Source organism: Triticum aestivum, chromosome 3A (assembly GCF_018294505.1).
Source record: "Triticum aestivum cultivar Chinese Spring chromosome 3A, IWGSC CS RefSeq v2.1, whole genome shotgun sequence".
Lineage (NCBI taxonomy): Eukaryota > Viridiplantae > Streptophyta > Magnoliopsida > Poales > Poaceae > Triticum > Triticum aestivum.
Window position 1 is genome coordinate 688,693,386 of NC_057800.1, and position 71,260 is coordinate 688,764,645.

Below are 71,260 nucleotides of genomic sequence, written 5' to 3' on the forward strand. Positions count from 1 at the left end.
AAATCATGAGCACATGGAACTTTTTTCCAGCGGTCAGCAACATATCCTAATCCATGTGCTCATACGCTCACCCGCGCCTGCTCACCTGCTCGGCCGCTCAGTGTGAGAGCCGCATTGCTGGGCTGGCCAAAAAATCCTATCGCGTGAGCGCTGAATGGCTTACCTGGCGCAACAAGCGCTCATTAGGAGCTCCCTACATTCGGAGGGTAGCATCAAATAGACTGCGCCACGCACAGGAGGCTGCCCGACTGGGCCCGCCTATGAAGCTGGAAGGATGACTACCATGGGCATGCCCACCTGCTCGAAAAGGTTGTGACCATGTTAAGATGTTCAAAACTAAACCATGTTAAATGTAGAGTGTTCAGGTTGTCCAGAAGGCTCCGTCTGAGAGCATGTTGTTTTCCAACTTCCTTCAAATGGCCCCATATTTTCCACCAGCTTATATGACCAATTCAAGGCACCATGCCGAAGTTGTTTGTGTTTTGGGAGATTCTTGCATTTTGGAGTTTTCTAGGTGAAAATGGTCGATAAATGGCCAGACATGACGCAACTTGTATACGGTGTCAGAATTCATTAAAATCTGGCATGGATGCCTACTATAGGCATGCGCATCTACTGAAAAACGTTGGGGATCATTTGACACATGTCCTAAAAAATAAAGTTGAATGGAGTGTGTTCGCTTTGGTGAGAAGGCTCCGTCCAAGAGCACGTTGTCTCTTGACATCCTTTAAATGAGCCAATTTTTTCCATGAGTTTATATGGCCAATTAAAGGCACCATGCCATGTTTTCTTAGTTTTAGACAATTTTTGTGTTTTCTGGAGTCTTCTCGATCAAAAAAGGCCGATAAATGGCCGGACATGTCGCACTTGCATATGATGTCGAAAATCGTTCAAACCTGGCATGCATGCCTATCATGGGCATTCCCACCTACTTGCAAAATTTTGGGTCATTTTAAGAATGTCTGAAAGTAGATCATGTTCAACGGTGGGTGTTTGGCTAGGCGAGAAGGGTCCGTTTGAAAGCATGTTCTTTTGACATCCGTTAAATGGCCCCAATTTTTTTTCCACCATCATCTATGACCAATACAAGGCACCATGCCAAGTTCTTCGAGTTTTTGACAATTCTTGCACTTTTTTTCGAGTTTTCTTGGTGAAAATTCGCCAATAAATGGCCAAACGTGACACAACTTGCATACGATGTCAGAATTAGTTCAAACCTAGCATGGATGCCTCATATGTCCGTGCCAGGTTGCTGCAGGAAGTTGAGATCATTTACCAATTGTCCAAAAAACCACCAGTTTAGAGGAGTGTGCTAGACTAGGCCGGATAGGTGCATCTATGAGTATGTTCTTTTTCCAAATTGGATTGCATTTGTTATTTGCAATTTCCTTCATTATCAATCAACATAAACATTCTTTTATATCCTAACTATTTCTTTAAATTTCTTAACAGTTTTGTAATTTCAAATTGTGTATGAAAATTTTACAAACTTGAACACTTTTTCCAAAAAAATTACCAAGTTCCCAACAATTGATATTAAACACAAATTGCAAATAACATACTTTTTCTTAAAATTTATCAACTTTTTTAAAATGCAAACATTTCTTCAATTTGGGAACAAACAATTAAAAATAGGCACATTTTTTGAAATTCAAGAACATTTATTTAAAATGTAACAGTATATGAAAACAAGAAAAAAGTTTGGTATTCCAAATAATATTTCAAATATTTTAAGGTTTCAAAAACAATAATAAATTTCAAAAATGATAAAAATGAATTAACAAGAAAAGAAAGAAACATGAAAAATAGAAATTAAACGCTTAGGCCTTGGCCCAACTAGGCGACCGCATTGCTCCCCGTTGGGTGCCTATTGGGCCAGCCCAAGCGTTAGCAGATTTGAATAAAGTTCATCAATTTTAAAAAAAATGCTCACGAATTTAAAAGAATTGCAGGTTTTAAAAAAAGTTCGTCAAAGTTAAAAGGAGTTTGTGGATTTGAGAAAAAGTTCACGGATTTGAAAACAAAGTTCATGAATTTAAGATAACGTTCACAAATTTAAGAAGTTGACAATTTTAAGAACTAATCCATGATTTAAAATAGTTCATGAATTTAAAAAAATAATGAAAGAGAAAAATAAAATAACAAAAGAAATAGCGGACAAACAAAAACCAAAAAAAAAAGAAACAAGCTCGCATTGGTTAGTGTTATATTTGAAAAGGAAAAAAAGGTAACTAGACACAATAAGAAAGTAGTCCAGTTGATTATTGCGGTAGGTGTTGGGTTCGAATCCTATCAGACACACATTTATTGAAGGTTTTAAATAAGTGGGAAAAAGGTAGCAAATGGGCCAGCCCAAGTGGCACGGCACACAAGCCGTGTATAGCGCGGTGCGGGCGACGTATTTTAAGAAGAGACCATCCTACCACTTATTTTGAAGGGGTGTGGAGAGATCTCAGCGCTCAATGTATTTAGGGGTGGGATGTACCGAAGCAGAAGTGACAAAATAAACATGAATGATGCACCAATATGTCGATGCCTATATAAAGTTTGCTTACTTCTCTTGTAGACTGACATGTCTCACTACTACAGGATGCTGTGAACATGACAATATAATCAGAGACCTTCGACGAAATTATATGTGATGCATTAATGCAAACGGTGTTTTTGTAGTTCTTCAGTATATGTACTTGTGCATCGAATTATGCATTCATTCTTGAACCTATATTTATAATAAACATGGTTTGATATGAAAAAAGTGATTGTCTACTTTCAAATTCAAAATCTATGAATTTTAAATGCAGGAAATAAATTAGGGATAAATTATATTTTGTAGGCCAGTACACTGCACACGGTTTGCGAAAGCAAAACGTATGTGATAAACATCAAGACTAGACACGTTTCTCAAATCTACTACGTGTGCGATGAATCTCCACTGCACACACGATTAGCCAAGAAAAATGTGTGAGATTGACAACATCAATGCACACAGCTCCTTATTAAATGTTTGCGAAAGTTACCTTATCACACACGCTTGGCAATTATTGACTGTTTATGATGTCGTACGCATCGTAAACGTTTGCTCATAGAAGAACACGTGCGATAGGCCTTCATCCGAGGCGGGTACGACGGATGAATCATGTGGGATATATTTAAGATTCACATATATATTTTTATAGGGACAAGTATATGCACTGATACAATGAATCGCATACAGTTGAGGAAAAGTAAATGTGTGTGATTGTCTGTTTATCATACACGTTCTACAATCGTGAACTGTTTGTGATGGGGCGTGCATCGCAAACGTAGCACCACAGAATACCTACTGCGATGATAATGCGAGCACAAACGAGTAGGAAGGATGGAGCGTTTGGGATATTCTACATATCAGAAATAGTTGTCTAAAGACTCGCATTCGGGATAGATGCCGGCATCGCATACGCTTAATTATGCAAAACGTATGCATTGCCACTTCTTATCCCCGACGGTTTCTGGGTCATATGGAAAGGACCCCCTATCACACACACTGGCAAGACGACGGTTTAAAATGCCGTCGCAAAAAGGGTTTAAAAACCGTTTGTATAGCAGCTCATTGTACTAGTGTTTGATACACAGTTGTGAACACATTTCTTTTTTTTTCTTTGTCTTTCTTTGCGAGAAAACTTTCGATCTATTCATCTTCAATCATATCAATACAATAAACATCAAAAATAATAAAAATTACATCCAAATTCGTAGACCACCTAGCGACGACTACAAACACTCCTCCACAAAATACATGTTGGAGGCATGTCCTCCGGGGGGTACTACATCACATATATGTATTGATCATAATTCTAATGTATTTCTTCCAAAAGAAACAAAAAAGGAAGAGAAGATGATGCCGAGGAAGAAAAGAAGAAAATGCAAGAAAGATGTCTCAATAAGGAGCTGTTGAAGTGTATATGTGGATTGGCTAGCCCTTTCTATCAATTCGGACTTTTGGTTATGTTGGCTAGTGTTGGAAATATGCTCTAGAGGCAATAATATTTATATTATTATATTTTCTTATTCATAATTCAAGAGTTTATATTCTATGTTATAATTGCTATGATCCTGGAATACATGATTAAGTGGAAAACTCATATGCACGTGTGGAATGAGAAACGATTAAATAAAAGATTCCTAGTCTTGCCTACAGGACTAGCTCAAGCGTTGTTGGCGATCATATTTTTCGAATTTTAAGATATTGTTAAGTATCAAACAATAGCCCTAAAAAAACATTGAGATTATGACATTGAAAGAATGATCATATTGAATCGACCCAAATTTGTCTGCTATGAATTGAGTAATATTGTCTATAATCAATTGTGATAACACGAAGTGTTAACATGTGATTTTGCTCCTTAGACCATGAGAGTATTGTAGTCACTTCTTACCGTAAAGTGAGCTTTGGGGTTGCTCAAATGTCACCTGTAACACGGTGATCATAACGACAACTTACAGGTTCATCCGAAAGTTTGACAAGGGACTAGATAGCTCAAGAGTGAGGTTTGCTCCTCCGGCAATGGAGAGATATTCTTAGGGCCCTCTCGGTGTGATGGTGTCCATAATCATCTAGCCAAACACAAGTGACTATGTCACGGGGATACATGCTTATAATAAGAACTTGCAGGACATCTTTTGTCCTACCCTCCCGTGACAGCGGGGTCCATAAGAAAATCTAAGGGATATTAAGGCCTCCTTTTAATAGACAACCGAAACAAAGCATTAGCATATGAGGAATACATTAACTCCTCAGACTACGGTAATCACCAGAAAGAATCCCAATTAATGTCACGATGGTGTATGAGGATCATAACACGTAATAGGTGAATACAACTTGCAAGATAGGATCAATAACTCAAATATATTCATGAAAACATAGACGGTTCTGATCTGAAATCATGACACTCGGGCCCTAGTGACAAGCATTAAGCATAGCAAGGTCATAGCAACATCAATCTCAGAACATAGTGGATACTAGGGATCAAGCCCTAACAAATTGACTCGATTACATGACAAATCTCACCCAACCCCATCACCGTCCAGCAAGCGTACGAAGGAATTACTCACTCCCGATGGTGAGCATCATGAAATTGGTGATAGAGAAGGGTTGATGGTAATGATGGCGATGAACCCCCCTCTCCGGAGCCCCGAACGGACTCCAGATCAGCCCTCCTGATGAAGAATAGGAGATGGTAGTGACTCCGTATCGTAAAACGCAATGAAACTTCTTCTCTTATTTTTTTTACTCGGGAAGACGGTATTTATAGACTTAAGATTAGGGTCAGCGGAGCCACGTGGGCCCCATGAGGTAACATGGGCGCGCCTAGGGGGTGGTCGCGCCCTGTTGCCTTATGGGAAACTGGTGGCCCCCTCATGTGGATATTCACTCCATTATTTTATATATGTTCCATATAAAATCTCCAAAAAGTTTCGTCCAATTCTGAGAACTTTTATTTCTGCACAAAAATAACACAATGATAGTTCTGCTGAAAACAGCGTCAGTTCGGGTTAGTTTCATTTAAATCGTGCAAATTACAGTCCAAAACAAGAGCAAAAGTGTTTGAAAAAATAGATACGACGGAGTTGTATCAATGAGCTAAGACATTGGGCGGCGGAGGAGGATTCGGCGGTTGCGGGGGCGGCGTTCACACCCTATAAAATAGATCGAGGAAGTAGCTCGATCGAGAGAGGAGTCGTGCAGTGTGTTTTTTTCCCGTCGGTGTTTGAGAGGACTTCGTTTGGCCAATTTTTCTCTATTACGTGCGAGGAGGCATCATTCCCTGGTTTTTGCTACGTGGGAGGGGAGCGTTTTGGCGGGAGGAAAGACAAAAAAACCAGACAAATGTGGGAGGAGAAACGAATAAAAGCCAAACGAAGATGAGAGGAGAGATGAAAATAAACCGTGGAGCGAAGACTACCGAGTCCCCCTTTAGGAATACATATATATGTCAGTAGGAACATTTCCTACTGTCTTGAATGCTAAGAAAACCAAGAACACTATGAAGATGGCGGTAACGATCAAACTCACCGACGAGCAGAGTAGCGAAAGCAGTGACGAGTCGTGCAGCGCGACGATTGCCACCGATTCCCATAGCTAGGTTTTAGCTCCTAGTCGCGAGAATGTTCCCCAAGACAAGAGTCGAATTGAGGTATCTACGCGTTTCGAAGTCCGGCAGAATTTAGACGTCCAGGAAGAACTCTGAGAAAACTAGAGAGAGAAAGCCTAGCAACACTTTTCGTCTAATTAAGAGTCTAATTCTATTAGACCAATTAGACCAAAATTAGAGCACATCTAATTAGAATCTTAAACACTTAGGCCAATCAGACCGAGAGAGCGTGGAGCTATGCGGGAGAGATCCCCTTTGGATTGGTGTGTTGCAATAGGGAGCCTTCCACACATATATAAAGGTGGAGAGGGAAGGGGGCCCAACAGGAGCAATCCTTCTGCTCTTCCATTTCGTGAAAGCAGGGAAGGACTCCCTCCTTAATAGGATTCGGTATAGGCCTTCCTTAGGGAGGTGGCACCCTATGTGGGCCCCACTAGGACAACTACGGGTGGTCATCTCATGACAGTTATTCACAACTTTCTTACACAAATAAAATCTCATATTTTCCAGATGTCCTCGGAACCCATTACGAGACCCCCTCCCAACTTTTAGTATACAAATCCAGACTTTGCAAAATCATGTTAAACTTTTTGACAATTGAGCAAATTTTCTATAAATTCAAATCAATCTTTAGACTGTTGGTTCTTAATTGGGTTCCAATCTTCATCCCGCTTCCCTTGTTAGATATCTAAAGCCACTAGCCATCCACACATTTCTCAAATGTGCTGCCAGGTGTAGCTATCCACCTATTTCTCAAACGCACTGCCAAGCGGCGCTAGCCCTCTATCCTTATTTCCCACATTTCTCGACCCTCCATCATAGTCACAGATGTCATTTCCTTGTCTGCACGTGTCTAATTATGCTATCTCCACCATCTCCCACCGCCAACTGCCCACCGCTCACCTAAGTCGTCGCAAATCCCCTTGGATGCAACACATATATGCTATTCAAATTCTATTAAATGCAGTTAATTTCAAATTGCTGGTGATAGCCTATAGCTTTAGCCTGAATTTGGTTCTTACCTCCCTTTCGGTAGACCTCCAGACCTTAAACCTAGCCAGTCTATTGCCAGATGCGTCGCTAGGAAATGGTCACCTTCTTCACCCCCTCATGAATGCAATTAAATGCCTTCCATAGTCTTGTGTGTGGATTTGGGTAACCAACTTTTTCCAGCCAAGTAAATTTTCTACAAATTCAAATGTTTGGATCTAAATCGTGTTCATATCTTCACCCCGCTTCCCTTTTTAGATCTCTAAACCCTAAACTAGTCATCTACCTATTTCTCAAACACGTCGCTAAGTAGCACTCGCCATCTATCCTTCTTGCCCTAATTTTTCGCACCACCACCATAGTTGTCGATGTCATTTCCTTGTCTATCATGCCTCTAAGTGTCTGATTAAGCTTCTCCACCATATCCCACCTCTCACCTAAGTCACTGCAAACCCCCTTGGACGCACATATATGTTATTCGGATTCTAATCTCTGTAGTTAGTTTCAATTTATTGGGGACAACTTAGCTTAAACCTAAATCTGGTTCATATCTCCCTTTTGCTAGACCTCTAAACCTTAAACCTAGCCAGCCTATCGCCACACGCGCCGCTAGGAAATGGACACCTTCTTTCTCCCCTCGCGAATGCAATTCAATGGCCTTCCGTATAGTCGTTTGTGTGAATTTAGGCAACAAATCTTTTGCCAGCCGAGGAAATTTTCTGTAAATTCAAATCAACCTTTGGACCGTTGGCTTGGATCTGAATGAGGCTTTATCTTCCCCTCGCTTCCCAGTTGCCGAGATCTCTAAACCCTAACACTAGCCAATCCACCCATTTCTCAAACGTGCCGCCGAGCGGCGCTCGCTCTCTTTACTTTTTGCCCTTGTTTCTCGCCCCCTCCACCATAGTCTTAGTCTCGTAGATGTCATCTTTTTTTTTTCTTTTTGCGGGTGCGTAGATGTCATCTTCTTGTCTTTAATGTCTCCACATGTCCGATTACACCATCTCCGCCATCTCCCACCGCCCACCTAAGTCGCCGCAACCCCCCTTGGTCGCAGTCCATATATCTTGTTCAAATTCTAATTTATGTATTTAATTTCAAGCATTGATATGCACTACTACGGACTGTTTCTTCTTGTTGTTGAACAACTGATCCAACAGTTTTTGATCAAAAGGCTAAACTGAACAAAAGAAGGGGAGCAAAAGAAAAAAAAGATGAAGAAAATAAAGCTAGGAAAAGCCAAGTCTACTCTAAAACTATTCCTCCCGCATCACGAAAAGTTGACGCAGACGCTGCCGTTCTTGGCGCATCCGCACGCCGGGCACGCCTGCGCTGCGGCCGCGCACGGCGCGCACACGCAGAGGTGCCGGCACGGCAGCAGCAGCACCACGGCCGCGCCGTCGCCGCACCCCTTGCACCCTCCGACTCCTGTCGGAGCCGGCGTGCCCACCTCCTCCTCCGCGCAGATGGGCACCTGGTTCTCCCCCCAGCAGCACGACTCGGCGTCGTCCTGACCGTCGCCGCCGCCGCCGCCACGGGCCGCCTGCGCGTTGAGCACCCGCTGCAGGTCGGCCCGGAGCACGTTGGCCGCGGCCTCGTGGGACTGCGCGGCGTCGCGCCACGTCTGAGCCTCCATATAGAGGTTCCTGATGCGCTCCTCCAGCGCCCAGTTCATGCCCCTGACCCGCTCGATCTCGTCGTCCTTGGCCTTGAGCCGCTTCGCCGCCCTGGCCTCCACGGCCGACACGATGAGCCTCATGTGGCTCCGCCTCTGCTCCGCCAGAGCAGCCCACATCTTTCTCGCCTGCGCCGTCGACCACCTTTAATAACAAACAAAAGCTATAGAGGAAAAAAAGCCGGAAACGAGGCGATTAATTTGATCAGGGGACTCACATGTCTGTGCAGGATGTGGTCGACGGCGACGGTCTGCTGTTGCGCGTGGGCCGCAAGAACGTCGCCGGGCACGGACGACCGCTCGTCGACGCGCCTCCGCTTGTTGCCGGTGGTCATTTCCTGAGCGCCGTCGCCCTTCCTGGCCAGATCAACCGCGGCCAGAGCCAACAGCTCCGAGTGCTGATCCGCGGCCAACGTCGGCGTGAAGAGGGCCGCGGCGCCGTAGCAAGGCCCGCTCGCAGTCGCAGGCATGGCGGCGGCCGAGGCGCCCGGCCGGTTGGCGAGCTGGTGGTGGCCGCCGCCGGTGGCGAGTAACATGTGGCGCAGGCGTTGCAGGTCCACGGCCATGGCGGTCTGCTCCTGGCACTGGGAGGCCGCGCGCGGGGAGGACGCGCCTATATATACACACAGGCAGAGGCAGCCAAGGGAAGGCGATGGCGATGAGTTAGTCAGATGTGGCGATGAGTCATGTCATGGATGGATCGGCGCGAGCGCGGCCGGGGTGGCGAAGAAAGAAACAAGGAGGTCCGTCCTTGGATGACGGTAGGCGGCCGAGTATTTATGGTGCGTGCGTGACCGATCGAGAAGAAAGCAACTGACGATGAGATTGACCCTCCGATTATCCTTCTCGTTTTCAGGAGCGATTTCCTTTTATTTATGCCTTCCGTTTCAATCAAAATCTGCCTTTAATAATTTGATTTAATTTGGAGTAGAAACCAAGAATATATTTGGCCGCATATACACAAGGGTCTGCAACCAACGGATGCATGTATATGAAAATATATATGGGGTCGAGTTCATCGCTTGATTTGCAGAAGAAGACCAAATCATTCAAGTTAGTAGGTTGTGGCGCCAAATCAGCAGGAATCGTTGAGGCTGCTTAGATAGATCTGCACGAATCTTGGGGTCTAAGGAAACCCACAACAAAACAAATTACCACGCGCTCTCTGGACTTGGTAAAGCGCCGTGGTTAGGCTGGTCATAGTGGGGAGTAATTTAAACTAGTGTCATATACATGACACTAGTCTAAGTTACTATTTTTATAATGCAAAATAATACTCCCTCCATTCCAAAATATAGTGCGTCCGCGCTTTTCGAGGTCCAACTTTATCCATAAATTTAATCAACGAGACCAATTGCGGCGGGAGAAAAAAATTATATAATTAAAAACTTCTTTCGAATACGAATTCACTGATATAATTTTTGCTCCCGCCGCAATCGGTCTTGGTAGTTAAATTTACGGTCAAAGTTGAAACACGTGAATAGAGGAAGCACTACATTGTGGAATGGAGGGAGTATAATAGATGGCTTCATTTATTAGCTTGTAGACTCATCTTGTCTTGGGAAGCGCTATATTACAGTAACATATTATGTTACCATTTATCATTAACTACATGCTACGTAAGTAAAATTTTCTTGAAATGTGTTATGTTACTAGCTAAGTTACTCCTACTATGACTAGCCTGACTAGCCTTAGTGGAGGGCAATTCGATCGGAGAAGAAGAAGGGAAACTGCATGCATGCATGCGTTTGGCGCGTTACGTAATTAAGTTCATGCACTGTATCTGCATGCACTAGGCTCACAATTAACCCACGTACTTTAATGTGCTGATCGAGATATACTCCTAGGAGTACTATATGCGTTTTTTTGGCTGGTTATAGCTGTAGACGTACGGTTGAGAAAAAAAGAAGCACATTATAGGTATATAAATAATAAGGGAGTAAGTTAAAGCGTAGAGGTAGAGACGAGGGCTCAAAATTAGCAAGGACATAAATGAGTTCTTGCCTATACTGTGCTCTGGTGCAAATCCCGCCGATTGATCTGTACGTTCAATTTGATTACCAAAATAGATTTCTAATCTAATGCCAAAATTCCAGGGTAGGTATTATCGCCTCCGTCGATCGTACGTCTTCAATTACGGGATATATACACACATGATACTCACGTAACCTCGGCGCCAAAATAGAAGTAACCACACGTACGTGCGTCACCAGCCGTACGTTCAAAACATGACTTGTACAGCTGTACAAACACGATGCAGATCTGCATGCCAACTCATCACACAAGAGTATGTTTGGCATATATATATCTATCTTTTTTTTTTTGCGGCGATACTGTAGTATCTATCTTTGGAGAACAATAAGGAACGAACGGCCAAACAATCAGCGAACCCTGTTGGCATGAGGAGGAAGATATCAATCCGCGAGGAGCCATGCAAAGAATCAAAGAGGAGTTCGCCATGTTTGGATATTCCACAGAAAGACGCCAAGGTTCTTCCTCTGGACACGGATGCCGACCCCTGAGGCTGGGTGTATTACAATTACGTCTGATAGAGCTTTAAACTCTGAGCTTGGTGTAGGGGGCGCTGGTGGTGTGGCGAGATCGGCGACTTCCTTTCTAGGAGCGTGGAGCAAGCTGTACCCCGGCGTGTCGGATCCACTGGTCATGGAAGCGCTAGCACTGCGAGATGCTGTCAAACTTGCTAATATTCGTGGATTCACGCGGGTGCTTATGAAGACCGACTGCCGTTAACTAGTCGAGCTATGGAATACCCGGTTGTCAGCGCGTTCTGTCGTAGCATCGCTTTTAGATGAAATTAGAGAGCTATCTCTGCAGTTTAATTCCTTTGTAATTCAACATATTTGTAGATCGGCCAATGTACCGGCGCACTTGTGTGCTAAGCTAGCTTGCACGCTTAGTGTGTCGAAAAGTTGGATCGACGAGACTCTAAGCTTCCTGGTCGGTACCCTTTTGGCTGACTGCAACAGGAATTCATTAGTTGAATAAAGCTCTAAAGTTTCCCGAAAAAACAATCAGCAAACCGAACCGCTATACATATCCTGAAAACACTGGAATTAATCACAGTTTTGCTAAAGCATATCTAGATGTGCCATAAGTATTGCACATCTAAGTCATATGTCATTGATCTTACATTAAGGCATCTTTTGGTTCATAGGATAGGATTATCATAGGAATAGGAATCTTGTAGGAAATAAGATGACATGTATCTCAAATCCTATGAGTAGGAATAGAAAACAAGATGTCATTTGGTTGACACCAAAGGAATTTTTCCATTGAGTCTAGCCTCTTTTTTATTTTCTTATGAAATATGGAGGATAGGAATCAATCCTATGTAGGAATAGGAATCCGTTCCTATGAACCAAAGGGCTCTAAAGGAAAAAATCCTATAAGAATCCTATCCTCTAGAATTCCTATGAAATTCCTCTAAACCAAAGGAGGCCTAAAATTCGTGTGAATATTTTCTTTCTCTTTTTTCTTTTTCTCTTTATGCTTGATTCACTCACTTAGATGTGCAATAACTAAAGCACATCTAGATGTGCCCTAGACACACCCAATTAATCAATATGATTGCAGTTTTCGCTTTCCATGCATTAATCTCATATTATTCTTGCCATAGACCTTTTTTGAAGAGATATCTTCAATGGACTTTTGTGCGCAAGGAAACAAGACTGCGCATTCAAGTGGGAGTACACGGATAATTTCACGGAGACGCTTTGGCTGCTTCTTCTAGACAAGAAGAACAAGACAGCTGACGCGCACAGGGAGAGGGGGGAAAGAGAAGAAACACAACAACTTTCAAGGAAACGCATGCCGGCGGGAGAGAGATGATCGGACGGACGGACGGGCGGACAGACGTGTCATGCGCCGCGCGAATAGCTCCACGTGCAGCGCGGTGGCACTTGCTCTGGCACTACCGGTCGATCTGAACAAAACGTTTGGCATGTCCCGAGACGTGCCACGCCTGCATGCCGGGCCAGCGGCGTGGCACTTGTCATGTCACACGCGTTTGGGGCTGGTACAGGTATCCTGATTAGCGCATCCCAATGTCGAGCCTTAAAAAATAATAAGGACACAATATTTGTCGACCGTATGGAGCCGGTTATCCAACACTGTCCCAAAACGTCTGCCAATACTAACCTAAAAGATCAGCTAACATATTTCGTATAGTTTACATTGAAGAAAAATAATAACGAAACATGGCCGGGTGGATCAGATCGTGGGAGGAAGAAGGCAGTTGAGAGGTGGAAGACGACGTGTGAGCCGTTGGATGAAGATCCAACGACAGAAAAAAGAAGTGACTGGTGCTTGATATATTTTCAGGTATCTGAGGTTTAGTCGCCCCCCTACAACAAGGTAAATCATCAGCGTTGATCAGTTTAGCTAGGTTTCTGTGACTGGCATGGCCTCTTGGGCTTAACCGATCAGTCTTGTGTGTTCTCGCGGCTCATGCACTTCTTCCAGAGCTCACAGGGGACAGTAGCAAGCTCGGGGCCGGCGATCTGCCGGATCTCTCCATGACCAGGTGCGGTGACCAAGTGCCACTGCAGCTTCGACGCCTAGCTCGACTAAACGCACGAGGTGGACGTGGCTAATTAACCGGAGGTTGACACTGCTAGCTAAGTCGCCGCTGGAATCTCGACGGCGTTGGTCGACGGGATTCGTCTGTGTCTTGTGTCCCTCCCCCACTCGCCCTACCCAAACTCCCAAGCACACAGTCAGTCAACCCCTGCAAAGTCAGTCAACCCCGCTCCTCCTCCTCCTCCTCCTCCTCTTCTGCGACTATGGGTCTGATTGGTTGGATATTAGTATGGCCAAGTCAAAGTGTGGCTAGCCACACAAGTATGGCTGTGAAATTGAACGTCAAACTTTGGCAAAAGTTGACAAAAAAATTATCTCTATGATAAATGAGCCACGTGGGCAATAAAATGTGGCAATCCAAAGTGTGGCAAAAATCAAACACATGCTAATTAAACTGTGGCTGCCAAATTTTGGCTTGGCAAACTGTGGGTGAGAACCAAACAGCCCTTATATAAACGCAACCGCGCCGATGACCAAAACCCAAATACATCAGTCAGTCAATTACTCCATGCAAGCTCGTGGCATGTCGCAGCAACGCCGCCGCAGCGCCGCCGCCGCCGCGCTGCTGGCGCTGGCGGTGCTGCTGGGGACGTCGCCGCCCGACGCAGCGGCTCAACAAGGTCCGGCCTGGCGGCCCCTCGTGGCGCGTGTCAACAAGGACGCCGCCACCTCCCTCTACACCATCGCCATCAAGGACGGAGGAGGGCCGCTCCTCCTCGACCTCGCCGGCCCAATGCTCTGGGTCGCCAACTGCCCCTGCACGCACTGGGCCATCGGGTGCGGCGGCAGCCACTGCGACGGCTTCCGCAATATGTTCACCCCGGATGCCTGTGATAGTGCAGAATGGCCGGCGCAGGGGCAGGACACGTGCATCTGCACCGCCTTGCCGTACAACCCGGTCGACGGGCGCTGCGTCGCCGCCCAAGCCACCACCATCTCGATCGCTGCCAACACCACGGACGGCAAGAACCCGCTCTCCCCGGTGACCTTCCCCGTCGTCGGGTCCTGCGCGCCGGGGGATTTCCTGGCCTCGCTCCCGGAGGGCGTGGCCGGCGTCGCCGGGCTCGCGAGGCTGCGTAACTCTCTGCCGTTGCAGGTCGCGCAGTGGTACAGCCTGAAGCAAGAGTTCGCGTTGTGCCTGCCCAGGGGCGGGGACGGCGTGGCCGTCTTCGGCGGCGGCCCGTTCCAGCTCCTGGCCGCGCCGACCGTGGAGCTCGCCGACAGCCTCCGCAAGAAGCCTCTCCCGTTCCTCTTCAACCCCAAAAACCGCGCCTACTACTTCACCATCACCGGCATCGCCGTGAACCAGCAGCGCGTGCCCACGCCGCCCGGCGCCTTCGACTTGGAAAGGAGAGGCCAAGGCGGCGCCGCCTTCAGCACCGTCACGCCCTACACCGCGCTCCGCTGGGACGTCTACTGGCCGCTCCGCAACGCGTTCGACGCGGCCACCAGCGGCATCGCGCGCGCGGACAAGGTGGCGCCGTTCGACATGTGCTACCAGGCGTCGGAGCTCGCCATGACCAGCGTGGGCTACGCCGTGGCCAGCATCGACCTGATGCTGGACGGAGGCCAGAACTGGACGCTGCCCGGCGCCAGCTCGCTCGTGCAGGTGAACGACCGGACGGTGTGCTTCGCGTTCGTTCAGACGGATTCGTCGGTGCCGGCACATGCTGAGTCGCCGGCGGTGATCCTCGGGGGGCACCAGTTGGAGAATAACCTGCTGATGTTTGATCGGACAAGGACACGTTCGCGTTCAGTGGGCTGCTGCTCGGCATCGGCACTACCTGCAGCAACTTCGACTTCAGCATCGGGAGTTCTTAGAAGCAGTAGTGTCACTGATCTTGCGAGTCGAGCTAGCTAGCGCCGGAGTGCCACCGTCTGTACTCGAGTACGGTTTCGTTTCAATATTACTAGCGTACTAGTGTTGTGTTAGCAACGAGAATAAAGTAATACATCCTCAAGGATTTGAGATTTTTAACACATTGTGCTATCTGATTTTTGATGTCTGATTCTCATGCGCTGCACAAAATGGGTTGACAAATTCATGTGAATATTGCACAAGTTTAAATTGCACACCTTTGTCCAATGAAAAAAATAGCCTCAGGGCGTCAAATCAGCGCAGAAATTCAAACGGCCAACATTCAGACCTAGTCTTGAGATTTCGAGGCCCCGGGACGAAACTAGAACATGGGGCCTAACAAGGGTGGACACGTTCATGGGAGTGGGTGCCTAGGACCCCACCCAAAATATGAAATTCACTCATTCTACATAATTTCTGTGTATCCATGAAAAAAAATATCAAAACTAGATGAATGTTTGCAAAAGGTGCCCCCACTCCTATAGTTTGCATCCACTTAAAATAGTTTCAAGGTCCGCTCCTGAGCCCTAACATTTTTAGATGCAAAGTCACTAATTGTGTATCTTCTGATCATAACTGCGGCACCGCGGCGTGGCTATTTGTCAAGACAGAGATGGTTCTTACCTAGGCTCTTCAGTGCTTGTGATCCAAGGTTTGCTTGATGCAGCCACTCTAGAAGCAATAGCGTGCAGGGAAGTGTTATCACTTGCAGAAGATCTAAACTCGCAACACTTTCATATTGCATCTGACTGCACAGAAGTGGTGAATGGAATACGGGTCAATTTTGGAGGAGTTTTCGGAGGAATCATTAGGGAGATAAAGCAAAGAGCAATGTCTTTTATTTTCATATAATTTCGTGCATGAATTCCGAGCAACAATTCATGAAACTCATATAAGGTAGCTAGGTTTGGTACTACTCTCCCCGAGGGGAGACATATTTGGTAGGGGTCACCTGACGATGCTCTTGTTATACATGTACGATGCTCTTGTTATACATGTAAAATATTGATATGAGTTAATAAAGCCTGGCTGTCTTTCTAAAAAAGAGAGAGAATTGGAGACACACCTTCGCACGATGGCCTATGGTAGCGATGCGGTCTCCTCTCAGCGACTTTAGCCTCTCGAGACAGCCGCAAGGTGCCAGCGATGGGCGTCTCCAGCCAAGGCTAAAATAATTTCTGCATGTAAAAAATACATCATGCTGAACTAAAATAATTTTGTTTCTGTAGTTGGGAAAGCTTATATCTAAAATTTAAAACATAGAATCTTGTGCAAACAGATTGTGATCATGACGAAACAGTAGATGATTTTACTGTTAGCAATTATGTTTTTCTAAAAATTGAAGTAATGTGTTGTCAATTGTTTTTTTGCTTTATTTTAAAAAATATAACTCCAAATATTATAATAAATATATTAAAAGAAATACTTTAGATAAACATCGAGACAAATGTTGAGCAAGCATTTAAAAATGTTCAATTTGTATAGAGAAAATGTTTCTCGTGTAGATGAAAAACATATACAATGTGTGTGAAAAAAAAGTTGATCGTGTATTTGAAAACATATTTAAAAATTATTTGAAAAATGTTAATCAAGCATTTGGAAAATGTGAAACGTGTATAAAAATATGTTCATCGTGTATTAAAAAATGTTAAACTTGTATTTGTAAAATTTTACATGTGTAAACAGAAAATGTTGACCATGTATTCAGAAACATTAAACTTGTATTTAAAAATGTTAAATGTGTATAAAATGTTGACCATGGATTCAAGAAATGTTAAACTTGTATTTAAAAATGTTAATCAAGCATTTGATTTTTTCAATGTGTATAAAAATGTTGACCATGCGTTCAGGAAATGTTAATATGGTATTTGACAAATGTTAATTCAGAATTTGAAAAATATTAAATATGTATTAGATATATACAAAAAAGGTGTATAGAAAACCAGTGGAACTAGAGAGAAAACAAGAAAAAATGATGATAAATGAGAAAGAGACAAACAAAACCAAAGTATTAAAAAGGAAAGAAAAGAAGAAGAAAACAGGAAAAAACAATAAAGAAAACCAAAGAAAAAGAAAGAGCCAGTAACACAGAGAAACAAACAAAGAAAACCCGGTGAAAAGACAAAGAAAAGCTAGAAACAAAAGAATCCGGAAAAAACAATGGAAACCGACTATTTTCTTCTCAAGTAGCTCCCGCCCTAGTATTCACCACGGACCCAACGCGGCTAAATTTCGTGTTTTGACCCTTTTCTGAAACCTATTCGAGATTTGACCTTAGTTTGAAAAAATTTCGAGATCTGACCCTTTTGCTACCGCCAGGGACCATGGCGGTAGGGTATAACAGCCTACCGCCAAGGTCCCTGGCGGTAGGGTTGCATGCTCTACCGCCAAAAACCTCCTAAGTATTGAACACAATGCGTGCTCGTGCCTACCGCCAAGCACCTTGGCGGTAGGGTTGTGCAGTCTATTGTTGGAAATATGCCCTAGAGGCAATAATAAATTGATTATTATTATATTTCCTTGTTCATGATAATCGTTTATTATCCATGCTAGAATTGTATTGATAGGAAACTCAGATACATGTGTGGATACATAGACAACACCATGTCCCTAGTAAGCCTCTAGTTGACTAGCTCGTTGATCAATAGATGGTTACGGTTTCCTGACCATGGACATTGGATGTCATTGATAACGGGATCACATCATTAGGAGAATGATGTGATGGACAAGACCCAATCCTAAGCCTAGCACAAGATCATGTAGTTCGTATGCTAAAGCTTTTCTAATGTCAAGTATCATTTCCTTAGACCATGAGATTGTGCAACTCCCGGATACCGTAGGAGTGCTTTGGGTGTGCCAAACGTCACAACGTAACTGGGTGGCTATAAAGGTACACTACAGGTATCTCCGAAAGTGTCTGTTGGGTTGGCACGAATCGAGACTGGGATTTGTCACTCCGTGTAAACAGAGAGGTATCTCTGGGCCCACTCGGTAGGACATCATCATAATGTGCACAATGTGATCAAGGAGTTGATCACGGGATGATGTATTACGGAACGAGTAAAGAGACTTGCCGGTAACGAGATTGAACAAGGTATCGGGATACCGACGATCGAATCTCGGGCAAGTATCGTACCGATAGACAAAGGGAATTGTATACGGGGTTGATTAAGTCCTTGACATCGTGATTCATCCAATGAGATCATCGTGGAACATGTGGGAGCCAACATGGGTATCCAGATCCCGCTGTTGGTTATTGACCGGAGAACGTCTTGGTCATGTCTGCATGGTTCCCGAACCCGTAGGGTCTACACACTTAAGGTTCGATGACACTAGGGTTATAGGGAATAGTTATACGTGGTTACCGAATGTTGTTCGGAGTCCCGGATGAGATCCCAGACGTCACGAGGAGTTCCGGAATGGTCCGGTGGTAAAGATTTATATATGGGAAGTCCTGTTTTGGTCGCCGGAAAAGTTTCGGGGTTTATCGGTAACGTACCGGGACCACCGGGAGGGTCCCGGGGGTCCACCAAGTGGGGCCACAAGCCCCGGAGGGCTACATGGGCCAAGTGTGGGAGGGGACCAGCCCCAGGTGGGCTGGTGCGCCCCCCCCCCACAAGGGCCCAAGGCACCTCCAAGAGGGGAAGGGGGCAAACCCTAGGGCAGATGGGCCCTAAGGCCCACCCCAGGTGCGCCTCCCCCTCTCCCCCTTGTGGCCGCCACCCAAATGGGATCTGGGGGCTGCCGCCACCCCTAGGGAGGGAACCCTACGTGGGGGTGCAGCCCCTCCCCTTTCCCTATATATACTTGAGGTTTGGGCTGCCCAATACACATGAGTTCCTCTCTTTCTTGGCGCAGCCCTATCCCTCTCTTTCTCCTCATATCTCGCAGTGCTTGGCGAAGCCCTACTGGATCACCATGCTCCTCCACCACCACGCGGTTGTGTTGCTGCTGGATGGAGTCTTCCTCAACCTCTCCCTCTCTCATTGCTGGATCAAGGCATGGAAGACGTCGTCGGGCTGTATGTGTGTTGAACGCGGAGGTGCCATCCGTTTGGCACTAGGATCTTCGGTGATTTGGATCACGACGAGTACGACTCCTTCAACCCCGTTCTCTTGAATGCTTCCACTTAGCGATCTACAAGGGTATGTAGATGCACTCTCCTTCCCTCATTGCTAGTTTCTCCATAGATAGATCTTGGTGACACGTAGGAAAATTTCGAATTTCTGCTATGTTCCAACAGTGGCATCATGAGCTAGGTCTATTGCGTAGATTCTATGCACGAGTAGAACACAAAATAGTTGTGGGCGTTGATTTTGTTCAATATGCTTACCATTACTAGTCCAATCTTGATTCGGCGGCATTGTGGGATGAAGCGGCCCGGACCGACCTTACACGTACTCTTACGTGAGACTGGTTCCACCGACTAACATGCACTAGTTGCATAAGGTGGCTAGCGGGTGTCTGTCTCTCCCACTTTAGTCGGATTGGATTCGATGAAAAGGGTCCTTATGAAGGGTAAATAGCAATTGGCATATCACGTTGTGGTTTTTGCGTAGGTAAGAAACGTTCTTGCTAGAAACCCATAGCAGCCACGTAAAACATGCAAACAACAATTAGAGGACGTCTAACTTATTTTGCAGGGTATGCTATGTGATGTGATATGGCCAAGAAGAATGTGATGAATGATATGTGACGTGTGAGATTGATCACGTTCTTGTAATAGGAATCACGACTTGCATGTCGATGAGTATGACAACCGGCAGGAGCCATAGGAGTTGTCTTTATTTATTGTATGACCTGCGTGTCATTGAACAACGCCATGTAATTACTTTACGTTATTGCTAACCGTTAGCTGTAGTAGTAGAAGTAATAGTTGGCGAGACAACTTCATGAAGACACGATGATGGAGATCAGGATGATGGAGATCATGGTGTCATGCCGGTGACAATGATGATCATGGAGCCCCGAAGATGGAGATCAAAAGGAGCAAAGTGATGATGGCCATATCATGTCACCTTTTGATTGCATGTGATGTTCATCATGTTTTTGCATCTTATTTGCTTAGAACGACGGTAGTAAATAAGATGATCCCTCATTAAAATTTCAAGAAAGTGTTCCCCCTAACTGTGCACCGTTGCGAAAGTTCGTCGTTTCGAAGCACCACGTGATGATCGGGTGTGATAGATTCTTACGTTCACATACAATGGGTGTAAGCTAGATTTACAGACGCGAAACACTTAGGTTGACTTGACGAGCCTAGCATGTACAGACATGGCCTCGGAACACGAGAGACCGAAAGGTCGAGCACGAGTCGTATAGAAGATACGATCAACATGAAGATGTTCACCGATGTTGACTAGTCCGTCTCACGTGATGATCGGACACGGCCTAGTTGACTCGGATCATGTAATCACTTAGATGACTAGAGGGATGTCTATCTGAGTGGGAGTTCATAAGATGAACTTGTTTATCCTGAACATAGTCAAAAGGATTTTGCAAATTATGTCGTAGCTCGCGCTTTAGTTCTACTGTTTAGATATGTTCCTAGAGAAAAATTAGTTGAAAGTTGATAGTAGCAATTATGCAGACAGTAAAAGGCTTATGTCCTTAATGCACCGCTCAGTGTGCTGAACCTCGAACGTCGTCTGTGGATGTTGCGAACATCTGACATACACATTTTGATAACTACGTGATAGTTCAGTTAAACGGTTTAGAGTTGCGGCACCGAAGACGTTTTAAAACGTCGCGAAACATATGAGATGTTTCGAGGGCTGAAATTGGGATTTCAGGCTCGTGCCCACGTCAAGAGGTATAAGACCTCCGACGATTTTCTTAGCCTGCAAACTAAGGGAGAAAAGCTCAATTGTTGAGCTTGTGCTCAGATTGTCTGAGTACAACAATCGCTTGAATCAAGTGGGAGTTGATCTTCCAGATGAAATAGTGATAGTTCTCCAAAGTCATTACCACCAAGCTGCTAGAGCTTCGTGATGAACTATAATATATCAAGGACATATATGATGATCCTTGAGATATTCACGATGTTTGACACCACAAAAGTAGAAATCAAGAAGGAGCATCAATTGTTGATGGTTGGTGAAACCACTAGTTTCAAGAAGGGCAAGGGCAAGAAGGATACTTCATGAAACGGCAAATCAGCTGTTGTTCTAGTGAAGAAACCCAAAGTTGAACCCAAACCCGAGACTAAGTGCTTCTGTAATAAGAGGAACAGCCACTGGAGCAGAATTACCCTAGATACTTGGTAGATGAGAAGGCTGGCAAGGTCGATAGAAGTATATTGGATATACATTGTGTTAATGTGTACTTTACTAGTACTCCTAGTAGCACCATGGTATTAGATACCGGTTCGGTTGCTAAATGTTAGTAAACTCAAAATAAAAGGCTGCGGAGTAAACGAAGACTAGCTAAAGGTGAGCTGGCAATATGTGTTGGAAGTTTTTCCAAGCTTGATGTAATCAAGCATCGCACGCTCCCTCTACCATCGAGATTGGTGTTTGCGTTGAGCATAGACATGATTGGATTATGTCTATCGCAATACGGTTATTCATTTAAGGAGAATAATGGTTACTCTGTTTATTTGAACAATACATTCAATGGTCTTGCACCTAAAATGAATGGTTTATTGAATCTCGATCATAGTGATACACATGTTCATGCCAAAAGATATAAGATAGTAATGATAGTACCACCTACTTGTGGCACTACCACGTAAGTCATATCGGTATAAAACGCATGAAGAAACTCCATGTTGATGGATCTTTGGGCTCACTCATTTTTGAAAAGTTTGAGACATGCGAACCATGTCTATTGGTGTATATGCATGAAGAAACTCCATGCAAATGGACCGTTTGGACTCACTTGGTTTTGAATCACTTGAGACATGCAAATCATACCACATGGGCAAGATGACTGAAAGCCTCGTTTTCAGTAAAATGGAACTAGAAAGCAACTTGTTGGAAGTAATACATTTTGATGTGTGCAGTCCAATGAGTGCTGAGGCGTGTAGTGGATATCGTTATATTCTTACTTCACAGATGATTTGAGTAGATGTTGAGTATATTTACTTGATGAATCACGAGTCTGAATTATTGAAAGGTTCAAGTAATTTCAGGGTGAAGTTGAAAGATCGTCGTGACAAGAGGATAAAATAGCCATGATATGATCATAGAGATGAATATCTGAATTACGAGTTTGGCACAGAATTAATACATTGTGGAAATTGTTTCACAACTAATACATCCTGAAACACCATAGTGTGATGGTGTGTCCGAACATCATAACTGCACCCTATTGGATATGATGCATACCATGATGTCTCTTATCGAATTACCACGATAGTTTATGGGTTAGGCATTAGAGACAACCACATTCACTTTAAAATAGGGCACCACGTAATTCCGATGAGAAGACACCGTATGAACTATGGTTTAGAGAAACCTAAGCTGACATTTCTTAAAAGTTTGGGGCTGCGACGCTTATGTGAAAAAGTTTCAGGCTGATAAGCTCGAACCCAAAGCGGATAAATGCATCTTCATAGGACACCCAAGACAGTTGGGTATACCTCCTGTCTCAGATCCGAAAGCAATAGGGATTGTTTCTGGAATCGGGTCCTTTCTCGAGGAAAGGTTTCTCTCGAAAGAATTGAGTGGGAGGATAGTGGAGACTTGATGAGGTTATTGAACCGTCTCTTCAACCAGTGTGTGGCAGGGCACAGGGATTTGTTCCTGTGGCACCTACACCAATTGAAGTAGAAGCTTATGATAGTGATCATGAAACTTCAGATCAAGTCACTACCAAACCTCATGGGATGACAAGGATGCGTACTACTTCAGAGTGGTACGTAATCCTGTCTTGGAAGTCATGTTGCTAGACAACAATGAACCTACGAGCTATGGAGAAGCGATGGTGGGCCTGGATTCCAAAATGGCTCGAGGCCATATAATCCGAGAGAGGATCCATATATGAAAACAAAGTGTAGACTTTGGAAGAACTACTTGATGGTCGTAAGGCTATTAGGTACATATGGATTTTTAAAAGGAAGATGGACAATGATGGTAAGTATCACCATTAAGAAAGCTCGACTTGTCGTTAAGATGTTTTCCGACAAGTTCAAGGAGTTGACTACAGTGAGACTTTCTCACTCGTAGCGATGCTAAGAGTCTGTTGGAATTATATTAGCAGTCACTGCATTATTTATGAAATCTTGCAGATAGGATGTCAAAAACCATTATTTCCTCACGATTTTTTTGAGGAAAGGTTGTATGTGATACAACCAGAAGGTTTTAACAATACTGAAAGATGCTAACAAGTATGCAAATCTCTAGCAATCCTTCTAAGGGCTAGAGTAAGCATCTCGGAGTTGGAATATACGCTTTCATGATGATCAAAGATTTTGGGTTTATACAAAGTTTATGAGAAACTTGTATTTCCAAAGAAGTGAGTGGGAGCACTATAGAATTTCCGATGAGTATATGTTGTTAACATATTGTTGATCGGAAATGATGTAGAATTTCTGGAAAGCATGCAGAGTTATTTGAAAAGTGTTTTTCAGTGGAAACCTGGATTAGGCTACTTGAGTATTGAGCATTAAGATCTATAAGGATAGATCAAAACGCTTAATAGTACTTTCAAATGAATACATACCGTGACAAGATTTTGAAGGAGTTCAAAATGGATCGGCAAAGAAGGAGTTCTTGGCTGTGTTATAAGGTGTGAACATTGAGTAAGACTCGAAACCTGACCGCGGCAAAATAGAGAGAAAGGACGAAGGTCGTCCCCTATGCTTTTGTCATAGGCTCTCTACAATATGCTATGCTTTGTGCCGCACCTGAAGTGTGCCTTGCCATGAGTCAGTCAAGGGGTACAAGAGTGATCCAAGAATGGATCACAGGACAGCGGTCAAAGTTATCCTTAGTAACTAGTGGACTAAGGAATTTTCTCGATTATGGAGGTGGTAAAAGAGTTCGTCGTAAAGGGTTACGCCGATGCAAACTTTGACACTAATCCAGATTATTCTGAGTAGTAAACTGGATTTGTATAGTAGAACAATTATTTGGAATAGCTCCAAATAGAACGTGGTAGCTGCATCTAGGAGATGACATAGAGATTTGTAAAGCACACACGGATCTGAAAGATTCAGACCCGTTGACTATAACATCTCTCACAAGCATAACATGATCAAACCCAGAACTCATCGAGTGTTAATCACATGGTAATGTGAACTAGATTATTGACTCTAGTAAACTCTTTGGGTGTTAGTCACATGGGGATGTGACCTTGAGTGTTAATCACATATCGATGTGAACTTGATTATTGACTCTAGTGCAAGTGGGAGACTGTTCGAAATATGCCCTAGAGGCAATAATAAATTGATTATTATTATATTTCCTTGTTCATGATAATCGTTTGTTATCCATGCTAGAATTGTATTGATAGGAAACTCAGATACATGTGTGGATACATAGACAACACCATGTCCCTAGTAAGCCTCTAGTTGACTAGCTCGTTGATCAATAGATGGTTACGGTTTCCTGACCATGGACATTGGATGTCATTGATAACAGGATCACATCATTAGGAGAATGATGTGATGGACAAGACCCAATCCTAAGCCTAGCACAAGATCATGTAGTTCGTATGCTAAAGCTTTTCTAATGTCAAGTATCATTTCCTTAGACCATGAGATTGTGCAACTCCCGGATACCGTAGGAGTGCTTTGGGTGTGCCAAACGTCACAACGTAACTGGGTGGCTATAAAGGTACACTACAGGTATCTCCGAAAGTGTCTGTTGGGTTGGCACGAATCGAGACTGGGATTTGTCACTCCGTGTAAACAGAGAGGTATCTCTGGGCCCACTCGGTAGGACATCATCATAATGTGCACAATGTGATCAAGGAGTTGATCACGGGATGATGTATTACGGAACGAGTAAATAGACTTGCCGGTAACGAGATTGAACAAGGTATCGGGATACCGACGATCGAATCTCGGGCAAGTATCGTACCGATAGACAAAGGGAATTGTATACGGGGTTGATTAAGTCCTTGACATCGTGATTCATCCGATGAGATCATCGTGGAGCATGTGGGAGCCAACATGGGTATCCAGATCCCGCTGTTGGTTATTGACCGGAGAACGTCTCGGTCATGTCTGCATGGTTCCCGAACCCGTAGGGTCTACACACTTAAGGTTCGATGACGCTAGGGTTATAGGGAATAGTTATACGTGGTTACCGAATGTTGTTCGGAGTCCTGGATGAGATCCCAGACATCACGAGGAGTTCTGGAATGGTCCGGTGGTAAAGATTTATATATGGGAAGTCCTGTTTTGGTCGCCGGAAAAGTTTCGGGGTTTATCAGTAACGTACCGGGACCACCGGGAGGGTCCCGAGGGTCCACCAAGTGGGGCCACAAGCCCCGGAGGGCTACATGGGCCAAGTGTGGGAGGGGACCAGCCCCGGGTGGGCTGGTGCGCCCCCCCACAATGGCCCAAGGCACCTCCAAGAGGGGAAGGGGGCAAACCCTAGGGCAGATGGGTCCTAAGGCCCACCCCAGGTGCGTCTCCCCCTCTTCCCCTTGTGGCTGCCACCCAAATGGGATCTGGGGGCTGCCGCCACCCCTAGGGAGGGAACCCTAGGTGGGGGCGCAGCCCCTCCCCTTCCCCTATATATACTTGAGGTTTGGGCTACCCAATACACATGAGTTCCTCTCTTTGTTGGCGCAGCCCTATCCCTCTCTTTCTCCTCATATCTCGCAGTGCTTGGCGAAGCCCTGCTGGATCACCACGCTCCTTCACCACCATCACGCCGTTGTGCTGCTGCTGGATGGAGTCTTCCTCAACCTCTCCCTCTCTCCTTGCTGGATCAAGGCATGGGAGACGTCGTCGGGCTGTACGTGTGTTGAACGCGGAGGTGCCGTCCGTTCGGCACTAGGATCTCCGGTGATTTGGATCACGACGAGTACGACTCCTTCAACCCCGTTCTCTTGAACGCTTCCGCTTAGCGATCTACAAGGGTATGTAGATGCACTCTCCTTCCCTTGTTGCTGGTTTCTCCATAGATAGATCTTGATGACACGTAGGAAAATTTCGAATTTCTGCTACGTTTCCCAACATCTATCGCCAGCCCGGTTGGCGGTAGCGATGTTTCCTACCGCCAAAGTCCCTGGCGGTAGGCTATTAGACCTTTCCGCCATGGACTCTGGCGGTAGCAAAAGGGTCAGATCTTTAAAAAAATTCAAACTAAGGTCAAATCTCGAATAGGTTTCAAAAAAGGGTTAAAACACGAAAATTTGCCACCCAACGCTTACTCAATGGCTAGAAGTGCTGCCCATCATCGAGGAGGCCTAGGATCGAATAATGGGATGGCGTGCCAGTCCAAGCCCGTGTTGGGCCGAGCATGTGTGCTCATGGGCCGACCCACGGCCTATTTGGCCAGGTTTGGTTCCTGCTGTTTACTACTCCTTCCGTTTCCAAATACTTCTATAAGTCATTCTAAAGATTCCACTAAGTGACTACATACGAAGCAATATGAGTGAATCTATACTCTAAAATATGATACATACATCCATATGTTGCATTTCATTTGAAATGTTTAAAAGGACTTATATTTAGGAACGGATGGAGTACTACAAAAACTACTCCCACCTTTTCTTTTTATAAAATATTTTCGACAATTGATTTTAGACTGTTTCGAGAATTGTCTAAACTATTTAAAACGTCTTATAAAAATAAACAGAGAAAGGACTAGATCGCCTAAAAAGGTTGTCGTGATTGCGAACTAAATTTATCACCATTGCGCCAATATAAATTGTCATAAAAAAGTTAGATTTGTCATGCCTAAGCACTTCTCATCGCAAAGCAATATGTGATTCGATAGTTAGGAGGATAGTGGTATTCCTAGTCCACCAGGATTCAAGTTCTGGTGCTCGCATTATTTCTAGATTTATTTCAGGACTCCGGCAACGTGCGTTCAGTGGAAGGAGACGTTCCTGTCGATTGAAGACGTCTGTGGCGACTTTGTCAATCTCAAAATGATGTGCCAGCTCGATCTCTCGTAGGTGTTCATAAAGGTAGGAGATGTGTGCATGTGTTTATAGGGATGAGTGTATGTGCGTCAATATGAGCGTTGAGTCAGTATCGTGTTAAAAAAACCTGCCATCAGATTCTTTTTAGGCCTCCTTTGATTTGAAGGAATTTTATAAGAATTTCATAGGATAGGATTTTTACAGGAAAAATTTCAATAGAGCTTTTTGGTTTGTATGAATGAAATCCTATTTTTATGGAGAAAATCTTTCTATCTTTCACATTTCATAGGAAAATGAACATTAGCGACTCAATGAAAAAATTCATATGATATGAAACAAAGGACATCTCCTTTTCTATTCATACTCATAGGATTTGAGATGCATGCCATTTCATTTCCTATGACTTTTCTATTCCTATAATTTTCCCATCCTATGAACCAAAAGAAGCCTTATTTTCCTATGAAATATGGAGGATAGGAACCAATCCTATGTAGGAATAGGAATCCATTCCTATGAACCAAAGGGGTCTAAAGAAAAATATCTTATAAGAATCCTATCCTCTAAAATTCTTATGAAATTCCTCATCCGCTCCGACTCCGCGCATTTGTGGAGCTTAGTTTAGCCCGCTCCGTAAAAATGAGCTAGAGGCTCGTCCGCTCCGGAGCGGAGTGGAGGGAGCGGAGAGGAGCCGAACGCGGTCTAAGACTCAATGAAAAAATTCCTATCCTATGCATCAAATGACATCTCTTTCTCCGTAGGAATTGAGATACATGTCATCTCACTTTTTATGATTTTTCTATTCGTATAACATTTTTATCATGTGTCAGAATCAAAGGAGGCCTTACGCTCTGTTTGGATGTAGACATTCAAGACCTGGATATTGCATTGGCTCCAATGCCTAATATCCCAAGGCATTGGTATTGAGCTGCAATGCCACACTTTGTGTTTGGATGTTCTTGTATTGGGCACTTGGAATTCAAGGGACGAAGGAATGCCAAATCTTGTTTGGATGCGCATGGTGTAGAATTGGGCATTGTGAAATGTATGAACAATATAATAATTTCTTGTACAAGTTTGAAAATTAAATCTGATCATCATGCCATACATTTGAGAGATTATGTATTATAATACAATAAAATTGCATGCAAATAATTTAAAATTGGCACAGACAACATCAATTGTCCAAAATACAAGAAAAATTGGCTGAAAAGTGTACATAGGCAACATGAGCATATTATCATGCACTGGACAAGTTCCAACTCCTCAAAAACATGAAAAACAGGCTGAAAACTGTACATTACAGTAGTATACAGCAACATATTATGATGAACTTGATAACACAATCAACTGTTCAAAAACATGAAAAATTAGGCTGAAAACTATATGTAACAGCCACATATCATGATGAACTTGAGAACATCAATTTGTCCAAAAACTATCATCAACAGCAACATATTATGATAACCTTGCCAACAACATTACATATTATAACATGTCTCACACCATTCAGAACACATAGCAAGTCTTGTGCATAACAATGAAACTTTAGGACAAGTTCGAAGTCTCTCACAAACTAGGAGAAATAAGAGTAGCAACACACATACATATTATCCATCAAGAGCCATTCTACTAATTCAACATCAACAACCATTCCTTCCCGAAGTTCATGGGAAGCTCAAGAAGCGCTTGGTACAAGCGTTCGCTAAGGATCAACTTACCATAAGATCGCAAGATGTCACCACGAGCTAGATCAGGGATCATCTCAAGTGTTGCAAGGATTTCAGCAGGAGGTGTAACTTGGGGCAGAGGTAAAGGCTCGAGTGACTTCAAAGCATCATGAAATGAGCCTTTCATATCCCCAAGAAGGCACAGGATGGCATCACCAGTTCGTTTTTTTTGTGGCACTTCAGGAGAGGCTTCATTGGGTTCCGTAGTTGGTTCTACAACAGTTTCAGCACCAGTGACAGCACCTTCACCATTTGCATGATCTTTTGAGTATATGGTGGTGATAGCATCCCAATTCTTAATGACCCTGTTCTTGTAAAATCCTACTTTCTTGTTAGCCTGCACACACACACACACACACACACACACACACACACACAAAGAGAGAATTGTCAAACAAAGGTAGATCTTACATATGTACAATATAATCAAAATGTGGAAAGGATAAATTTCTTACCGCGACATATTTAAGCCACACATTTTCACTATCAATTGACAGCTTGTTATTGACCCAATCCCACCCAAATCCACTTTGAGATAGCATCTTGCTAATGGCCTCGTAGTGCTTTTCAAAGGTTTTGCACCTTGAACTGATGTTTTCCTTTGTGATGGTCACAGAGCACTTCTCACGCACATTACCTATAACAGCACTGTAGACATGGGACTTCCATCCATTCTGGGCATGATCGCCATTGTTGTGATGCTCAACAAGGACCTCGAGTAGTGCAGTGTCCATTTCATCTGTCCATGTGAGGTAATTTCTACCAAATTTTTTTCCACCTCCTTCAGCCATGGTCCTACAAGAAAATGCATGCACATAATATCCAAACACAAAGACAACATAGGGTGCGTGTAAGTTGAAACACAAAGACAACAAGGTAATGTCACACACACACACACACATATATATATATACATATTAATTTCATAATATGAGGCATGTACAGAATACCCAAAAGGCACGCATTCCACCAAAGTCATATCAAGGTTGATCCACACATCCCACCAAAGTCATATCAACTAGCTAGCACAAAAGAGAACACCATTATCTAGTCGACCCGCACATCCTACTCCAACTCTAGTTCAGCATGTCTCACGAGGTACTCGTCAAACATGTCATTAGCTAGCTGCTCCCTAAAGTTGGTCCATGAAGTGCTGACTTGAACACTCCTAATTAAGTTAGCATCATCTAGAGGATCATCTTCGGAAGAGGCTATTTCATTATCCACTTCCTCGAGCAACAAATCATCCATCATATGCTGCCTATCCCTTGCAAAGTTGTGTAACACACAACAAGCATTAATAATTCGAACCTGCAATAATATTTGTTCATCGTAAGCATTTTCCATTTAGTTTGCATCTTATTCAGCACCATATGGACACATCATACCTGGTCCTTTATGTCAAAGAAAGATTGACAACGTAGGAAAGCCCACTTTTTCTTCCACAACCCAAATGTTCTCTCGACTACATTTCTAGCTCGAGAATGACGCAAGTTATACAGCTCTTTGGGAGTTTGGGGCTGTTGTTGACTTGATACCCACCCTTTTAAGTGATACCGAGTCGATCTGAATGGAGCAAGAAATCCCGGACCGTTGGTGTAACCAGCATCAACTAAATAATATTTCCCTAGTGTGTCAAGCAAGTGAGTTAGCTAACAATTATACAGAGGAGAAATGAATTACCAAGAGGAAGTGTCATACCCTGTGGTACGACAAATGCATCTTGGCGGCTCAACCTCATTGCATCACGCAAGACTCTTGAGTCAGAAGCTGAACCCTCCCAGCCAGGCAAGACATACATAAATTTCATATTCCAATCAACCACACCAAGCATGTTAGTGCTGATAGCTTGCTTCCTGTTCCTATATCTCCCTTGGTCACACACGGGCACACAAACATCAACATGACACCCATCTAGTGCTCCAAGTGCATTGCCAAACCACTTCCATTTGTAATCATCAGGTGGCTGAGTAGAAGGATCAGGAAGCTTAATGAACTCCCCGGTTAGAGATAGAATCGCTGTTAATACATCGTCAAAGTGGGTACTAATAGTCCATAAGGAGCGCTTGTAAGTGCCACGCAGAATCCTCATTTTGATACCATGGCCAACTACCAACAAGAACATTGCCACCTTTTCCTCCACGGAAACATAGACACTGTCATGAAGACCAGCCCTCTCACGCAACATGGTGCATAAGTCATGGAAGTTTCTTTTAGTTAAACGCAACTGATCATAGCATGTTACTTCTGCCCCATCATACATTCCTTTTAGCAAATACTTCCGATGAATGTTCTTTTCCTCATCGTCACTAAAACTCCCTAAATCCCTTGGTGCCCTCCTCGTACTAAGATATGCTATCCCAAGAAGAAACGATTCAAAGTACAGTTTGGTCAAAACTATCCGTCTCCTCTTTCTTCTTTTGTTCTCCTCGTTTATGTAAGCAACCAAGTCCATGTCAGACATGGTGCAGCTACATTACATTTCACAAATTAGACATTCATGCCTCATTCAATCACACAAGTAAATATACAAAGACATGGTACAACAAGCATTTCAAAAATTATGCTACGGCTAGCTATTAAGGACAAGTCATCAATCAGCCATACGACATAAGCAAGCAAGATACCAATCAGGCATATAAGACAAGCTATCAAAAATTGTTGTACTAATTTATGCTACAACAAGATATCAAAATTTAGCAAGCATTCAATCATTTAAGACAGGGCACAACAAGCATTCACTATATAGTCAAATACTGATTCTAGTTCTCTTCACCACATGAATGCATGGCCAAACAAAACTTATTTTTTCCTTACTGATAGCAGAAATTATCTCTGAACATACCTTCAGTTGGTCTACAGGGATGTGCCAATCCAAGACAAATAACCTGCAGCAAAGTTAATTTAAGACAGATTAGTATCTTACTATGCAAACATATTGGGGAGGAGGGACGAACTGTGATGGGGAAGAGGGGGAGCGGCCATCAGATCTGAATGGGAGGGAGGGGAGGACATGGGATTAGGGTTGAGTAGGAGAGGGAGAAGGGCGGATGGGGGGTGGTAGATGGACGGAGCTACCGCTGGTAGGGATGGGAGAGGGACAATCCAAGGGACGGGTCGCCAGCGGCCATCGGACCTGAAAGGGCTGGGGAGATTGGGGAGGGCAGGGGGAGATGAAGCACGAGGAGAAGGCCTACCGGAGCAAGGGGAGAAGGAGGAGGAGGAGCGGGAGATGGAGGAGACCTGCCGGAGATGGGAAAGGAGGAGGACGGCGGCGGGAGATGAGCACCCACCTGCGTCGCCGCTGTTCTCCCGCGCCGCTTCTCCTGTGGCCTGTCTTCTCTGTTTTCGGGACAGGAACGGGGAGGGTTGAAGAGGTAAGCGAGCCAGACCAGGCAATTTCAGCCGAAAACAGACCAGGGAGGCAAGGTATTCGCGCGGGCACTCGCTAGTCTTGGCGCGCTGTGTCCAATATCAGGCTACGATGCCACGACCGAATACCCAGGGCATCCAAACGCTGGCATTCGGGAGTTACAAATGCCAAATCCCAATATTACCTCTCAATCCTTACATCCAAACATAGCGTTAGTGTTTTCGAAGAAAAAAAACTCCTACACGTGCGCGCACGGTGGCGCTGCAAGTCAAAGCGGCCACGTCTCCGCTCCCCGCCGCCGCACATCTCCCCTACCTCCGTCTGCACAGCACAGGAGATCTATCTCTTCATTCACACCTCTTCCCCCGCCGCTCTCCGTTCTACCGACCGGCACCGGAAAAGATAGAGACGCCCCGCGCGCGTCGGCTGGCTCCTGGTTCCGTCCGCCGTCCCCCCACTGCCCGCTTCTCCCGATCCCCTTCCGAGGTAGGTAAGACCTCTGACTAACCTCTTGGTTTGGTTGCTCACCAGTAACTACCACCTCCGGACGGGGTCACCGAGAATCGGTCGACGGAATCGACACAGCCTTTCACTGGTAGTGGTCGGCTCCTGTTTCTTCCGTTGGGTTCGTGACCGTATCGTACGCGAGCATGCTAGCTAGCTTCAGATCTTGTTCACGCCACCAAGCCTCGGGTTCTGTTTTGGTTTGTGCCGATCGAGATGAACAGACCGCTCTACTGTGGCAACACTGCTGCTGGCCCGGGACGTAGAGCTTTCCTGGCTACAGGCTACAGCACTGCTGCCTTGTGAATTTAATCTACCTACCTATTTATATGCATCCTTGTTAACTGGAGTAAGTACTGTACTTATTTAGCATACAAAAGGAATGGATCCTACAAGTTACACAACCTAATAGTAACCCCTTTTGTTTTGGCTGACCATATGTTGTTTCTTGCAGTTTAGTTGGCTGGCTGGCTGGCTGGCATGGCTGCTGAATCCCAGACCGAGACTGGCAACTGCAGTGCCTGGGCGGCAAAAGATCCTTCTGGAATACTCTCCCCACACAGTTTCAACCGTAGGTAATAAATAATAAACCACGCGCTAACACTCCCTCAGCTGTAGCAAACGAGTGATCCTTCTGGAATAAGAGTATGTATGCAGTTGACACAAGCTCCCATAAAAAAAGGCTTTAATAATGCAGTTATTGGTGTTATGTACGTATTATGCAATTCTTTTTTCTCTGTGCTTTGAATAACTTGTCTTTGTTCTCTGAATAAATATAGACTTGTATGTGCATACTAGCCCAGTTATTCATCGCTGTAAATTATGAATAGAGATCTTGCAGGCGCCGAGTGAATAGCTGCTTTGTTAGATCCTCTGCTTTCTTAGCTTGTTAATTTCTTCTTAGAACTACTAAGCAGTTCTTATGCATACTTGCTACCCTGATTGATTACCAGGACTGTACGACATGACGATGTCTCTTTGAGGATCACGCATTGTGGTGTCTGTTACGCCGATGTTATCTGGACAAAAAATAGGCACAATGACTCGGTGTACCCTTTAGTCCCTGGGTAAGCTTTTCAGATCATCGTATTTATTTACTTGAATTGTTTTTGTATCAATCCGTTCATTGACCCCATCTAGTTGCTAGCATTTTGTACCAACAAATAATGGTTTATGTGCTAAGTTGGGTGCCCACGATTCAATATGTTACAGGCATGAAATTGCTGGAGTTGTAACTGAGGTTGGTTCAGATGTCAAGGGCTTCAAACTGGGCGACCATGTGGCTGTCGGGACATATGTCAACTCATGCCGTGACTGTGACAACTGCAATAGCTTCCTCGAGAACCACTGCTCAAAGTTTGTTTTCACTTTCAATGGTGTCGATACGGACGGTGCTGTCACAAAGGGAGGATATTCCACTCACATTGTAGTTCATGAACGGTATGGATGCATTCTCTTCTGGATGTTCTGAATTTGGTGTAGGTTGTCTTTGGACAATCGTCGTGGCAATTCTTTTTTGCCTCCAGTAAAAACCCACGTTTCTCGTATAAGAATATTGCATTTACTGTTAATTCATGTCAGGTACTGCTATAAAATACCTGATGGCTATCCATTGGAAAAGGCAGCACCTTTGGTTTGTGCTGGGATCACTGTGTACACTCCGATGACGCGACATAACATGAACCAGCCGGGGAAGTCACTGGGTGTCATTGGTCTTGGTGGGTTGGGTCACATGGCAGTGAAATTTGGGAAAGCCTTTGGCCTGAAGGTGACTGTTCTTAGTACAAGTGAATCGAAAAGAGATGAAGCAATCAGCGTTCTTGGTGCAGATAATTTTGTGGTGTCGTCAGATAAAAAACAGATGGAGGTACTGAACTCTTTAATCTCTTTTATAAAGCTGAGTGCGAAACAACAAATAACAGACCACAACAAGCACATATCTCCTTACCTTATGTTAGATTCCAGTTGAACTAGCATTAAGCCATTAAATGCACAAAGGAACGGAGCTCGGTAAACCCTACAGTCTAGAACCTAGTAACCTACTTCATATTTCAAAGGAGTACAGTTAAACTGAAACAGGCATGTCCTCAGTTAGTGTGCTTAAATAATTGTTTAAATGCTTCCAGTATCAAACAGTTTCTTATCAACCTACTCCACTATTTCTCCCTGCTGCTGTTCCCAGAAAAAGTGGAATGCTCATTCAGGAGACACTTGCGACATATGAAATGGTCCAACATATTCCGCGACTAGGATTGACGCCACACTTCGCAACACAATTCTGCTCTTCTTTTGTTCGAAGGGTCTCTTGTTTTTTTCGAAGGATCTCATCTTTTCGTGTTTACTGGAGAATATTTTTCACTGACACAAAATACTACTCCCTCCGTTCCAAATTACTCGTCGTAGAAATGGATGTATCTAAAACTAAAATACATCTAGATACATCCATATCTGCGACAAGTAATTCAGAACGGAGGGAGTATTAATTTTGTTTTTTTTATTTATTACATGTACAATGGGTAACTTATAGCATATGCAGAGTGACTAAGTTATTTGTGACGTTGTTCTAACATCATTTGATTGCAGAATGTCTCTTGCACAAGATGAAGTAATATAGCTGAATTCTGCTTGTTATTCTTCTCACACTGCTTATAGTAAGTGAGAATAACGAAATGATTCATTTCTGCAGTCCCTGAAAAATTCTTTGGACTTCATTGTCGATACTGCCTCTGGTGACCACCCATTTGACCCTTATCTCGCACTTCTGAAAGTTGGTGGCGTAATGGCGCTAGTTGGCTTTCCTGGAGAAATCAGAGTGCATCCTGCAACACTTAATCTGGGTAAACACTAGCTGTTGAGTGAAAAGTATATTTTTTTTTACCTTTTATGGTTGTATGAGACTGTATGCCTTAAAACAGGCCACTAGCTGTTGGTTTCATGGCTCAAAACTTGCCGACGGAATGTGGATATATAAGCATTCGAACGTTGTTGCTGGTGTTTTGGTGTGATGAAACTGGGTTTCGGCCTTTTATCGAAAGATAACTAATCAGAACTTACTGCAGGTGCACGGACTTTGTCTGGTAGTGTGACTGGAGGCACGAAGGACACCCAGGAGATGATGAACTTCTGCGCGGCAAACAAAATCTACCCAGAGATTGAGGTTATAAAGATAGACTACGTCAACGAGGCCCTTGAGAGGCTTGTCAACCGGGATGTGAGGTACCGGTTTGTAATCGACATAGAGGGCTCTTTCAAGTAATACGCTCGCGGCTGGCACATTTTGAATCCTTATAAAAGCATGTGGAATAAGTTGAATCTTGTGGGAATGGAGGGCTTTCTTCTGTAATGTTCTGGTATATTTTCCTGTCCATGCAATCTTGTGGTATGTTGGGGACAGCACAGCAGCACAAGTGGAAGGGCAGCTCTTTAGAAGGGAGAGACATAACTTGCCCTTCAAATTTCATCACATCCAAATTACTTTGAAAACCGGAAACCCGTTGGTGCGAAAATATTTTTTGAAATGCCAAAAAAAATTCCATGTGTTCTTCATCACATCCAAATGCTACATACAAGTTTGTAGGCAAAAAGGTTAAACATTTTAGCCATGCAAAAAAAAAAACACACCAAATGTCACCCTAAATGTTTTTTTTCACCGGCGAAACCCCGCTGCTCTGTACAAATTGCAACATTTTGTTTCCATGTAGGTCATGATATTCAATTTCTGTATTTTGTTCCTATCTATCTATTCGGTTTTAATTTCCCTTTATAACAAACACGACGACAACTGGCACCTAAAAGGAGTCCGTGCTAGCAACAGCTACCAGTCTTCAATGCCTCAATGGTGTGGCTGGCCCTGATTCCTGCAGCATATAGTTCCCGATTCCTGCAGCATGGTTATGCCAGGATCCTAACTGAACCTAACACTGTCAAGATGAAATGAACACTTCATCAGATAACAGACGTCCAGGATGAATCATGATGAGTGAAGACAGACGACCCGGATCAATGCAGTGAACTTGGGTTTACGTTTAGTTCAGCTGATGCTGTTTGCAAGAAGAAGAAAATTCGCCTTTACTGTTTATCGTCTACCTCGCTTGTCGGGCATATAAGCCGTGTGTTGCTTCATCACTGAGAAGCAAGAAAAAAGGTATTCCGTCGTGTCTCCAGTGCACTGTAGCTAGGGTTCGTCATTCTTCACCTGTATCCCGGACTGATCCCCAAAACCAGGGATGAAATCCCACAGGAATCGGGCGCAACACCTACGGATCCTCACGAGGTACCCCACAACGAGATATACCCACGTTATGTGTTTATATCATATAACCTAGAGTTGTCTGTTTTTTACTTATTCTGCATGCTTTCCTATTTCAGAGACTTTTGCATCAAAGAAACTATAAATATCTTCAGATCAGCGACACACTTGCCCTTGCATCCTCCAAGCAGTACAGAATGAATAGTTGTGGAATGAGAGACTATATAGCATAATAAAGATTGTAATGTTTATTCCCTCGGAGCGGAGAAAAAAAGAATGTAATGTTTATGCTCTACCAAAAATTTCTTAATCTGAATTCCAACCTTATGAGTATTTTACATGTTGGCAACCTGGTAATTATGTGTTGGATCACTCACCTTACTTAAATGGACACAAGCTCAAAAAGTTTACCACTCACCTATTAAGCATTTGGAACTTGACACATGATTACATACATAAACATAAAGGCAAAATGTGGTACTCTGCTCAAAAAGTAAGATGCCTGCTATACTTCCCATGGATAAGAACGGTTGATCTATGCCAAAACAAATACCACTCCGTAACAAAATGTAAGATGTTTTTACATTTTGGTACACAGTGAGTAATAAAATGTAAGTACCCACTCAGGAAAAAAGTACCAGTTCCACTAACACAATGGCCCCTCGAACAAGGAACATGCTTCAGCCAATTCACGTTACAAGGGTTGTGTTTAAGGTGCGCCACCTTTCCAAAGTTCCACTGGAACCAGAACCATCATAACCTAAAATCGGCTCAAGTTCCGCGGATCAGCTACCCAGGTGCGTACTGTGAATCCAGCGACTACTATTTAGTCCTATTTACAGACCAAAAAAAAGCGTCAAAGGCCTGCGTATTTCAGTCTCATCGCAGCCACTTCATCCTTCATCGCCTGACAGTATTTTTCTGCAGCTTCTACTTCCTTCTCCAGGCTGGCTAGATCGATTCCTTCGCTCGACTCATCACGCACAGATGCACTGCGAGCTTGTTTTTTTCCCTCCAAGTGCCTCTGCATTGTTAGTACATTGTGTTTCAGATTACTCAGATGGCTTGAGAGTGACTCAACATCTTTTGGTTCTTGCTCTTTGGTCCGGGCATCCTCGAGCCTTGCCCTAGAATCTTCAAGCCTTCTAAGTCGGGCCTGTGGCTCCCTCAGACGGGCAATGAGATGCTTCACATTGAACCCATTTCGTTCCAGTTGCCGAGCTTTTCTCATCAAATATGCAAACTCCAAAGCATCTGTATCACAGGATGTCTTGAGCACCTCCCTAGCCAAGCCAACCAACATGAACCACAGTCCACTACAGGCCAGATCTCGTATAGTGTCACTGGTGTTGACCAACCCTCTGTAATGTGGTCTCTGGGGAATGAACTCAAAGAACCGAGGGTACTCCCTCATGGCTGCTTCAGCATAAGGGTCAATATCGCTCTTCTTCGGCGTCTCTTTCTTTCCTTCACCTCCATCATCTTCATCTTCATCTTCATCAGAGCTTTCCTCCCGTTGTGAGAAAAGCCCGCAGCGCACAAACTCTTGTAGCACCAGGACAAGTTGCCTGTCCTCATCTTCCTGATCATCATCGAGGTTTATCACTTCACATGTTGGTTCAAGAACAATGCATTCATCGTCACTCTCAGGCTGTGGCAGCTCATCACATCTATTAATGTAACAATTAGGATCCTTTTGGAGACCATGGTACTTCTGGCCGTCAAATTGCAAGGAATTCTTCTCAGGATAACTGGCAATCGAAGGTCCGTCATCATATTGCTGGAGACCTTCATGGCACTCGCTGGCAAGTACCTTACTTTTCTTGTGCATATCACCATTTTCAGAGAGTTCATCTCGTCTTTTTCTGTTCCCATTCTTTCTTTCCACCGCGGTTGCACTGGAGTCCATATCACATGGACTACTACAGTCTAGGACAATCACCTCTGTTTTGTTCCCCTGAGCTAGCTGCTGCCCTTCTCTGATGCGTTTTCTGTTATCTTGCATTGTACTTTCTCCAGATTTACCAGCTGCTGTATCTGCATCCATTGGAGATGAGCCAGCGCCGTTTTCATCGACTGGCGTAACATACCGGTCAGCTTCCTGGTGCGTCACAAACTCGCCATTCAACCACGCAACATATTCCTTGCTAGCAACGCCGCGTCTGCAGATGCCAGGTATCCACACCTTGATCCCCTTGGAATCAAACCCATGTACAAGAGGAAAAGGCACATCCTGATCATAACCGAGCTGCCTCGCAACAATGTGGGGATTGTACATTGCCGAACTATCCAAATCATCGCCATACGATCCAGTCAACACGGCTTGCCTGATAATCGCAATGTAATCCTCCAACCACTCTGGCTGATCCTTACCTCTGGAGCTCACCAGGAGAGTTTCCTTGCTGAACCACTCAGGTTCAGTCCAGTCGAGCGAATTGCGCAGGTAAGGCCTCCACTCGAAACAATCCTCTTGCTGCAGAACACGCAAAGCCTCCTCTTCTGTGGTCTTCCTCCTCCTCCGGGACCAATAGAGCGCCCGGACATTGGAGAGAGGGAACTCCGGCGCCTTCAGCTCCGGCGGCTGCAGGCGGTCGTAGCGCTCCCACAGCCAGACCTGCAGCAGCCAGAGCGGCGCCCAGACATCGACGCGGCCACTCGCCCCCTCCTCCACCCCGGTGGTGACAATCCTGTCCATCTCGGCGTAGAGATTGGCCACCACCGCCGGCCCGAGCGCGACGCGCTCCCCGAGGCTGATCCGCGCGGCGAGCGCGAAGACGCGCTCCGGCAGCTCGGCGCCCTTGGAGCGCAGGCGCGGGGCGACGAAGAAGGCGAGCCAGTAGGCGATGAAGCCGAGGCGGCGCAGCTCGTCGTCCTCGCCGGGGCGGATCCTGCTCTCGAACCACTCGAGCCAGACCTCGGCGGAGACGCGGCGGGCCTTGCGGGCGCACGGGTGGAGCGCCCGGATCTTCTCCTTCTCGACGACGAGGCGGGCGCGGATGTCCTGCTCGGTCGGGGTGAGGGGCCGGTCGAGCGGGGCGCCGGAGGGGGGCAGGCCGGCGAGGAGCAGCGCGTCCTCGAGGGAGAAGGTGGCGGGGCCGGCGGGGAGGCGGAAGGCGTGGGAGCCCGGGTGCCAGAGCGAGAGCAGCGCGGACAGGGCGTGCCGGTCGGGGACCACGGCGGCGGTGGATGCCGCAACGGCGTCGTGCACGCCCGCGGCGCGGAGGACGGGCGCGAAGCCGGGGTCGGCGAGGGACGACCTGGCCCAGTCGTGCCAGCGCGCGCAGGGCGTGAGGTGGCGGAAGGTGAGCCGCGGGACGGGGCTGGGCGGGGAGGCGGCGCACGGGGGCGGCGGGGGCGGCGCCGGCGCGTGGGGCGGGACGGGGACGGTGAGGAAGGTCGGGCCCTGCTGCTCGCCGTTGCGGAGGTCGTAGCCGTCGGGGGCCGGCATTCTAATCTGTGGCGGGGCGGGGCGGGGCGGCGGCGCCGGCGGCGAGGGTGGGAGGGAGGGAGGGAAAAATTGGGAGCTTTGGGGTTGGGGTTTGGGGGAAACCGTCGGGAATCAGGCGGCTAATTTGATGGCGCTGCTGCTAATCTCTCTGGGGTTGGGCTAACCGCAGGCGAGATTCACGGTGGGAGGTTACTGCTTAAATCGTGTGACACGATCTCAATCCGTTCCGTGGTCGACTCGGTTGCATGCCGTGGGGATGCTAGTCGCCGGGGTTCGTTTTGGGCAACTCCAGGGTGGTACGTTTTCGCCGACAGCGGCAGGTGCTGGACCGCAGGGTGAGCTTAGGCTGACTAGAGGAAAAAGGACATACTATGGTCCAAGCTACGGATGATTGGCATGTGGATTGGTCTTCGGGTTTAGTTCTGGTTTGTGGGAATTCGGTCGTGTGGATTGGTTTGGTGCACGAGGTCGGAAGTGTGGAGCATCCGGATGTTTTGCGTTGGAGTTGCCCTTAAGCCTTGCCAGGCTTTCCTTTTTGATGATTTTGGAAAATGTTGGCTCGGCTTTTGGGATTTCAAACTTTTGGCAGGGACAAGAAAAAGTCAAACTTTTGAGATTTCAACTTCCAAATGATTCAAAATATGTGGATGTCTGAAAATTTTCAAGTTTTGAAAAACTGTTGTTTAAGTGTTTTCTTAACTTTTGGAAAATGCAAAACCAAAAGCTCATGGTTTAATTTTTTAACTTGTGGGCTTTTAACCTTTTCAAAATTTCCAACTTTAATAAATTCATTTCGAATTTGTACATAAGGGAGACAAAGAAAAAAGAATAAGATGGAATCATATTTGGCCTCACATTGTGTGATAAATGTTGGGAGGGAGAGTCACGCGGTGGGCACACCATCGTAACCATAAGGCCAACTCCACCACGCGACCTCAAACGGACGTCCGATTGACCCAGATTTTGTTCCTTTGGATAGGGTGATGGGGTCGTGTCCGGGCATGTCCTGAAATGCGGTGGTCGTGCGCCCAGCGCGCGGCCGCATCCTTTGGACCCATCTTGTCCGCGTTCATATTAAAAAGAGAACAACGTTTCAAATACCAACGGCCCTAGTTCAGGCCAGCGGCCTAGTTCACGCCAGCGGCCCTAGTCACGCCTTGGCGGGGAAAGCCAAGCAACATATGTCAAGCATGAGGAGGGTGTGCGCTTTGTTGACGATGTCCTCCTTCTCGTCGACCGTGGCCTTGCGCCGCGCGGCCTTCATCGCATCGCGCTCGGCGGCGAACTTGGCCGCGGCGGCATTGACCTTGACGACCGCCCTCCGGTTCCTCCTCTTCGCCGATTCCGCGTCCAACTTGGCGATCTCCTCCGGCGTGCACTCTGACCGCGGCGAACTTGGCCGCGGCGGCATTGACCTTGACGACCGCCCTCCGGTTCCTCCTCTTTGCCGATTCCGCGTCCAACTTGGCGATCTCCTCCGGCGTGCACTCTGACCGCGGCGGGAGGGACGTGAGAGGGTTTGGGGGAAATGGCGCCAAATGGGGCGCGGGGCGCGCGGGGGGGGGGGGGGGGTTGCTTTGTGCTATCGACAGGCAGGCCAGGGGAGGACAAGCGCGCTCCCGTCCGCGCGTTGTCCGTTTCACCCCAAAATCAGTGCAAACTTTGGTCGGGGATGGATCGAAAGCGGATAGAAAACGAACAAAAGTCTGTTTGCTCCCGCGCGCTGGGCCGTATGGTTTGTCTCTTTTACCCCAAACGGACGGAGCCGGACATGATATGGTCGCGCGGTGGAGTTGGCCTTAGAGCATCTACTACCACATACTCAAAATTGACCCCTTGTATGTCCGCGAACAAGGCTCAGGTACACCTCATTTCTTCGCCGTTGCAATCATAAATATCAACCTTCTTTTCATACTACACTATGCAACGTAAAATTAAGCTACGTATATTACATAATACATAGATCAAACTACCCTAGTACTACTCATCGTCGGAGATGTTGGAGACTTTCGTACCAGAGGTGTTGGACATACCGACGTCCTAGTCGTTGGCCGTGGCCCGCAACTCCGGCTCCTCGTCGGACTACACGTCCACGAAGAGTTCCTCAAGATCATCCACATTCGCCTCACGGAGGTAGTGGCGGTTTGCATGCTGCTCCGTTGCCTCCTCTGCTTAGGCGACCTCGAACTCGGCCAATGCATCGTTGATGGCGAATCCAGCTGCAGGAGGTGCCGGATCCGCTTGCCTTCTGTTGAGAAGTGCAGCAGAAAACAAAATAGATACGCAAGAGACGTTGTGTCCAGCAACATCAACGCCTCCTGATCGCCAATCAGTCGTAGTAAGGGCACGGGAAGTTGTCTAGCCTGTGGTGGCCAATTTGGATATTGACATGACTTGTTCATCCTTTGAATCCGAGTCTTGAACGTCCTGGCCCTTGTCTTCTGCCTGAAGAAGATGGAGCAATTCTTCGACAACGTGTAATTGGACCAAGTGTACTGATGGCCTTGCCCCCATAGATCTCGGGCTCGGTGATAATTGCATAGCACCACAACGATGTCCTTGTTGCGTCCTGGATCAAGGCGTCGGTCGGCAGTCCGAGACTCCTCCACGCCTCTTTGATCCTCTGCCTCTGCTGGAGGAACGGGCATAAGATTTTGCGGTGGAGGTGCAGCCATGGCCAGCAATGGTCGTGTTGGTGGTTGCACATGCGCTTGCTCCTGGCGCGTGTAATCTCATGGCGGCCAACAACTCTCTTGCAATGTAGCTAGGGAAAACGCAGAGTCCAAGTCCTAAGGACGATGCAATAAAACTCCTGCAACCACGAGGGAATTTATGAGATAATTCTTGGGCAGGAGGTAATAGATGGATTTACAGACAATTGATTGTTTATACTACAACTCTTCATGGGAGGTCAATGGGAATAGATGTTTACACCACAAGAACATGGGTAAAAGCATGAGAGGACGATTCTAGCCGATGATTTGTGACTTGCTTAGCAACAAAAGATGACCCGGCTGGCATTGGATTTGCTTGTATCACTAATCTCTGCCTAACAGTCCTCTGCATTGTGAACATATTACAGTTTCAGAAAATCAAAGATGACTTATTGTGTTTATGTTGAGCCTAAGGGCTATTGCAACCATGATGTATAGAACGGTATTGTAACAGTCCTGATGCTTATTAGTTTATTTATGTTTGGATTGATATATCGTGGCTGCGGGGTGCCTTAAGGGGGCGCGACAGCGTGATACACCACATTGCCACCTTGGACATGATGTCAGCATGCACACATTGCAAAGGCACCAAGGTTTGCACGCAGACCAAACGAAAAGTATTCCATCGCATGATGAGGCGAGATGCCATGTTGTGTGTCCTTTGTCTCTTTTTTTTTCATGCATGCATATAGATAGTACTAAATTAACAATGATAACACTAGCACATTGAAATCTGATTTGGTGAGCTTAAAAGAATGTAGCCTATCCCCCCCCCCCCTTTCTCTCAAGACGACTTGCTTGTAGGTCCTTTCACATGTAATGTACAAGAATGTCATTTCATAACGGAATTTAGATGCAGCATGTCATGAAAAAATGTTGAAAAGAGAATGATATGTTTTTGTTAAACACAAGTTGTAGCATGGCAGGAGGATTGCATTACTTGCGCATATGTGTTAGGTAGTTAGGAAGGAGGTTTATTTTAACTAGAGTCCTTATCTCTACCCCTTTCTTTCTTCTCAAATTTGTAATCTAAACTGTTGTATGCGCTATTGTAACACCCCGGATGTAATTTACCCAATATGTACTCCAACTCTTGCCGTTTCCGGCCTTAAGTTATTTTATTTTCTCGGGTTCGGGTTTTTGTCTCCGTGTGTTGTTGTCGTTGTCATACATCTCATATCATATCATCATGTGCATTACATTTGCATACGTGTTCATTTCATGCATTCGAGCATTTTCCCTGTTGTCCGTTCTGCATTCCGGCGCTTCGTTCTCCTCCGGTGGTCAATTCTACCTTTCTTTCGTGTGTGGGGATTAAACATTTCCAGATTGGGCCGAGACTTGCCAAGCGGCCTTGGTTTACTACCGGTAGACCGCCTGTCAAGTTTCGTACCATTTGGACTTCATTTGATGCTCCAACGGTTAACCGAGGGACCGAAAAGGCCTCGTGTGTGTTGCAGCCCAACACCCCTACAAGTTGCCCAAACCCCACCAAGACCCTCTCCATCATCTAGAGCGTTCGATCACGATCGCGTGGCCAAAAACCGCACCTCATTTGGACTCTCCTAACTCCCTCTATGCCTATATATAGATCCCCACATTTCAAATCCCGGGCGAAACCCTAAAATCCCAGATCCGCCGCCGCCGGACAAAAACTCGCCGGGCCGGACACGTCCGACCCGCGCCTCCACCGCCCCTTGTCGCCTTCCGGTTCGCTGCCGCCTCCACCTACCGCGCCGGCCCGGAGAGCCCGCGGGAGGCCTTCCCGGCCCGGAGCCGTGCCGCCCGCGCCCGCCTCCATCTCCCCGCGCTCCGGCCGCCACCCGCCACCGGCGTCCGCCGCCTCCGCCGCGATCCGCCATTCCGCCGTTGCCCAAGGTCGCCGTCGGCGCCGCCCGACCGACCCGCGCCGCCCACGCGCCCCCGTCGACGCCGGCCGAGGTGGCCGCCCCGCCCGGCCACCGCTTCGGCCGCGGCGCCCCTCGCCGGCCCCTCGCCGTCCGGCCGTTCTCCTCCATCTCCGGCGAAGCTCCGGCCAACCTCGTAACCCGTGCACCCGGATCTGGATCTAGATCCAAATATCTCGGGTTGACTTTTGCCCGAAACCCTAATATTTTAGCTATGTTCATTGCATCGTAACTCCTCATCCGTAGCTTCGTTTTGGGCATATAGCATATCAAAATGTTCGCCTCAGAGAGTACATCATTTCATCTCATTGCATCATTTTCATTTGAGTTTATCTTGATGCCCGAAATGCTGTTAGAAGAGTGCTATTTGAGATAATTGTCAGATCTGCTGCTCCATTTAGATATTTGTCATTTTTGCCATGATTAATGTGTGCATGATGTGCCCTTGAGATCAAGCTGCAGAATGGTTCCAGCAGTACAAGGACTCCAGAGGTGGACGTGCGATTGCCTGGGATGAATTCCGTCAAGATTTCAGAGCTCACCATATCCCTCAGAGCGTGGTTGAAAGCAAGCGTGAGGAATTCCGCAACCTGAAGCAAGGCTCTTTGTCTGTCTATGACTACAACAAGTTGTTTCAGAAGCTCGCCCACTTTGCCAAGCAGGATGTCCCTGATGAGAAGAGCATGATATATAAGTTCAGGGGTGTTCTCAGAGAAGAAATTCAGCTAGCTCTTGTTCTCTTTGAGCCCTTGAGGTACGATGAGTTCTACAACATGGCATTGAAGCAAGAGGCCGCTCAACTGAGGTGTGATGCTTCCAAGAAGTGAGTCAGAGATGCTACTCCTTCTTCCTCTACTCAAGTGGCCAAGCAGCAGAAGTATTGGCTTCCTCCTCCTCCTTTCCGTCAGCCGTATCAGCAGAAGAGCAAAGGTGGCAGTGGATCTTCCCACCCACCCAACCCTGGCTTTCAGAACAAGACTTCGTCTCAAGCTCCAAGATCAAGTGCTCCGTACCACCGTCCGCTTTCAGAGGTCACGTGCAACAAGTGCCAACAGAAGGGTCACTATGCCAACAAATGCTTGAATCAGAGGCATCTCCCTCCTCCTCCTGTGAGATTGGTAAGTACAGCTGTGGTCAAGGATAACCCCAAGCACGCCAAGGTTAACTTGATGAACGCAGCTCAGGCAGATGATTCGTCAGATGTCATCATGGGTAACCTTCCTGTTAACGATATTCCTGCAAAAGTTCTTTTTGACACTAGTGCATCACATTGTTTCATTTCCAAACCTTTTGCATCTAAGTATGAGTGCGATTATCAGTATCTGCAAAGTTCCTTGCAAATTGTGTCACCGGGCAAGCAGATGACAGCTAATACCTGCGTCCCGGATGTTACTATTACGTTGGGCGACTACAAATTTCTAGCTTCTCCTATTGTTCTGGGAAACTCGGATATTTATCTTATTCTCGGAATGGATTGGCTTTCTAAGCACAAGGCGCATCTTGATTGTGCAGCCAGGAAGATTCAATTGACTCATTCGTCTGAGGATGTAATTGTCTTTGCCGCTCGTGATGATACCATCCGTCTATTTTCTCTCAATGAGAAGGGTGAACTGGATGCTATCTCGCAAATTCCAGTCGTTTGCGAATATCAAGACGTCTTTCCAGAAGAGCTTCCAGGAATGCCTCCGCACCGGCCAGTTGAATTCGTCATTGATCTTGAGCCTGGTATGGAACCTGTGTGCAAGCGTCCTTACAAGCTCGGACCTGAAAGAGTTGAAGGAGCTGAAGAAGCAACTCGATATTCAAGAGAGAATGGGTCTCATCCGGCCTAGTTCTTCTCCGTGGGGTTGTGGTGTTCTTTTTGTGAAGAAGAAGGATGGAACAGACCGACTTTGTGTTGATTACCGTCCATTGAACAAGAAGACCATCAAGAACAAATACCCACTTCCCAACATCAATGAGCTGTTCGAACAAGTCAAAGGTGCCCAAGTATTCTCCAAGCTTGATCTCCGTATGGGTTATCATCAGATTCGAATCCGTGAGCAAGATATTCCCAAGACGGCTTTCAGGACAAGCTATGGTTCATATGAATACACTGTCATGTCTTTTGGCCTCGTCAACGCTCCTCCGACTTTCTCTCGCATGATGAACTTCATCTTCAATGCCTACACCAATGACTTCGTTATGGTCTATCTTGACGACATTCTGGTTTTCTCGAAGAACAAGGAAGATCATGCCAAGCACTTGCGTTTGGTGCTTGATAAGCTGAGGGAACACCAGTTCTACGCCAAGTTCTCCAAGTGCGAATTTTGGCTCGATGAGGTTCTTTATCTTGGTCATATCATCTCTTCCAAGGGCATTGCGGTGAATCCTGAGAAGGTGTCTGCAATTGTGAATTGGGAACCTCCTCAGAACGTGAAGCAACTCCGTAGTTTCCTCGGTCTTGCAAGCTATTGTCAAAGATTCATTGAAAACTTTTCTAAGATCGCGAAGCCTCTCTCAAATCTTCTCCAGAAGCACGTCAAGTACGTTTGGTCTCCGGAGTGTGACATTGCTTTCAGCACTTTGAAAGAGAAATTGATCACTGCTCCAGTTCTCACTCCGCCTGATGAATCCAAGCCATACGAAGTCTTTTGTGATGCCTCTCTCCAAGGTCTTGGCGCGATGTTGATACAAGAGAAGAAAGTTGTTGCTTATACCTCTCGCCAGTTTAAGCCCAATGAGAAGAACTACCCCACTCATGATCTCGAGTTGGCGGCAGTTGTGCATGCTCTTTTGACTTGGAGACATCTCTTATTGGAAAGAAAAGTGGACATCTTCACTGACCACAAGAGTCTCAAGTACATCTTCACTCAGCCTAATCTCAACCTCAGGCAAACTCGATGGGTCGAAATGATTCAAGAGTATAATCTGAGTATCGAGTATACTCCAGGCAAGGCCAATGTGATTGCTGACGCATTGAGCAGGAAGGCTTATTGCAACAGTCTGATTCTCAAGCCTTATCAACCCGAGCTTTGTGAAGCTTTCCGCAAACTTAATCTGCAAGTTGTTCCTCAAGGTTTCCTCGCCAACCTTCAAGTCTCTCCTACCTTGGAAGACCAGATTCACCAAGCTCAGCTTCTTGATGCTAAGGTGAAAAAGGTGAAGATTGGGATTGCCAAGAGTCAACCCAAGTACAAGTGCTACCGCCTTGATGACAAGGATACTCCTTCTTCGAGGATCGTATTGTTGTGCCCAAAGGTGATCTTCGTAAAGTGATCATGAACGAGGCTCACAATTCCCTCCTCTCCATCCACCCTGGGAGCATGAAGATGTATCAGGACCTCAAGCAGGCTTATTGGTGGACTCGAATGAAGCGCGAGATTGCTCAATTCATGAATGAGTGTGATGTCTGCAGAAGAGTGAAGGCAGAACACCAAAGGCCAGCTGGTCTCCTCCAACCTCTTGCCATTCCAGAATGGAAGTTTGACCACATTGAGATGGACTTCGTGACTGGGTTTCCAAAGTCCAAGCATGGCAATGATGCTATATTCGTTGTCATCGACAAACTCACCAAAGTGGCTCACTTTCTGCCTATCAAAGAGTCAATCACTGCAGCTCAATTGGCGGAACTCTATACCTCTCGAATTGTCTCTCTGCACGGTATTCCATAAGTGATCTCTTTAGACCGTGGCAGCATCTTTACCTCCATGTTTTGGGATTCTTTTCAGAAGGCCATGGGCACCAACATCCGCTTCAGCACAGCTTTCCATCCTTAAACTAGCGGTCAAGTCGAGCGTGTCAATCAGATTCTTGAAGATATGCTCAGGGCTTGTGTGATCTCCTTCGGCATGAAGTGGGAGGATTGTCTTCCTTATGCTGAATTCTCCTACAACAACAGTTTTCAAGCAAGTTCGGGCAATGCCCCATTTGAAATTCTGCATGGCAGGAAGTGTCGTACCCCTCTCAACTGGTCCGAAACCGGTGAACGTCAGCTTCTCGGTAATGACCGACTTTGTGTTGATTACCGTCCATTGAACAAGAAGACCATCAAGAACAAATACCCACTTCCCAACATCAATGAGCTGTTCGAACAAGTCAAAGGTGCCCAAGTATTCTCCAAGCTTGATCTCCGTATGGGTTATCATCAGATTCGAATCCGTGAGCAAGATATTCCCAAGACGGCTTTCAGGACAAGCTATGGTTCATATGAATACACTGTCATGTCTTTTGGCCTCGTCAACGCTCCTCCGACTTTCTCTCGCATGATGAACTTCATCTTCAATGCCTACACCAATGACTTCGTTATGGTCTATCTTGACGACATTCTGGTTTTCTCGAAGAACAAGGAAGATCATGCCAAGCACTTGCGTTTGGTGCTTGATAAGCTGAGGGAACACCAGTTCTACGCCAAGTTCTCCAAGTGCGAATTTTGGCTCGATGAGGTTCTTTATCTTGGTCATATCATCTCTGCCAAGGGCATTGCGGTGAATCCTGAGAAGGTGTCTGCAATTGTGAATTGGGAACCTCCTCAGAACGTGAAGCAACTCCGTAGTTTCCTCGGTCTTGCAAGCTATTGTCAAAGATTCATTGAAAACTTTTCTAAGATCGCGAAGCCTCTCTCAAATCTTCTCCAGAAGCACGTCAAGTACGTTTGGTCTCCGGAGTGTGACATTGCTTTCAACACTTTGAAAGAGAAATTGATCACTGCTCCAGTTCTCACTCCGCCTGATGAATCCAAGCCATACGAAGTCTTTTGTGATGCCTCTCTCCAAGGTCTTGGCGCGATGTTGATACAAGAGAAGAAAGTTGTTGCTTATACCTCTCGCCAGTTTAAGCCCAATGAGAAGAACTACCCCACTCATGATCTCGAGTTGGCGGCAGTTGTGCATGCTCTTTTGACTTGGAGACATCTCTTATTGGAAAGAAAAGTGGACATCTTCACTGACCACAAGAGTCTCAAGTACATCTTCACTCAGCCTAATCTCAACCTCAGGCAAACTCGATGGGTCGAAATGATTCAAGAGTATAATCTGAGTATCGAGTATACTCCAGGCAAGGCCAATGTGATTGCTGACGCATTGAGCAGGAAGGCTTATTGCAACAGTCTGATTCTCAAGCCTTATCAACCCGAGCTTTGTGAAGCTTTCCGCAAACTTAATCTGCAAGTTGTTCCTCAAGGTTTCCTCGCCAACCTTCAAGTCTCTCCTACCTTGGAAGACCAGATTCACCAAGCTCAGCTTCTTGATGCTAAGGTGAAAAAGGTGAAGATTGGGATTGCCAAGAGTCAACCCAAGTACAAGTGCTACCGCCTTGATGACAAGGATACTCCTTCTTCGAGGATCGTATTGTTGTGCCCAAAGGTGATCTTCGTAAAGTGATCATGAACGAGGCTCACAATTCCCTCCTCTCCATCCACCCTGGGAGCATGAAGATGTATCAGGACCTCAAGCAGGCTTATTGGTGGACTCGAATGAAGCGCGAGATTGCTCAATTCATGAATGAGTGTGATGTCTGCAGAAGAGTGAAGGCAGAACACCAAAGGCCAGCTGGTCTCCTCCAACCTCTTGCCATTCCAGAATGGAAGTTTGACCACATTGAGATGGACTTCGTGACTGGGTTTCCAAAGTCCAAGCATGGCAATGATGCTATATTCGTTGTCATCGACAAACTCACCAAAGTGGCTCACTTTCTGCCTATCAAAGAGTCAATCACTGCAGCTCAATTGGCGGAACTCTATACCTCTCGAATTGTCTCTCTGCACGGTATTCCATAAGTGATCTCTTTAGACCGTGGCAGCATCTTTACCTCCATGTTTTGGGATTCTTTTCAGAAGGCCATGGGCACCAACATCCGCTTCAGCACAGCTTTCCATCCTTAAACTAGCGGTCAAGTCGAGCGTGTCAATCAGATTCTTGAAGATATGCTCAGGGCTTGTGTGATCTCCTTCGGCATGAAGTGGGAGGATTGTCTTCCTTATGCTGAATTCTCCTACAACAACAGTTTTCAAGCAAGTTCGGGCAAGGCCCCATTTGAAATTCTGCATGGCAGGAAGTGTCGTACCCCTCTCAACTGGTCCGAAACCGGTGAACGTCAGCTTCTCGGTAATGACTTAATCACAGAGGCAGAGGAAATGTGCAAAGTCATTCGAGATAACCTCAAAGCAGCCCAATCCCGCCAGAAGAGCTACTATGATAGTAAGCACCGTGATTTGGCTGTCGAGATCGGAGATCATGTTTACCTCCGCGTCTCTCCAATGAAAGGTACTCATCGCTTCGGTATCAAAGGGAAGCTTGCCCCCAGATACGTGGGACCTTTCAAGATTGTCAGCAAGAGAGGCGATCTCGCCTATCAACGCAAGCTTCCTTCAAACTTTGTAAATGTTCATGACGTGTTCCATGTCTCTCAGCTCCGAAAGTGCTTCAAGACTCCTGACCGCATCGTCAACTTCGAGGACATTGAGCTCCAAGAAGATCTCTCCTATCGTGAGCACCCAGTTGCTATTCTTGAAGAAACTGAACGCAAGACTCGCAACAAGTCAATCAAATTCCTAAAAGTCAAGTGGTCACACCATTCCGTCCGTGAAGCTACCTGGGAACGCGAGGATCACCTCCGTTCTGAGTACCCGGCGTTCTTTCAGTCCTAGATCTCGGGACGAGATCCTTTCGTAGTGGTGGAGTGTTGTAACACCCCGGATGTAATTTACCCAATATGTACTCCAACTCTTGCCGTTTCCGGCCTTAAGTTATTTTATTTTCTCGGGTTCGGGTTTTTGTCTCCGTGTGTAGTTGTCGTTGTCATGCATCTCATATCATGTCATCATGTGCATTGCATTTGCATACGTGTTCATCTCATGCATTCGAGCATTTTCCCCGTTGTCCGTTCTGCATTCCGGCGCTTCGTTCTCCTCCGGTGGTCAATTCTACCTTTCTTTCGTGTGTGGGGATTAAACATTTCCAGATTGGGCCGAGACTTACCAAGCGGCCTTGGTTTACTACCGGTAGACCGTCTGTCAAGTTTCGTACCATTTGGACTTCATTTGATGCTCCAACGGTTAACCGAGGGACCGAAAATGCCTCGTGTGTGTTGCAGCCCAACACCCCTACAAGTTGCCCAAAACCCACCAAGACCCTCTCCATCATCTAGAGTGTTCGATCACGATCGCGTGGCCGAAAACCGCACCTCATTTGGACTCTCCTAACTCCCTCTATGCCTATATATAGATCCTCACATTTCAAATCCCGGGCGAAACCCTAAAATCCCAGATCCGCCGCCGCCGGAAAAAAACTCGCCGGGCCGGACACGTCCGACCCGCGCCTCCACCGCGACTTGTCGCCTTCCGGTTCGCCGCCGCCTCCACCTACCGCGCCGGCCCGGAGAGCCCGCGGGAGGCCCTCCCGGCCCGGAGCCGCGCCGCCCGCGCCCGCCTCCATCTCCCCACGCTCCGGCCGCCGCCCGCCACCGGCGTCCGCCGCCTCCGCCGCGATCCGCCATTCCGCCGTTGCCCAAGGTCGCCGCCGGCGCCGCCCGACCGACCCGCGCCGCCCGCACGCCCCCGTCGACACCGGCCGCCGTGGCCGCCCCGCCCGGCCACCGCTTCGGCCGCGGCGCCCCTCGCCGGCCCCTCGCCGTCCGGCCGTTCTCCTCCATCTCCGGCGAAGCTCCGGCCAACCTCGTAACCCGTGCACCCGGATCTGGATCTAGATCCAAATATCTCGGGTTGACTTTTGCCCGAAACCCTAATATTTTGGCTATGTTCATTGCATCGTAACTCCTCATCCGTAGCTCCGTTTTGGGCATATAGCATATCAAAATGTTCGCCTCAGAGAGTACATCATTTCATCTCATTGCATCATTTTCATTTGAGTTCATCTTGATGCCCGAAATGCTGTTAGAAGAGTGCTACTTGAGATAATTGTCAGATCTGCTGCTCCATTTAGATATTTGTCATTTTTGCCATGATTAATGTGTGCATGATGTGCCCTTGAGCTCTACATATGTTTTGTTAAGGGTTTTGCCATCTTTCCAGAGGTGCAACCCATGTATTTTTGTGATGTGTGTGGTGACTAGCACGAGCTTGCAAAGTGAGGCATTTGCTAATGCTGATTTCAGGGACTTAGGATTTCCACTAAGTCCTTGAGCTGGTTATCTCATATGGCCATATGTTCATATTGTTTCCTAGTGATCCGTGCCTCTTTTGAGGATGATCAGTAAGGATGTTTTGTTAATCTTGTAGTGCTCTATCCATCCATGTCTTTGTTTGCAATTATGGAGCACCCTGGCTTGAGTCAATCGAGCTCTACTTTTGTCATTTCGTGAATCTGGGCAGATTGTCTACTTGTTAGCGATTTTGCCGATGATGTTGTAGTTGATTCGTGCATGTCATGATATTGTTCTTGCCATGTCTAGCTTGTATTTTGTGTATTCTTGATGGGTGCATGCTTAGATTGTCATGACTTGCTCTATAGTGAGTGCATCGAGCTCGTAAACATGCCTACTTGATATCTGTTTCAGCATGCTCCAGTTTTCACTAAGTCTATGATCTGATTATGTTTTTGCCATGTTCACATGCTTGCAATTGTATTTTCTGATCCCTTTTGGCTCAAGGTCACTAAGGGACTTTTGTTAAGCTTTTTGAGTAGCTCCATTCCATGCTTTATTTTGCCATGTTCAGGTCCTGTAGCCTATAGTTTTCATGCTCCGAAGAGTGCTATCTGATCTGAAATTCCAGACAAGTGTTAATTTCACTAAGTCTGAGATCTATTTGTCAAATGCATTTTTGCCATGCTTGTTTGAACCTGTTAATGGATGAATTGGCCGTAGCTCAGTGCTAGACTTTTGTTAAGCTTCATGAATGCATCCCTGCCATGTATTTTTATGCCATGTTTGGGTGCTGTAGCATGTTCATCTTATTGCATTTAGATGGCTACTTGCTGTAAATCGCAGAACGTGGTCATATTTGAATTGCTTGCCATTTCCAAACCGTAACTCCGATTCCGGCGTTCTTTATATCGTTTTCAAGCGATTTCATCTCATCTTTCCAGTGGCACACTTGGATTTCCATGTTGAGGCCAGGTTCATGCATACCTTGTCAAATCTTGCATATGCATCCCGCATCGCATCCCGCATAGCATACCATCCTTGCATCATATTGTTTGAGCTTTGCACGTGGTTGATTGTGTCCTTGTTGTTTGTTTGTCTTGTTTGGGTAGAGCCGGGAGACGAGTTCGCTAACGAGGAGCCCGTTGAGTTTGCTTTTGAGGATCCAGTCAACTCTGACAACTTTGTAGGCAAGATGATCATACCCTCGAAATCACTACTATCTTTGCTTTGCTAGATGCTCGCTCTTTTGCTATGCCTATGCTACGATGCCTACCACTTGCTTATCATGCCTTCCAAATTGCCATGTCAAACCTCTAACCCACCATGTCCTAGCAAACCGTTGATTGGCTATGTTACCGCTTTGCTCAGCCCCTCTTATAGCGTTGCTAGTTGCAGGTGAAGATTGGAGACCGTTCCTTGTTGGAACATTATTTACTTGTTGGGATATCATTATATTGCCATGTTATCTTAATGCATCTATATACTTGGTAAAGGGTGCAAGTCTCGGCCTCTCGCCTAGTGTTTTGTTCCACTCTTGCCGCCCTAGTTTCCGTCATATCGGTGTTATGTTCCAGGATTTTGCGTTCCTTACGCTGTTGGGTTATAATGGGAACCCCTTGATAGTTCGCCTTGATTAAAGCTTCTCCAGCAATGCCCAACCTTGGTTTTACCATTTGCCACCTAGCCTCTTTTCCCTAGGGTTTCTGGAGCCCAAGGGTCGTCTTATTTTAAGCCCCCCCTGGGCCAGTGCTCCTCTGAGTGTTGGTCCAAACTAGAGTCACGTGCAGCGCCCCCTCGGGGAAACTCGGGGTTTGGTTTTAGTTGTATGGAGCGCTCATCTGAGTGTGCCCTGAGAATGAGATATGTGCAGCTCCTATCAGGATTTGTCGGCACATTCGGGCGGTGTTACTGGATTTGTTTTAACCTGTCGAAGTGTCTTAAAGAACCGAGATACTGAGTCTGATCGGAACATCTCGGGAGGAGGTCTATTCCTTCGTTGACCGTGAGAGCTTGTCATGGGCTAAGTTGGGACTCCCCTGCAGGGATTTGAACTTTCGAAAGCCGTGCCCGCGGTTATGGGCAGATGGGAATTTGTTAATGTCCGGTTGTAGATAACTTGAACCTTAACTTAATTAAAATGAATCAACAGTGTGAGTTACCGTGATGGTCTCTTCTCGGCGGAGTCCGGGAAGTGAACATGGTGCTGGAGTAATGCTTGCCGCAGGTTGCCCTCTAGTTATTCGTTCGCGCTCTGCCTTCTCTTCTCGCTCTCTTTTGCGAATAGGTTAGCCACCATATATGCTAGTCGCTTGCTGCAGCTCTACATTTTACCTTGCCTTACCTATTAAGCTTAAATAGTCTTGATCGCGAGGGTGCGAGATTGCTGAGTCCCTGTGGCTCACAGATTACTATTAAACCAGATGCAGGGCCTGATGATTCCGCTCCAGGTGACGCGCTTGAGCTCAAGTGGGAGTTTGACGAGGACTCTCAACGATACTACGTGTCTTTTCCTGATGATCAATAGTGGTGCCCAGTTGGGGGTGATCGGGACCGTGTCGCATGTTGGGTTATCTTTTATTTTGGCGCCGTAGTCGGGCCATGAGTGTTTGAATGTTGTAATGCTATGTATGTACTTGATTGACGTGGCGAGTGTAAGCCAACTATGTTATCTCCCCTTTTATTATCTATATTACATGGGATGTTGTGAAGATTGCCTAACTTGCGACATATGCCTTCAATGCGATTATGTCTTTAAGTCGTGCCTCGACACGTGGGAGCTATAGTCGCATCGAGGGTGTTACAAGTTGGTATCAGAGCCTTCCCCGACCTTAGGAGCCCCATTGCTTGATCATTTTAGCAGCCGAGTTGTGTCTAGAAAAATGTTTTGAGTCATTTAGGAATTATATATCGGAGAGTTTAGGAATTCTTTTTACTTCCCAGTCTCCTCATCGCTCTGGTAAGGCATCCTGACGTAGAGTTTTGACTCTTCTCTTCTCAAATTTCACAAAAAAAAATTAGGATCACGCGGGTATCTTGAATCGTTTCGATGGTTTTATGACGAGAACATTGTCTTGGTGCCTCCTGTCAGGGGTTTTGTGGAAGTGTCCCGGGGAGTTGAGCTTCGAGGTGTTGTCGTCATAATTTTATCGTTGCAGTTCTGGAATACCTGAGTTTAGTACGCCGACATTGAAAATCTCTTTTATGCAATTCGTTGGTGAGATAACCTCGACGCCACCTTGTACTGGGGCGGGAGTTCAGGAGTATCGCCATAACTTGTATAACGGATGCTTTTCGAAGGTTGAGGTAGATGGTTTCCGAAGTTTTTCTCGGTTATGTGTTGAAGGATGGATACAGCTGGATGTAGGATTTGCTAGATTTGGGTGAGACATTATGCTTCCCCTGTATCCCCAACACCTGATTGCATAACCGGAAAGGTTCGGGAGTTTCATAGGTGGGAATTCTTGTAGCTCTAGTTCTTCTTCCACGGATATTTGGTTTGAGATTGGGATTTCTTACCGATTATTCGTTCTTTGATTCGTACCTTGTTGATTTATTTCTCTACCTAAATTCTAAGTGGCTTCTCAATTTATGGATATGTGACCATTTCAAGAGGAATGCATTCGTTCATTTTGTTCGGATGTGAAGACTATATGTTGCAATTTTCATTCCGATGGATTCAGCTTCATTTTATCTGTCAATGTGCTAACGGTGGTCAACCTCTTCAGGATGGCTCCCGCTAAGAGCACCAATCAGAATCAGAATCAAGATCCGCCACCACCTCCACCTCCTCCGGAGGCATGGCAAGCTGTGATGGCCGCAACCAATGCAAACACACAGTTGATCATGCAAATTCTTCAAGAGCGCAATCAAGGCAACCAAGGCAACAATCAGAATCACTTTGCTACACTCAACCAGTTCCTTGCTAACGGGCCAAAGACTTTCAGCAATTGTGTTGAGGCAACTGATGCTGACGATTGGCTCGTGGATCTGTGCAAGCATTTCGAGTGCAGTAACGTCAGGCCTGAGGACTTCGTCAAGTTCGCTTCCTTCCAACTCAAAGATCAAGCTGCAGAATGGTTCCAGCAGTACAAGGACTCCAGAGGTGGACGTGCGATTGCCTGGGATGAATTCCGTCAAGATTTCAGAGCTCACCATATCCCTCAGAGCGTGGTTGAAAGCAAGCGTGAGGAATTCCGCAACCTGAAGCAAGGCTCTTTGTCTGTCTATGACTACAACAAGTTGTTTCAGAAGCTCGCCCGCTTTGCCAAGCAAGATGTCCCTGATGAGAAGAGCATGATATACCAGTTCAGGGGTGGTCTCAGAGAAGAAATTCAGCTAGCTCTTGTTCTCTTTGAGCCCTTGAGGTACGATGAGTTCTACAACATGGCATTGAAGCAAGAGGCCGCTCAACTGAGGTGTGATGCTTTCAAGAAGTGAGTCAGAGATGCTACTCCTTCTTCCTCTACTCAAGTGGCCAAGCAGCAGAAGTATTGGCTTCCTCCTCCTCCGTTCCGTCAGCCGTATCAGCAGAAGAGCAAAGGTGGCAGTGGATCTTCCCACCCACCCAACCCTGGCTTTCAGAACAAGACTTCGTCTCAAGCTCCAAGATCAAGTGCTCCGTACCACCGTCCGCTTTCAGAGGTCACGTGCAACAAGTGCCAACAGAAGGGTCATTATGCCAACAAATTCTTGAATCAGAGGCGTCTCCCTCCTCCTCCTCCTGTGAGATTGGTAAGTACAGCTGTGGTCAAGCATAACCCCAAGCACGCCAAGGTCAACTTGATGAATGCAGCTCAGGCAGATGATTCGTCAGATGTCATCATGGGTAACCTTCCTGTTAATGATATTCCTGCAAAAGTTCTTTTTGACAGTAGTGCATCGCATTGTTTCATTTCCAAACCTTTTGCATCTAAGTATGAGTGCGATTATCAGTATCTGCAAAGTTCCTTGCAAATTGTGTCACCGGGCAAGCAGATGACAGCTAATACCTGCGTCCTGGATGTTACTATTACGTTGGGCGACTACAAATTTCTAGCTTCTCCTATTGTTCTGGGAAACTCGGATATTTATCTTATTCTCGCAATGGATTGGCTTTCTAAGCATAAGGCGCATCTTGATTGTGCAGCCAAGAAGATTCAATTGACTCATTCGTCTGAGGATGTAATTGTCTTTGCCGCTCGTGATGATACCATCCATCTAGTTTCTCTCAATGAGAAGGGTGAACTGGATGCTATCTCGCAAATTCCAGTCGTTTGCGAATATCAAGACGTCTTTCCAGAAGAGCTTCCAGGAATGCCTCCGCACCGGCCAGTTGAATTCGTCATTGATCTTGAGCCTGGTATGGAACCTGTGTGCAAGCGTCCTTACAAGCTCAGACCTGAAGAGTTGAAGGAGCTGAAGAAGCAACTCGATATTCAAGAGAGAATGGGTCTCATCCGGCCTAGTTCTTCTCCGTGGGGTTGTGGTGTTCTTTTTGTGAAGAAGAAGGATGGAACGGACCGACTTTGTGTTGATTACCGTCCATTGAACAAGAAGACCATCAAGAACAAATACCCACTTCCCAACATCAATGACCTGTTCGAACAACTCAAAGGTGCCCAAGTATTCTCCAAGCTTGATCTCCGTATGGGTTATCATCAGATTCGAATCCGTGAGCAAGATATTCCCAAGACGGCTTTCAGGACAAGCTATGGTTCATATGAATACAATGTCATGTCTTTTGGCCTCGTCAACGCTCCTCCGACCTTCTCTCGCATGATGAACTTCATCTTCAACGCCTACACCAATGACTTCGTTATGGTCTATCTCGACGACATTCTGGTTTTCTCGAAGAACAAGGAAGATCATGCCAAGCACTTGCGTTTGGTGCTTGATAAGCTGAGGGAACACCAGTTCTATGCCAAGTTCTCCAAGTGCGAATTTTGGCTCGATGAGGTTCTTTATCTTGGTCATATCATCTCTGCCAAGGGCATTGTGGTGAATCCTGAGAAGGTGTCTGCAATTGTGAATTGGGAACCTCCTCAGAACGTGAAGCAACTCCGTAGTTTCCTCGGTCTCGCAAGCTATTGTCAAAGATTCATTGAAAACTTTTCTAAGATCGCGAAGCCTCTCTCAAATCTTCTCCAGAAGCACGTCAAGTACGTTTGGTCTCCGGAGTGTGACATTGCTTTCAACACTTTGAAAGAGAAATTGATCACTGCTCCAGTTCTCACTCCGCCTGATGAATCCAAGCCATACGAAGTCTTTTGTGATGCCTCTCTCCAAGGTCTTGGCGCGGTGTTGATACAAGAGAAGAAAGTTGTTGCTTATACCTCTCGCCAGTTGAAGCCCAATGAGAAGAACTACCCCACTCATGATCTCGAGTTGGCGGCAGTTGTGCATGCTCTTTTGACTTGGAGACATCTCTTATTGGGAAGAAAAGTGGACATCTTCACTGACCACAAGAGTCTCGAGTACATCTTCACTCAGCCTAATCTCAACCTCAGGCAAACTCGATGGGTCTAAATGATTCAAGAGTATAATCCGAGTATCGAGTATACTCCAGGCAAGGCCAATGTGACTGCTGACGCATTGAGCAGGAAGGCTTATTGCAATAGTCTGATTCTCAAGCCTTATCAACCCGAGCTTTGTGAAGCTTTCCGCAAACTTAATCTGCAAGTTGTTCCTCAAGGTTTCCTCGCCAACCTTCAAGTCTCTCCTACCTTGGAAGACCAGATTCACCAAGCTTAGCTTCTTGATGCTATGGTGAAAAAGGTGAAGATTGGGATTGCCAAGAGTCAACCCAAGTACAAGTGCTACCGCCTTGATGACAAGGATACTCTCTTCTTCGAGGATCGTATTGTTGTGCCCAAAGGTGATCTTCGTAAAGTGATCATGAACGAGGCTCACAATTCTCTCCTCTCCATCCACCCTGGGAGCACGAAGATGTATCAGGACCTCAAGCAGGCTTATTGGTGGACTCAAATGAAGCGCGAGATTGCTCAATTCGTGAATGAGTGTGATGTCTGCAGAAGAGTGAAGGCAGAACACCAAAGGCCAGCTGGTCTCCTCCAACCTCTTGCCATTCCAGAATGGAAGTTTGACCACATTGAGATGGACTTCGTGACTGGGTTTCCAAAGTCCAAGCATGGCAATGATGCTATATTCGTTGTCATCGACAAACTCACCAAAGTGGCTCACTTTCTGCCTATCAAAGAGTCAATCACTGCAGCTCAATTGGCAGAACTCTATACCTCTTGAATTGTCTCTCTGCACGGTATTCCATAAGTGATCTCTTCAGACCGTGGCAGCATCTTTACCTCCAAGTTTTGGGATTCTTTTCAGAAGGTCATGGGCACCAACATCCGCTTCAGCACAGCTTTCCATCCTTAAACTAGCGGTCAAGTCGAGCGTGTCAATCAGATTCTTGAAGATATGCTCAGGGCTTGCGTGATCTCCTTCGGCATGAAGTGGGAGGATTGTCTTCCTTATGCTGAATTCTCCTACAACAACAGTTTTCAAGCAAGTTCGGGCAAGGCCCCATTTGAAATTATGTATGGCAGGAAGTGCCGTACCCCTCTCAACTGGTCCGAAACCGGTGAACATCAGCTTCTCGGTAATGACTTAATCACAAAGGCAGAGGAAATGTGCAAAGTCATTCGAGATAACCTCAAAGCAGCCTAATCCCGCCAGAAGAGCTACTATGATAGTAAGCACCGTGATTTGGCTTTCGAGATCGGAGATCATGTTTACCTCCGCGTCTCTCCAATGAAAGGTACTCGTCGCTTCGGTATCAAAGGGAAGCTTGCCCCTAGATACGTGGGACCTTTCAAGATTGTCAGCAAGAGAGGTGATCTCGCCTATCAACGCAAGCTTCCTTCAAACTTTGCAAATGTTCATGACGTGTTCCATGTCTCTCAGCTCCGAAAGTGCTTCAAGACTCCTGACCGCATCGTCAACTTCAAGGACATTGAGCTCCAAGAAGATCTCTCCTATCGTGAGCACCCAGTTGCTATTCTTGAAGAGACTGAACGCAAGACTCGCAACAAGTCAATCAAATTCCTAAAAGTCAAGTGGTCACACCATTCCGACCGTGAAGCTACCTGGGAACGCGAGGATCACCTCCGTTCAGAGTACCTGGAGTTCTTTCAGTCCTAGATCTCGGGACGAGATCCTTTCGTAGTGGTGGAGTGTTGTAACACCCCGGATGTAATTTACCCAATATGTACTCCAACTCTTGCCGTTTCCGGCCTTAAGTTATTTTATTTTCTCGGGTTCGGGTTTTTGTCTCCATGTGTTGTTGTCGTTGTCATGCATCTCATATCATGTCATCATGTGCATTGCATTTGCATACGTGTTCATCTCATGCATTCGAGCATTTTCCCCGTTGTCCGTTTTGCATTCCGGCGCTTCGTTCTCCTCCGGTGGTCAATTCTACCTTTCTTTCGTGTGTGGGGATTAAACATTTCCGGATTGGGCCGAGACTTGCCAAGCGTCCTTGGTTTACTACGGTAGACCGTCTGTCAAGTTTCGTACCATTTGGACTTCGTTTGATGCTCCAACGGTTAACCGAGGGACCAAAAAGGCCTCGTGTGTGTTGCAGCCCAACACCCCTCCAAGTTGGCCCAAAACCCACCAATACCCTCTCCATCATCTAGATCGTTCGATCACGATCGCGTGGCCGAAAACCGCACCTCATTTGGACTTTCCTAGCTCCCTGTATGCCTATATATAGATCCCCACAATTCAAATCCCGGGCGAAACACTAAAATCCCAGATCCACCGCCGCCGGACAAAAACTCGCCGGGCCGGACACGTCCGACCCGCGCCTCCGCCGCCACTTGTCGCCTTCTGGTTCGCCGCCGCCTCCACCTACCGCGTCGGCCCGGAGAGCCCGCGGGAGGCCCTCCCGGCCCGGAGCCGCGCCGCCCGCGCCCGCCTCCATCTCCCCGCGCTCCGGCCGCCGCCCGCCACCGGCATCCGCCGCCTCCGCCGCGATCCGCAGTACCGCCATCGCCCAAGGTCGCCGTCGGCGCCGCCCGACCGACCCGCGCCGCCCGCGCGCCCCCGTCGACGCTGGCCGCCGTGGCCGCCCCGCCCGGCCACCGCTTCGGCCGCGGCGCCCCTCGCCGGCCCCTCACCGTCCGGCCGTTCTCCTCCATCTCCGGCGAAGCTCCGGCCAAGCTCGTAACCCGTGCACCCGGATCTGGATCTAGATCCAAATATCTCGGGTTGACTTTTGCCCGAAACCCTAATATTTTGGCTATGTTCATTGCATCGTAACTCCTCATCCGTAGCTCCGTTTTGGGCATATAGCATATCAAAATGTTTGTCTCAGAGAGTACATCATTTCAACTCATTGCATAATTTTAATTTGAGTTCATCTTGATGCCTGAAATGCTGTTAGAAGAGTGCTACTTGAGATAATTGTCAGATCTGCTGCTCCATTTAGATATTTGTCATTTTTGCCATGATTAATGTGTGCATGATATGCCCTTGAGCACTACATATGTTTTGTTAAGGGTTTTGCCATCTTTCCAGAGGTGCAACCCATGTATTTTTGTGATGTGTGTGGTGACTAGCACAAGCTTGCAAAGTGAGGCATTTGCTAATGCTGATTTCAGGGACTTAGCATTTCCACTAAGTCCTTGAGCTGGTTATCTCATATGGCCATATGTTCATGTTGTTTCCTAGTGATCCGTGCCTCTTTTGAGGATGATCAGTAAGGGTGTTTTGTTAATCTTGTAGTGCTCTATCCATCCATGCCTTTGTTTGCAATTATGGAGCATCCTAGCTTGAGTCAATCGAGCTCTACTTTTGTCATTTCGTGAATCTGGGCAGATTGTCTACTTGTTAGCGATTTTGCCGATGATGTTGTAGTTGATCCGTGCATGCCATGATATTGTTCTTGCCATGTCTAGCTTGTATTTTGTGTATTCTTGATGGGTGCATGCTTAGATTGTCATGACTTGCTCTATAGTGAGTGCATCAAGCTCGTAAACATGCCTACTTGATATCTGTTTCAGCATGCTCCAGTTTTCACTAAGTCTGTGATCTGATTATGTTTTTGCCATGTTCACATGCTTGCAATTGTATTTTCTGATCCCTTTTGGCTCAAGGTCACTAAGGGACTTTTGTTAAGCTCTTTGAGTAGATCCATTCCATGCTTTATTTTGCCATGTTCAGGTCCTGTAGCCTATAGTTTTCATGCTCCGAAGAGTGCTATCTGATCTGAAATTCCAGACAAGTGTTAATTTCACTAAGTCTGAGATCTATTTGTCAAATGCATTTTTGCCATGCTTGTTTGAACCTGTTAATGGATGAATTGGCCGTAGCTCAGTGCTAGACTTTTGTTAAGCTTCAAGAATGCATCCCTGCCGTGTATTTTTATGCCATGTTTGGGTGCTGTAGCATGTTCATCTCATTGCATTTAGATGGCTACTTGCTGTAAATCGCAGAACATGGTCATATTTGAATTGCTTGCCATTTCCAAACCGTAACTCCGATTCCGGCGTTCTTTATATCGTTTTCAAGCGATTTCATCTCATCTTTCCAGTGGCACACTTGGTTTTCCAAGTTGAGGCCAGGTTTATGCATCCCTTGTCAAATCTTGCATATGCATCCCGCATCGCATCCTGCATAGCATACCATCCTTGCATCATATTGTTTGAGCTTTGCACGTGGTTGATTATGTCCTTGTTGTTTATTTGTCTTGTTTGGGTAGAGCCGGGAGACGAATTCACTAACGAGGAGCCCGTTGAGTTTGCTTTCGAGGATCCAGTCAACTCTGACAACTTTGCAGGCAAGATGATCATACCCTCGAAATCACTACTATCTTTGCTTTGCTAGATGCTCGCTCTTTTGCTATGCCTATGCTATGATGCCTACCACTTGCTTATCATGCCTCCCAAATTGCCATGTCAAACCTCTAACCCACCATGTCCTAGCAAACCGTTGATTGGCTATGTTACCGCTTTGCTCAGCCCCTCTTATAGTGTTGCTAGTTGCAGGTGATGATTGGAGACCGTTCCTTGTTGGAACATTATTTACTTGTTGGGATATCATTATATTGCCATGTTATCTTAATGCATCTATATACTTGGTAAAGGGTGGAAGGCTCGGCCTCTCGCCTAGTGTTTTGTTCCACTCTTGCCGCCCTAGTTTCCGTCATATCGGTGTTATGTTCCTGGATTTTGCGTTCCTTACGCGGTTGGGTTATAATGGGAACCCCTTGATAGTTCGCCCTGATTAAAGCTTCTCCAGCAATGCCCAACCTTGGTTTTACCATTTGCCACCTAGCCTCTTTTCCCTAGGGTTTCTGGAGCCCAAGGGTCGTCTTATTTTAAGCCGCCCCTGGGCCAGTGCTCCTCTGAGTGTTGGTCCAAACTAGAGTCCCGTGCAGCGCCCCCTCGGGGAAACTCGGGGTTTGGTTTTAGTTGTATGGAGCACTCATCTGAGTGTGCCCTGAGAACAAGATAAGTGCAGCTCCTATCGGGATTTGTCGGCACATTCGGGTGGTGTTGCTGGATTTGTTTTAACCTGTCGAAGTGTCTTGAAGAACCGAGATACCGAGTCTGATCAGAACGTCTCGGGAGGAGGTCTATTCCTTCGTTGACCATGAGAGCTTGTCATGGGCTAAGTTGGGACTCCCCTGCAGGGATTTGAACTTTCGAAAGCCATGCCCGCGGTTATGGGCAGATGGGAATTTTTTAATGTCCGGTTGTAGATAACTTGAACATTAACTTAATTAAAATGAATCAACAGTGTGAGTTACCGTGATGGTCTCTTCTTGACGGAGTCTGGGAAGTGAACACGGTGTTGGAGTAATGCTTGCCGCAGGTTGCCCTCTAGTTATTCGTTCGCGCTCTGCCTTCTCTTCTCGCTCTCTTTTGCGAACAGGTTAGCCACCATATATGCTAGTCGCTTGCTGCAGCTCCACATTTTACCTTGCCTTACCTATTAAGCTTAAATAGTCTTGATCGCGAGGGTGCGAGATTGCTGAGTCCCTGTGGCTCACAGATTACTAATAAACCAGATGTAGGGCCTGATGATTCCGCTCCAGGTGACGCGCTTGAGCTCAAGTGGGAGTTCGACGAGGACTCTCAACGATACTACGTGTCTTTTCCTGATGATCAGTAGTGGTGCCCAGTTGGGGGTGATCGGGACCGTGTCACATGTTGGGTTATCTTTTATTTTGGCGCCGTAGTCGGGCCATGAGTGTTTGAATGTTGTAATGCTATTTATGTACTTGATTGACGTGGCGAGTGTAAGACAACTATGTTATCTCCCCTTTTATTATCTATATTACATGGGATGTTGTGAAGATTGCCTAACTTGCGACATATGCCTTCAATGCGATTATGTCTCTAAGTCGTGCCTCGACACGTGGGAGCTATAGTCGCATCGAGGGTGTTATAGCTATCCAGGGAGGTGCGCCCCTGGCCTATATAACACGCAACAGCGCCTCCACGATGGGTAAGACGCTTTCGCCTATTCGCACATGGTATACAGAGCCTCCTCTTCCAAACCCTAGCTGCTCCATAGTCCCAAGCCATGTCTTCCTCCAGCGCCGCCCCAAGCAATCTCGGTCAGGTCACGGAGAAGCTCTCCCGGACGAACTACGTCCAGTGGCGAACTCAGGTTACGCCGCAGCTAAGGGGAGCTGGGCTCTTCGGCTACATCGATGGAACGATGCCGGAACCCACCCGCCTCCTCGTCACCAAGGACAAGGACGGCAAGGAGTCGTCTGAGCTCAACTCTCTCCATCCCATCTGGGTGAGGGAGGATCAACAAGTGCTCGGCTACCTCCTCAACAACCTTTCCAAGGAAGTGCTGATCGCAGTGACCACGGTCACCACCGCGCATGCCCTCTGGGTGGCGCTTGTAGGCATGTTTTCTTCTCAATCTTTGAGCCGTGTAAACAATATTCGCACTGCCTTGATCAATGCATAGAAGGGCACCCAATCGGTTGCTGCATACTACGCTCATATGCGTGGCCTTGCCGATGAACTCGCCGCGGCCGGCAAGCCCATCTAGGACGATGAGCTCATCTCCTACCTGCTTCATGGGCTGGACATGGACTACCAGCCTCTCGTCTCTGCCCTCGACACCCGTGTCACGCCGGTCTCCATCGACGAGCTATACTCCATGCTGAGCAACTTCGATCAGCGTGTGGCACAGTTTCACAACACCGGCGGTGGCTTCAAGTCTTCGGCCAATGCCGCCACTCGCGGGCGCGGCGGGTACTCCTCGCTCTCTCGCGGTCCTTCCCGACACAAGGGCAAGCAAGGTGGTGGTGGCTCCAGCAACTCCTCTCGCGGCGGACGTCCCAACTTCGCCAACAACAGGGGCCGTCGCGGCGGGGGTGGCAGCGGTGGCGGCTCGGGCAGATCACGCCCTGATGTCATACGTTGCCAGATTTGCGGCAAGCCGGACCACACGGCCAAGGACTGTTGGTATCGTTTCGATGAAGACGATGCCACCACTGATGAAGATGACAAGGTAGCTGCCGCCGCTGATGGGTCATATGGCGTTGATACTAATTGGTATCTTGACAGTGGTGCTACCAACCACCTCTCGAGAGAGCTTGAGAAGGTGACTCTTCGTGAGAAATATCATGGCAAAGACCAAATTCACACGGCAAGTGGTGCAGGTATGAGGATAAGTCACATAGGTCATTCGGTTATACGTACCCCTTCTCGCAAGATTCATCTTAGAAAAATTTCGCATGTTCCTAGTGCCAACAAATATCTTCTCTCCGTTCATCGCATTACCATTGATAATCATGTATTCATTAAATTCCATCCTTTCTTCTTTTTGATCAAGGATCATGCCACGAGGAAAGTTCTCTACCGAGGTAGATGTGTTCAAGGGCTTTACCCGTTGATTCCGGAGTTTAGCAGATCAACTAAACAAGCTTGTGGTGCTATCAAGCTTTCGTCCACACGATGGCACGATCGTTTAGGACATGCATCTTTCTCTTTGGTTGAACGCTTGCTTAGGAAAAATAAGCTCCCGTTTGTTGGTGAGCGGAATATTGAAACTATTTGTGATTCTTGCCAAAGAGCAAAATGTCATCAATTACCTTACCCTATATCTGAAGGAAATATGCCCTAGAGGCAATAATAAAGTTATTATTTATTTCCTTATATCATGATAAAAGTTTATTATTCATGCTAGAATTGTATTAACCGGAAACATAATACATGTGTGAATACATAGACAAACAGAGTGTCACTAGTATGCCTCTACTTGACTAGCTCGTTAATCAAATATGGTTATGTTTCCTAACCATGGACAAAGAGTTGTCATTTGATTAACGGGATCACATCATTAGTTGAATGATCTGATTGACATGACCCATTCCATTAGCTTAGCACCCGATCGTTTAGTATGTCGCTATTGCTCTCTTCATGACTTATACATGTTCCTATGACTATGAGATTATGTAACTCCCGTGTGCCGAAGGAACACTTTGTGTGCTACCAAACGTCACAATGTAACTGGGTGATTATAAAGGTGCTCTACAGGTGTCTCCAAAGGTACATGTTGGGTTGACGTATTTCGAGATTAGGATTTGTCACTCCGATTGTCGGAGAGGTATCTCTGGGCCCTCTCGGTAATGCACATCACTTAAGCCTTGCAAGCATTGCAACTAATGAGTTAGTTGCGAGATGATGTATTACGGAACGAGTAAAGAGACTTGCCGGTAACGAGATTGAACTAGGTATTGGATACCGACGATCGAATCTCGGGCAAGTAACATACCGATGACAAAGGGAACAACGTATGTTGTTATGCGGTCTGACCGATAAAAGATCTTCGTAGAATATGTAGGAACCAATATGGGCATCCAGGTCCCGCTATTGGTTATTGACCAGAGACGTGTCTCGGTCATGTCTACATTGTTCTCGAACCCGTAGGGTCCGCACGCTTAAGGTTTTGATGACAGTTATATTATGAGTTTATACGTTTTGATGTACCGAAGGTTGTTCAGAGTCACGGATGTGATCACGGACATGACGAGGAGTCTCAAAATGGTCCAGACATAAAGATTGATATATTGGAAGCCTATGTTTGGATATCGGAAGTGTTCCGGGTGAAATCGGGATTTTTACCGGAGTACCGGGAGGTTACCGGAACCCCCCCGGGAGCTATATGGGCCTTAGTGGGCCTTAGCGGAAGAGAGGAGAGGTAGCCAGAGATGGGCCGCGCGCCCCTCCCCTCCCTTGGTCCGAATAGGACAAGGAGAGGGGGCCGGCCCCCCTTCCTCTTCTCCCCCTCCGCGAATCCTATTCCAACTAGGAAAGGGGGGAATCCTACTCCCGGAGGGAGTAGGACTCCTCCTGGCGCGCCACCTCTAGGCCGGCCGCAACCCCCCCCCCCCTTTGAACCTTTATATACGGAGGCAGGGGCACCCCCTAGAAAAACAAGTTGATCCACGTGATCATATTCTTAGCCGTGTGTGGCACCCCCTGCCACCATAGTCCTCGATAATATTATAGCGGTGCTTAGGCGAAGCCCTGCGATAGTAGTACATCAAGATCGTCACCACGCCATCGTGTTGACGGAACTCTTCCCCGATACTTTGCTGGATCGGAGTCCAGGGATCGTCATCGAGTTGAATGTGTGCTAGAACTCGGAGGTGCCGTAGTTTCGGTGCTTGATCGGTCGGGCCGTGGAGACATACGACTACATCAACCAAAAGCTTCCGTTGTTGATCTACAAGGGTACGTAGATCACACTCTCCCCTCTCGTTGCTATGCATCACCATGATCTTGTGTGTGCATAGGAAATTTTTTGAAATTACTACATTTCCCAACAGTGGCATCCGAGCCAGGTTTTATGTGTTGATGTTATATGCACGAGTAGAACACAAGTGAGTTGTGGGCGATATAAGTCATACTGCTTACCAACATGTCATACTTTGGTTCGGCGGTATTGTTGGACGAAGCGGCCCGGACTGACATTACGCGTACGCTTACGCGAGACCGGTTCTCCCGACGTGCTTTGCACATAGGTGGCTTGCCGGTGACAGTTTCTCCAACTTTAGTTGAACCGAGCGTGGCTACGCTCGGTCCTTGCGAAGGTTAAACAGCACCAACTTGACAAACTATCGTTGTGGTTTTGATGCGTAGGTAAGATTGGTTCTTGCTTAAGCCCGTAGCAGCCACGTAAAACTTGCAACAACAAAGTAGAGGACGTCTAACTTGTTTTTGCAGGGCATGTTGTGATGTGATATGGTCAAGACATGATGCTAAATTTTATTGTATGAGATGATCATGTTTTGTAACCAACTTATCGGCAACTGGCAGGAGCCATATGGTTGTCGCTTTATTGTATGCAATGCAATCGCGCTGTAATGCTTTACTTTATCACTAAGCGGTAGCGATAGTCGTGGAAGCATAAGATTGGCGATACGACAACGATGCTACGATGGAGATCAAGGTGTTGCGCCGGTGACGATGGTGATCATGACGGTGCTTCGTAGATGGAGATCACAGGCACAAGATGATGATGTCCATATCATATCACTTATATTAATTGCATGTGATGTTTATCTTTTATGCATCTTATCTTGCTTTGTTTGACGGTAGCATTATAAGATGATCTCTCACTAAATTATCAAGATAAAAGTGTTCTCCCTGAGTATGCACCGTTGCCAAAGTTTGTCATGCCCAAACACCACGTGATAATCGGGTGTGATAAGCTCTACGTCCATCTACAACGGGTGCAAGCCAGTTTTGCACACGCAGAATACTCAGGTTAAACTTGACGAGCCTAGCATATGCAGATATGGCCTCGGAACACTAAGATCGAAAGATCGAGCGTGAATCATATAGTAGATATGATCAACATAGTGATGTTCACCATTGAAACTACTCCATTTCACGTGATGATCGGTTATGGTTTAGTTGATTTGGATCACGTGATCACTTAGAGGATTAGAGGGATGTCTATCTAAGTGGGAGTTCTTAAGTAATATGATTAATTGAACTTAAATTTATCATGAACTTAGTACCTGATAGTATCTTGCTTATGTATGTTTGATTGTAGATAGATGGCCCGTGCTGTTGTTCCGTTGAATTTTAATGCGTTCCTTGAGAAAGCAAAGTTGAAAGATGATGGTAGCAATTACACGGACTGGGTCCGTAACTTGAGGATTATCCTCATTGCTGCACAGAAGAATTACGTCCTGGAAGCACCGCTGGGTGCCAGGCCTGCTGCTGGAGCAACACCAGATGTTATGAACGTCTGGCAGAGCAAAGCTGATGACTACTCGATAGTTCAGTGTGCCATGCTTTACGGCTTAGAATCGGGACTTCAACGACGTTTTGAACGTCATGGAGCATATGAGATGTTCCAGGAGTTGAAGTTAATATTTCAAGCAAATGCCCGGATTGAGAGATATGAAGTCTCCAATAAGTTCTATAGCTGCAAGATGGAGGAGAACAGTTATGTCAGTGAGCATATACTCAAAATGTCTGGGTATAATAATCACTTGATTCAGATGGGAGTTAATCTTCCAGATGATTGCGTCATTGACAGAATTCTCCAATCACTGCCACCAAGCTACAAGAGCTTCGTGATGAACTATAATATGCAAGGGATGAATAAGACTATTCCCGAGCTCTTCGCAATGCTGAAAGCTGCGGAGGTAGAAATCAAAAAGGAGCATCAAGTGTTGATGGTCAACAAGACCACTAGTTTCAAGAAAAAGGGCAAAGGGAAGAAGAAGGGGAACTTCAATAAGAACAGCAAGCAAGTTGCTGCTCAAGAGAAGAAACCCAAGTCTGGACCTAAGCCTGAAACTGAGTGCTTCTACTGCAAGCAGACTGGTCACTGGAAGCGGAACTACCCCAAGTATTTGGCAGATAAGAAGGATGGCAAGGTGAACAAAGGTATATGTGATATACATGTTATTGATGTGTACCTTACTAGAGCTCGCAGTAGCACCTGGGTATTTGATACTGGTTCTGT

At 46.3% G+C, this 71,260-nt stretch overlaps 4 protein-coding genes and 1 pseudogene across 7 annotated transcripts; 2 read left to right on the forward strand and 3 right to left on the reverse strand.

The window, feature by feature from the left end:
- Positions 1 to 8,231: 8,231 nt before the first annotated feature.
- Positions 8,232 to 9,544, reverse strand: LOC123059113 (E3 ubiquitin-protein ligase BOI). Its single transcript, XM_044481753.1, has 2 exons — positions 9,015 to 9,544; positions 8,232 to 8,925 (listed from the first exon to the last, which is right to left on the reverse strand). Exons 1-2 carry the CDS (start codon positions 9,360 to 9,362, stop codon positions 8,392 to 8,394), a joined length of 882 nt encoding a protein of 293 aa, XP_044337688.1. The 5' UTR covers positions 9,363 to 9,544; the 3' UTR covers positions 8,232 to 8,391.
- A 4,353-nt stretch (positions 9,545 to 13,897) lies between these two features.
- LOC123059114 (chitinase CLP-like) lies at positions 13,898 to 15,345 on the forward strand (annotated as a pseudogene).
- A 13,569-nt stretch (positions 15,346 to 28,914) lies between these two features.
- Positions 28,915 to 29,794, reverse strand: LOC123059116 (uncharacterized). The gene is made up of 2 exons (XM_044481754.1): positions 29,481 to 29,794; positions 28,915 to 29,362 (listed from the first exon to the last, which is right to left on the reverse strand). The coding sequence occupies exons 1-2, from the start codon at positions 29,757 to 29,759 to the stop codon at positions 28,928 to 28,930; spliced, it is 714 nt and encodes a 237-aa protein (XP_044337689.1). The 5' UTR covers positions 29,760 to 29,794; the 3' UTR covers positions 28,915 to 28,927.
- A 2,798-nt stretch (positions 29,795 to 32,592) lies between these two features.
- Positions 32,593 to 36,245, forward strand: LOC123063241 (probable cinnamyl alcohol dehydrogenase 1). 4 transcript variants are annotated; one of them, XM_044486984.1, is made up of 7 exons: positions 32,593 to 32,884; positions 33,357 to 33,477; positions 33,856 to 33,969; positions 34,115 to 34,342; positions 34,484 to 34,769; positions 35,589 to 35,739; positions 35,962 to 36,245. In XM_044486984.1, the coding sequence occupies exons 2-7, from the start codon at positions 33,383 to 33,385 to the stop codon at positions 36,156 to 36,158; spliced, it is 1,071 nt and encodes a 356-aa protein (XP_044342919.1). In that variant the 5' UTR covers positions 32,593 to 32,884; positions 33,357 to 33,382; the 3' UTR covers positions 36,159 to 36,245. The 4 variants fall into 4 exon arrangements, with proteins under 4 accessions (XP_044342919.1, XP_044342918.1, XP_044342920.1 ...); XM_044486983.1 differs by having other exon boundaries at positions 32,634 to 32,888; XM_044486985.1 differs by having other exon boundaries at positions 32,643 to 32,884; positions 33,362 to 33,477.
- Positions 36,246 to 37,552: 1,307 nt separating this feature from the next.
- Positions 37,553 to 41,069, reverse strand: LOC123063242 (uncharacterized). The gene has a single exon (XM_044486987.1). The coding sequence runs from the start codon at positions 40,597 to 40,599 to the stop codon at positions 38,008 to 38,010; it is 2,592 nt and encodes an 863-aa protein (XP_044342922.1). The 5' UTR covers positions 40,600 to 41,069; the 3' UTR covers positions 37,553 to 38,007.
- Positions 41,070 to 71,260: the final 30,191 nt, after the last annotated feature.

What these genes read in the sequence shown, in the direction of transcription:
- LOC123059113 (XM_044481753.1), bottom strand. Translation starts at nt 9,362, where the DNA reads ATGGCCGTGGACCTGCAACGCCTGCGCCACATGTTACTCGCCACCGGC. An exon ending in ACCACATCCTGCACAGACAT is followed by an intron (nt 8,926 to 9,014) that starts GTGAGTCCCCTG and finishes TCGACGGCGCAG; the next exon opens with GCGAGAAAGATGTGGGCTGC.
- LOC123059116 (XM_044481754.1), bottom strand. Translation starts at nt 29,759, where the DNA reads ATGGACACTGCACTACTCGAGGTCCTTGTTGAGCATCACAACAATGGC. An exon ending in TGTGGCTTAAATATGTCGCG is followed by an intron (nt 29,363 to 29,480) that starts GTAAGAAATTTA and finishes GTGTGTGTGCAG; the next exon opens with GCTAACAAGAAAGTAGGATT.
- LOC123063241 (XM_044486984.1), top strand. Translation starts at nt 33,383, where the DNA reads ATGGCTGCTGAATCCCAGACCGAGACTGGCAACTGCAGTGCCTGGGCG. An exon ending in CCACACAGTTTCAACCGTAG is followed by an intron (nt 33,478 to 33,855) that starts GTAATAAATAAT and finishes ATTGATTACCAG; the next exon opens with GACTGTACGACATGACGATG. An exon ending in TCCTGCAACACTTAATCTGG is followed by an intron (nt 35,740 to 35,961) that starts GTAAACACTAGC and finishes AACTTACTGCAG; the next exon opens with GTGCACGGACTTTGTCTGGT.
- LOC123063242 (XM_044486987.1), bottom strand. Translation starts at nt 40,599, where the DNA reads ATGCCGGCCCCCGACGGCTACGACCTCCGCAACGGCGAGCAGCAGGGC.